The following is a 72,089-nucleotide window of genomic DNA, read 5'->3' as shown; positions in this document are numbered from 1 at the left end:
AGGATCGCAAGGCAATCAGAGAGGCCACCATGGTCAGATGACAGAGGTTGTGGAAAAGGGAGGTCAGACCCATCCAGCTGGGAGTTCACTGTGTCAGGCCTTCAGTTGAAGCAAACTAAATTTATTAGTCCACAAAGATGGAAAGCACTGCCTCCAGCCCTCCCTTGTTCTAACACACATTCTCACCCCATTTCAAAGACTCCATGAACAGGCTACCTGTGGGGCTGGGAGACCCACAGGCAGGCTTCTGATGGTGCCCATTTTGGCCTCAGCATTCCCAGGTCAATCCCACTCAGATCCCATAGAAAAGATCTCTACTAGCATCGTGAAAGTTATCAGGGCCTAACAACTTACTCCTGATCGGAGCTAGGGCTGGTCCACAGGAGACGGGATGTAGCTGAATAGAAAGGTCTTCTTGTGGACAACTGGAGCACTTGTGAGAGAGCATCCCAGTCTCGGGAGGCCCTTCAATGAGGTGGCAGTTGGAACTGCCTTCACACTCCACCATTTGAGGGATTTATCTGTCATGAGCTAAAGCCCTTTTTTTTCCTTCTAGTTGTTACTTCAAGGCAAGAAATGCACATCTAAGGATCTGCTTGGGACATGGAGGGGTCTGATGCTTTTTATTTAATTCTCAGCCTCGCTGGCTGTCTATAATGCCAACAGTCTTGGAATCACCTGCTCAGGCAGCCCTGGGTTCCTGGGAAGCCAGGGAGTTTTTCTCAAATTTCTTGGCTTCTGCTGAATCAGGAGCCAACCTACTTCTTGCCACCAAACTTTAAGCATCCTTTTGAAATTTGAAGTTCCAGAAACCTAGGATAAGCCTAATTCTGCTGATATCTGGACATGGGAATAAGGGCAAGTTAGTGAACTTCTTTCTGTGACTGCCAAGGGGTGGTCTGAAGGCATCAGTCCTGGTTCCCTCCTTCTTTTGGAAACCCACCCCAACCCCAACCACTCCACAATGTTGTTTCTGTGAAGAAAATCACTCTTTCTAACACAGATTGGTCCCCACTGGGCCCACTGGCTCCTGGATGTGCAGCAAGCATGCTTTTGGCACTTGCAAGCAGAGAAGAGGGAGTCAAGAGTGGCTGGGAGCTGGTGCCAGCTCAGCCAGCTGTTTCCCTGGGAAAGCCCAGACAAGCTCTGCCGTGTTAATGTGGTTCATCCCCCAGTAATGCCCCAGAGGCTGACAAACAGCTTGTAAGTAGTGAGGAGAACACATTCAACTCCACGTGCAAAGTGATTCAATTACTCTCCCCTATTATGCCTGCTGTTTCTAAAAGGCTGAAATCAACTAGTTTCTGCTGTAGAGTCATCTGCCACTTTGCCCAGCTTCCTTGGCATGATTCCAAACTAGGTGAATACAATTCTTGTTTTGTCTCCTATCTGTAAGAAGCCAGGTCCTATCTGGGTGAGAGTCAAGAGGAGATCCAGTTCTGCATCCATTTCTTCCCCACCCGTGTGAGAAATCAATCAGCACGCACACAGCTCTGCTCCTTGCCCTGTGCACAGGCTTCCAATGAATATTTATATCACAAGTCATGACGAGACTCATTTCCATCAGCCTCCATCAGACAGGACTGGTAATAGAAAGAGGTCTCCATAGCAGGGTTTTGTTCACTAATATAGAATCTCCTCCAGTTTTCACATGCAAAGCACATCCCTCACACATATAACCACCACACTATCCCATCCCTCTTCTTCTCCTCTCTCCCTCTTCCTGAGGTTTCTATTTCTCTCTTTCTTTCTTTCCATCCCCCCAGTAGAGTTTGTTCTTTAGTACACAAGCACAGTAGCTCATCAGCCTGAGAATTTTCTTTCTTTCTTTCTTTTTTTTTTTGAGAATTTTATTTCTTAATGAGTATCTGGCACTTCAGGAAAGAGCCCACCCATGCTGAGCTGTCTCATCTTCATCAGATGGGAAAATTCTGGAAGGAAAAACTACCTCTTCCTTCTACTGATGTACACAGTAGCCTGGATTAATCTCAAAAATACCATGTTGAGCAAAAATAGCCACACCAAAGGGTATGAAGTATTTCATTCCATTTACATCAAACCCCAAAATCACAAAAAGTTAAGCTATATAGAAATCAGAACAGTGGTTGTAGATGAGAATGGGAAGTGACTTAAAAAAAAAAAAACATAAAACAACTTCTAGGATGTTATTTGTATGCATGCTACCTTATGTAAGTTGCACTCTCACCAAAAAACAAGGAAGAGGAAGGACTGAGGAGCAGGAGGGACCGACAATTCAGGGAACAGGATGAATAGTGACAGATGCAAGCACTGGAGAGGTGAGGCCATTCAGAGCCAGGAGGAATATTATTGTCAGGAAGGAAGACTTTCTCTCCTGAAGCAGAAAGAAAGCAGAAGCCAGATGCAAATTCAGAAGTGCTTCTAGACTGGTTAGAGGAGATGAGAGAGATGGCTACCTCATTAACTAGGCTTCAGGGGAAGAGAGACTGGGAGGTTTGAGGACAGGGGAGGGTATGAAATATTTCAGAAAGTGAGAACTTTCATTAGGAGAACCTGGCAGGTTGTCAGGAGAGTGAGTGGACCCTGTGCAGACCTAAACAAAAGCAGTCTGCCTAGTCAGTGGCTGTTGATTAGCGACTTTGAGCTGCTCAGGACAGGCATGGAGAAGACAGTGAATTTCAGTCAGAGCTGGGGTTTGCTGGGGAGAAGTAAATAACAGAAGAAAATGCAAGGTCTGATGAGAAGATAGACCCTGGATTTAAGTTAAATGATGGTGAGAAAAACAGAGAGGTAAAATCATGGGATTGGAGGACTTCTTAACAAATCCAAAGAACTGTGGTGAGTCAATTAAAAAGGAGTTGTGGTCTTAAAATAGTGAATTGCTTGAAATTAAGCTTCCTTCCCTACTTCCTTCCTTCCTTCCTTCCTCCCTCTCTTCCTTCCCTCCTTACTTCCTTCCTTCCATCCCTCCTCCTTCCTTCCTTTCTTTCTCCCTCCTCCTTCCTTCCTTTCTTTCTCCCTCCTCCTTCCTTCCTTTCTTTCTCCCTCCCACCCCTTCTTTCTTTCCCCCTTCCATCCTCCTTCCCTCAATCCCTTCCTTCCTCCTTCTCTCTTTCCCTTCTTCTCTCCCTCCCCTCCTTTTGTTTTACTGGTGCCAAGACCTTACACCTGTTAAGCACTCTACTGCTGATCTATATCCCTGACCTGAAATTGTGATTTCTGAGGGGAGAAGACTCTGTTGTGAAGACTCTGGGGATGGTGATACAAGTAGCTCCCTAAAGAATGATGGAGGAAAAGGTTGTTAGAGATGAGGACTGGGCTAAACTGGGTGTATGACTTACAGCAAGCTCTAAACAAACAATGGGCTTTTCCTGGCTTTCAGCAGTCCTCCCAGCATTAGTCAAAGTTGCCTCAGTGTACATGCACACTCTTAGTAATGCATATTTGGTTAATTGAGCAAGACGCAGAGAAATTTGCCCTGTGCTGGCCTGGAATAAAATTACTCACCTTGTCTGTATCCACAATAGTGTATCTCCAGATCTCTGGGCATCAGGAGTTAGGGTACTTGTCTGCCTAAGAAGTCAATGTTGAATCCTGGAGCACCTGCCTAGGCTGTGAAGAGACCCAGCAATGGTATAGTCATTTTAAAAGTCAGTTTGACAGTTTCTTACAATACTAAATGTATTCTTATTACATTGTTCAACAATTGTATTCTTTAGCATTTACCCAAGTGTGCTGAAAACTTGTATATAAAAACCTACAGCCAGGTGTGGTGGTACACTCCTATAATTCCAACACTCAGGAGCAGAGGCAGAAAGATTGGAGTTGCAGGCCATCCTGGGCAAGATTCTGCCTCAAAAACATAAACAGGGCTGGTGGAGAGTCTCAAGTGGTAGAGGCACTGGGTATGGTGTAAGTATGACCCCTAGCAAGTATGGGGCCCTGAATTCAAAACCTCAAACTGCCAAAAAACAAAACAAAACAACAACAAAATAGCAAACAACTACCTCCCAAAATAAACTGTGGTATACCTAGACAATAGAATATTACTTATAAAAATTAACAAGCTATCAAATCCATGGAAAGACAGAGGAATATTAAATCCATATTACTAAGTGAAAGAAGCCAACCTGAAAGGGCTCTATTCTCTATAATTCCAACTTTATGATATTCTGGAAAAGGTAAAAGTACAGTCAGTAAAAAGATCAGTGAGTACCAGGAGTTCGTGGGTAGGGAAGGAGCACAGAGGATCTGCCAGATACATGACCTTACACATTAGTCCAAAGCTACAGAATGTACCTTGCCAAGAGTAAATGCTAATGTAAACTATGAACTTTGGGCAAAAACATTGTATCACTGTAGTGTCATAGGTTGTAACAAATGTACCACTTGTTGCAGGAAGTTGACAGTGTGAAGTTTTGCATGTGTGGGGACTAGGCATATGGGAATTCCTTATACTTTCTATTTTAGTTTGCTGTGAATCTAACACTGCTCTGAAATATAGTCTTTGAAGACTTTTATAAAAAGAAAGAGGGTTTTTGCTTGCAAGGGTGAAAATATCTCAAGGCTCATACATCCTGACCCAAAAAAAAGTCCACCCCATCATCAATAAGACCAACGAAAGCAGACTGAGGGGGAAAGTCCTGATGGTGAGGACAACTCATCTTATGATGGAGAGTTGTGATCAGACTTAAGAGAAAGTACCTCATTCAGAATGGAGCAGACATCCTAAGAGTGAGCTCAGAGATTGGACTTGAAATGGGCAGGAATCTGGGCCCGGTAGGCCTCCAAAGTCAGGCTGTGGGCTCTGGACTTGACCTCAAGCACAGTAGAATCTGTTCAGTGGTTCTTCAGATACCTTCACCCCATCCTAGGGGCTTTTGCCAACTTCCCTTCTTCTGCTGTGGTTTGGGTAGGGCTTGAATTCATGTGTGGAAGCTTGGTTTCCAGTATGGTGACGCTTAGCATATCCCAAGGGGAGTTGGTTAGGTCACAGGAGGCATGGTCCTCAGAAGGGATTAAGTACTTCTCATGAGCTGCAGTCTGGCTTCCCTTCTCACAATGCGTTTTCTCCCTCTTACACGTGCCCTCCACTGTGAAGCCATCTGTCATGAGCCATTCACCAGAGCCAAGGTGTTGCTGGTGCCATGTACTGAACTTTCAGACTGAGCCAAAGAAACTTCTTTTTTTGATAAAGTACTGAGCCTCAGGCATTTCATTGTAGGCACAGAAAATGGCCTAATATACCTTCTAATGACAGAGCATGTCTGCTGCAGAAAGAAATTTCCTATTGACACCCGTGTGTGTAAAGAGTTGTGATTACTTCATGTTGCAGGCTGATGGCCTCTTAAGGAAAACAAGATTCTTTTCACAATAGGCAAAATCTTTAGCTGTTGCCAACAGTGGAATGAAACTATGTGGGAGGAATAATCAAGCCCTGCAGAAGTAAGGAGAGCGGCAAAGGAGAGACATTCCTGGATGGTTTCCTAACTAAATAAATCCACATTTGGATCCCCTAGAGTGTCCTAGGATTACAGAAATGAATAGCACTGGCTTTCCTTGTATCTGCCTTAGAAGCTCAGAGCCCATGTCCCATCCAAAAATAATATCTCTCACTCCACATAGTGCTAGAACCTTGTCCAAATCACTTTCACTGGGGCCACCTCCTGTCACTTCTCTACAGCTCTGTGAGGCCTGAGGGACAAGAAGGCTTGGTCCAATGGAAAAAGAGGAAATAGACTCTCAAAGATAAGTAGCTTGCCAAAGTTGGTGGCTGATGAGTGGCCGGCTGTCTGACAGAATCCATTTCTTTTATTAAATGTATTCTGACTTTTACTATCTCATAATGTAAAGTATACAAAAAATAATATAAGCACTTCTTTTCCTTCAACAAGCAGCTTGTAATAGGGCTGAAAAATCACCTGCCGTTTTATAACACCATAAACAATAATAATAGCATCCATGACTGAGATCTCTGTGCTCTGCTTGATCCCCACACCATCGCTATAAGATGTGCACTATTACTCTGCACTGGGAAGAAGCTGAGATTTCCAGAGGTTAAGAAACCTGCTCAAGGGTCAGGCATGGTGACACACACCTGTAACCCCAGCTATCTGGGAGATGGAGATCAGAAGGATGGTTCATGGTTCAAGGCTGGCCTGAACAAAAAGTTAGTGAAGACTCTGCAGCCCGTAAAAGCTGGGAGTGGTGGCACACGCCTATTATCTCAGCTATGAGGGAAGTGTAAATAGGAGGACTGCAGTCCAGACTGACCCAGGCAAAGAAATGAGATACCCTATTAAAAAAATAACTAAAGCAAAAAGGACTGGGGGTGTGGCTCACATGACCTAGCAAGCACAAGGCTCTGAATTCAAACCCCAAGACTACCAGAAAAGAGGGGAAAAAAACTTGCCCCAAATTGCCCAGCCAATGTTCTCAGAGTTAGGATGAGAATCTAGGCTGTCTGATTTCAAAATGAGGTACAGCAGCAAAGGAAATAATCACCAGAGTGAAGAGACAGCCTACAGAATGGGAGAAACCATTCATCTGACAGGGGATTAATAACCAGAATACATAAAGACTCAAAAAGTTAAATACCAAAAGACTAATCCAATCAACAAAATAAATGGACAAATGTATTGAACAGACAGTTCTCAAAAAAAGAAGCAAAAGTGACCAACACATATAAGAAAAAATAGTTCGACAGCAGGGAAATGCAGAGCAAAAGTATACTGAGGATCCACACCTCACTCCAATCGGAATGGCTGTCTTCAAGAATAGAAACAACAAATGCTGGCCAGGACCCAGGTGGGCTGAGGGCTTATGTGCTGCTGATGGGAATATAATGATGTCTTGTCCAGTTGCTGTAGAAATCAGCCTGGAGCATCCTCTACAAACTCAGACTAGAACTACCATTTCTCCAGCTACACAACTCCTAGGTCTATATCTGAACAAATGTAAGTCAGCATACAGTGCAGACACCTGAATCTATACAAGCCATGTTTACAGCAGCACTATGTACAATAGCCGCATCGTGAACTCAGCCTAGGTGCATATCAACTGATGTATGTATTGTTCTATAAGGCAGAACAAAATTATGTTATTTTCAGGAAAATGGATGGAACTGGAGATCATCACATTAAGCAAAACAAGCCAGACTCAGGAAGACAAATACTGCAGGCTTTCTCTCGCATGAGGAAAGTAGAAGGGAGACTATTTGGGAAGAGGCAAGGTATCAGCAGGAGGGGAGACTGCCTATGGAGGTCAATAGGATCAAAATACGTTGTGCACATGTATAAAAAGTCATAAAGAAACCCATTATTTTGTACAATTAAATATGTGCTAATTAGAAGTATCTGAAAAAGCTGATCATAGTTGTACATGCCCATAACTCCAGCTCTTGTGGGGGAAGGGGCAAGAGGATTGTGTTTGAGGCCAATCTGGGCAAAGTTAGCAAGACTTACCTCAAACACAAACGAAAGGCCTGGGGGATACCACAGTTCAAGCGATGGAGCGCTTGCCTAGCATGCATGGAGCCCTGGCTGGGATCCATCCCTGGTACCACAATAACAAAAAGAGCATTAAAAAGCCCATGCAGCTATGTTTTTGCATTGGGGAATATTAAAGTCTCTGGACTCTTTGCACATCAAGAGGAGCCAAGAGAAGCTCAGTAATGTTGGACAGGTTGAACTGTGGCAGAAAATGAAGTAAGACTCCAGGTGTTCCTCTGTCAGCTTTGAAAAAGATGGTTTTATAGATCACTAAAAAACCTCATTGCTGAGGCTTGGAGAGCTTCCCTAATCTTTCCCTGATGCGAAGGACAGTCTGGAAAGAGGTATATTCTACAATAAAAGAGTAAAAGCAAAACTATTTTAAAAAAGCCACCTTAGGGCATTCTTCTGGCATTTCTCAGCACATGCTCCTATGGCCAGTGCAGTGGTCATGAGGCCAGGCAAATTCTCTCTGCTTATGGCCGCTTGACCTTTAACTTCTCTGACTTTTTCTTTTCCTTTGCTAGAAGCATTGAGAGTCACTGTCCTGGTTATTTCAGATTTGAGTTTAATCGAACAGCTCAGGGTTCAAGCAGAAAGACCTTACCCTTCCCTTGGAGGTGCTGACCCCTAAGTAAGCCCAGTGTGGTGTTCATGACCGATCACAGGCTGCCCAGAATGGGTTATATGTACATATGCATATTTAAACACATAGATTTATTTACATGTAAGTTATATATCATTATAGTTATATAATTATATGTATGTAATTTAGGTTGTTTAATTTTTGTTTTATTTGAATTAAAAAATAGTTTACAATTTACTAGAATAAACATTACTTTTCTTATAAAGATAAATTTAAAGTAAAAAACCGTAAGCAGAAAAACTGAAGGGCTACATCAAGACTGATGGTGTTGACTTCTACAGCAGAAAATTTATTTTGGAATCTTAATACTTGTTTTTAAAACATGGGGGTGAGAGGCCTCAGCCATCAGATGATCAGTCACAGAACAGACTGTCAGCAAAGAAAATCCTGGCAAGGGCAGCACAACCTGGGTGCCCACATGAACACCACCTCTGGGACAGAGGATGCTGACCTATTGCCTTGGAGCCGCTGCTGAAGGAGCAAGCACCCTCTTCTCTGGGGATCAGGGTTAATCCATTCCTGGCCCCCGCAGAGATGCTATCGGCAAACCAAGCTGAGCCCCACGAGGCCTCAGTCAACAGCACTCTAGATGTCTGCCTGCGAGGCCAGACTGGTGGCAGAATTTTAAACATGAGTGATCACTCGAGGTTTACCCTGTGATTTCATAACCAAAGCTAATTTTTTCTAGTCAAGTTAATTTTCCATGGCCTGTACCATCCCAGACCCCAACTAATGTCCACAGCTAAGATGGAGGCTTCTTTGCAACAGAGGTTTTAGTTAGTTCCTGTGCAATGGAGACACAGCCCTGGATAATACCTGTGGGAATGACTGCATTGTTGTCCCAAACACCACCTCTTCCAGACAAGCCCTGCGAGTTCTCAAGGTAAAGCTGCATTCAACATAGAAAACCAGATTGGTTTCAAGGATCTGCTGTCACCTGCTCTCTCAGGCAGAGGTGGAGTCAGCCAATGAGTAGACTCTCTTCACTCTGGTGTCAAGCTTGTCTGATTTGTAAAGTGGTCTATCTTGCTAGGAGTCTGGACTCTTTACCCAGTGCCTGGGAATATCACCAGAGGACATAGGACATGAGCACTCATGTCTTCAAGAGAGGCTCCACTGCCCACCATTTCACATAGCACATATCTGTCACTCCAGTTGCTCCCACCCCCATTCCTGTACACAGGATCCTGCTGGCACCCAGGAGGAGAGAACAAAATAAGCTTGGTCCCCTTGTGGGGTCCACATGCACAGACCTCTTTCATCCTCACCCTGTATTTCTATACTTCTTTTTCCTTCTGCATCCATATCACTCAGCCAGGACTACATCTGATAATAGTATGCAGATAATATATTAACATGTCCTGTGCACTACCTAATAACAGTCCTCTCAGGTAGATAGAATCATTATCGATGTTTTACAGATGTTTGCTATTTATTTATTAATTTGAGCTCTCCTCATACATGAGAGGTGCTCTACCACTTGAGCCACTCCCTAGCTCATCACTAGCGTTATCAAGGCCATAGAGCTGAACACCAGCAGGCCTAGGCTTATCTAATCCCAAAGCCTCCTGACTATCTTCACAATGATGAATCTTCCTTGCTAATAGTATATCTGATGTATAGAATCATGGTCTGGGGGTTGTCTGACTCCAAAACTGACTCTCCAACTCTGCAGTTACAACTTGGGTGTCCAATAATTCAATTCAACTTGGGAAAGATTCATCAGGAGTTAGCATCAGATCCCACAAATTAAAGGGACTCAGTCCCACAACACTGCTCCCACGTTAGATGCCAGTCACAAGTCTGGACCACCTGTACTGCTGGTCAACTGGCTATAAATCAGAGGTGATATCATTTGAATGTGTCCCCAAAGTTCATGTATTGGAAATGTACTCCCCAATGCAACAATGTAGAGAAGTAGTTTCCTTTTTATCTTTTTCATATTTTGGGGGGTAGGGGGTAAAGGCATTTGAATTCAGGGCCTCATGCTTACTAGGGAGGTGCTCTACCACTTGAGCCACAAAAAGTCGGTTCTTTAGGTCATGAAGGCAGAGCCCTTTTGAATGGACTAATCTTGGGAGTGGATTCTGATAAAAGAATGAGTTCAGCTTCCCCTCCCTACTGCCAGTCTCATGTTCTCTTGCTCTTCTGCTTCCCATGAGATGATATAACAAGCCTCCTGACTGTGGACTTTCCAGCTTCCAGAATTATAAGAAGTAAATCTTTGCTTGCTGTAAATGATCCAGTCTCAAGTATTCCATTATAACAACACAAAATGGACTCTAAGACAAGGTGCCTCTTTGACCTCCTCATTGGGTTTAATAATTGGCTGGAACAAGTTCACAGGACTCAGGAAAACACTTTAATTATGTGTGTCAGTTTATTATAGAGGATCCAGCTGGAAACTGAAATGGAGGGGGAAAGGGAGGGAAGGGGAGAGAGACAGAGAGAGTCTGTGTTTCCCTTTCCAGGTACACTATCCCCATTACCTTGATCTGCTCACCAACCTGGAGCTCTCCAGGTCTCTCAGCTCAAGAGTTTTTATAGAGTTCAAACTCCAGTCCTCCCATCCCCACTTCCTAGAAGTCTGTGGGTAGGATTGAAAATGCCAACCCTCTAATCACTTGGTTTTTCTGATGACCAACCCCATCCTTAGACTAAATAGCAGCCAAATCCTAAGTCATTTTGTTAGCATAAAGTCAGATGTGACCAAAAGGGATTTCTTATAACAACAAAAGGTATTCATTTCCCTCAGGAAATGGCAAGGGTTTAATGAGTTCCGTTAGGAACCTGAGACAAATTTATTTTTTACATTTTACCACCGAAAGTTAACCTTAGAGCCAGACTACTTGCTTTATAGCCCTGGATGACATGTTTAACCGCCTTGTGCCTCAGTTTCTCATCTATAAAACAGGGCTAACAATACTTACCTCACAAGCATATGTGAGGATTAATCGAGGAGAAGTAGTGCCTGGCTCGTAGCTGGCATTGGTAAAAATGAGCTGTTATTGTGACATTTTTAAGGACTTTCACCTCACATGCAGAGCCAGGTCTCATTTTATATTGAGGTTCTTGGAGGTTAATTATCTTATCCATGACCCCATAGTCAGTGGGGAAACCAGACTCTCCACCTCCTCCAGTCCATGTTCCTCTCTTACCCTTGTGAACATACTGACTGGTGGCACCTGCCATCTCCTCAAGATTCAACCTTGGAAGTTTGCTGTGCCCAGCTCACCCAGGACACTGATGAGTAGAACTGGCTAACTCTTGTGTTCATGTCTGGACCCATGGCCCACAGAGATGGAAAAGTATAGTCAGTGTTAAATAAAATGTGTAGAGGGCCATTGGTTTGGACTGAGCTCCTGTCCCAGGACTAGCAAACCCAACCAAAATGCTGGTCCAAGTCACCAGGACAAAAATGTTGTTTATCTGACCTTCCAAGAAATCAGGCGAGATGGGAAAATAGTCAAGTCCCTAAACAAGCTAGTTTTAGCTTAATTATTATTCCTTATTAAGGAAGTCCTTTTTGCTATAACCTTTACTAGGAAAGTAACTGAAATGACCACTCTGCTTTGTTCTCTGTTTCAGCTTTCTCCAGCCCTTTTTGGTCTAGAGTAACAGTTTCTGCTCAGCTCATTGGAAACCTCATTCTATAACATAGATTTTTTTATGAACTATTTTACAGAATCAGGTGTTGTCTAATTCTAGAATAAAAAAACATTGAAGCCAATTAAGTTTTTTAAATTAAATTTGTTGTACTTTTGACTTTTGACACAAGTGTAGTTAAAATGTTCACTGTACACATAAAAAATCAATTTCCAAAACCCAAACCTTAGTGCTAGTGACTAACGAACATGATGTAGACAGTCTTACCTGCCATCCTCTGACACACTGAATGTTGGAAACAAGCTAATACCCTTGACAAAAGTTCAAAGAGCACTACATTGATAATGACACAGTACCCCTTTCCAACAAGAAAAGGAGCCATCTTTTCAGAATAAAGTCCTTACTCACACTCCCAGCACCATATATCTGTCAGGCCACAATGCACCAGGCATAAACTCTCTTCCTCCTTCCCTCCACTCTCACCATTCAATGAAACTTTTCTTTTTGCTGCAATTGCCAGTTCTAGGACCTGGATGTTTAGTGACATTCCTTTATGATCAAGTGTCTTATTCTGTGTCAGTCCTTGGGTTCCTCCCATTCTTGGTTGATAAAATGCAGTCAGCACACCTTCACCATGTTTAGTTGTTACCACTGTTTGTAACATGATACAAAGAATACATGGTACTCCACTTGGCTGTCTCAATCTCACCTTTCAACAAACAAAATCTGACTATAGTCATGTGTTGAATAATGACCTATTGGTCAATAATGAACCCATATAAGACAGAGATCTCACAAGATTATATTGCCTTGTGATATTGTGGCCATATTTGTATAAGTGCACTGCATAACATTCACACAATGATCAAATCACCTAACAATGCACTTATCAGAATGTTTTCCCTTTGTCAAGTGAAGCCTGGCCATCCAAACACTGCGGATTTTGCTTGAAAGGTTCTGGATATACAAGCCTGGGTATCATATACACTCTGCATAGAAAAATATTTTAAGGCCTCTCTAAGTTTTATGGCCCCTTTAATGTTCCTGCTTATTCTCTTTTCTTAAAGTTCCCTGAGCCTCTCTCTTTTTCCTCCTATTTCCCTCTATTCCAGTCTTGCTCTCCCTTTTCAGATTCTTTGTGAGTCTGTTCTCAAGTAGGGGCATGTATCCCTCTACTGTCCTACTTACCCAACACCCTTCTTAACAAAGCAAGTACAAGTCTCTTCTTGTCCTCTTCCTCTCACATGGAGGAACATAATGTACTCTTCTTAGAAAAGACTAGAAAATGAGGTGTATCTTTTTTTTCTACAACCCAAATATTGTCTTATCATAAGTAGAAAATTTAAATATTTCAAATCTAGGTAAGTTAAAGACCTATGTGTACATCCTCCTTGCTCCTACCCACTTGTTCATTGGTCTGACCTTCCTAGTCTCTGTGAGCATCTGCATTTGTGAGTTCTAATGATGCTGGTCTTGGGTGTGTGGCAGGTAACTACAAATCTCAATGGATTGGAATGGAATAAATCCTGTGGGAAGCCTCGCTGTTCACTGTTTGCCTATACTACACTCTTCCTCCTTCTCCCCACTCTGGCCCACAGCAAAGAGTCCTTTCTCAGTCCTTGGACAATTCTTAGTGCCCCTGTGGCCTAGTAAATCCCAAGTCTTTGAAAACACCAATGATTATAAAAGGAAGGGAAAGATTTCAACAATATTTCAAAATATCTTAGCAGCAGTCTGTCAATAAACTATGGCAAAGGGCTTGCAGTTACTGGGCTATTACAAAGCAAGTCTCTGTTAGCTAAAGAGCTCATGGTCCTTTGAGATTGATTTATAATCCATCAAACCACTAAATTTGGACCCCCTTCCTCAGAGAACATGTCTGATTTTTGTCAGTCAGGCCAAGAATAAGGGTAGGGAAGACACTGATAGAGCAGCAAGTGATATTATAGAATTATAGAATGTTCTCTTGAGATTTCCCAGTATACCTTGCTGGACATTTCTTCAATAAAGATTATTTGTTGATTGGATGGTCATATATGATCTAATTATTATGTCTTTTTAAACCTTTAATATAACTACTTTTAAGCATTAAAATATGGTAGAAAATATGGTGGTTGAAACTGTATAGTTCCTTTCCCAATAAAAGTGATACTTCCTAGGAATGAGAATTCTGAGCATAAGAAGAAGGGGCAGTGTGAGAGTAGGGAAACCAGCATACATACTCCCCAAGTATCCTTGGAGAATGGTGCTTTCTTTTCTTATTTACATTCACCTTTCTCTCTCTCTGGTCTATGTTACCTTTGTTTTATCTCCCCTTTCTGGCTTACTTTTATATCCCCTACTGGTTTGCAAGCAATGTACATCTTCTCAAAACATTTTGAGGATAGATTGTATCTTCTTTTTTTCTTTCCTAGCTCCATTAATACCTGATGAATAATGTATTTTTCTGTTGAGAGAAAATTGTCTGAATTATCTTCCATCACTCTGTCCTTCTCACAGCTTTTCTTTATTGCTTGCTTCCTGCTGTGGTTTGTAGGTAGTTTTGAGGCCAGAGAGATAGAATAGGTGACAGGGAAATTTAAAAATAATAAATATCAAAAGGGTTAGAGCCAAAACTTAGAGCCAGGAAGTAAGCTGAGAAACCAGAACAAGCAAGCTCCCTCCCTGCCATCACCTTCTGTTAGGTGGTTAGGAACAAGAACAGCAAGAGTAAGGGCTGTCTATACCTGCCTTCTCCTCAGAGGCACTGAAAATTAGAGGGTGTGACTGACAAGTAGAAGTCCAGAAACCCATCTATTGTCCTTGTGTTTTGAGTTTGGCACAGCCCCAGACTGCAGCAGGGAGCAAGCATAGTTATGCCCAATAAATTGCAAGCTTAAGTTGGCACAGCCTCAGCTGCAGAAGTGGGCAAGATTCAGTGCAGCTGTTTTTTCCTAAGATGTTTACATTTAGAGAGAAGCTGTTACAGGTTCCCCCTGTTCCCAAGAATTATAATGTTACATCCCTTTCCCCAAGAACTGCCTCCCACCTCATTTTGCTACTTATATAGTGAACTTGATGTAGGAGGAGATGGCTGGTGTGTCTCCATCCAAGCGCCCAGCCTACCCAGTCCCAGCTTTATGCATGTTTGGTCTTCTGTCTGTTGTCTTTTTCTGCATCTCCCATCTCCCTCAGTTAGGTTTATAGGACAAGCTCGTACAGGATGTGAGACCCTATCTCAAAAAAATTTTTTATTCTGTTGATTTTCTTTCATTTCCTTCTAAGAAACTTCTATAGTCATCTATTTCCTTCCAATTTGTTGCTATCATTATATTCAATTCATGGTTTGTTGAATTTACAGATGTAGAACCCACAGATACAGATGGCAATTGTACCTCCCTAGAGTGTTGGCAGAGCCTACAGAGGTTAGGAAGGAGAGCTTTTCAATAGTGACTGAGTGTGGACCTCTGAGCCAGGAAGAGTTATCTATGGCCCTTTAGGAAGGCTTGCTGTGTCATGTGCCAAATTAGTTTCCTCATGGCTCCTTTAAGGAAGCTAATAGGCCACAGAGTGGAGACCTGGAGCCCAGGTGCTGATGGCAGCTGTGATCTTTTGGTCTACATGGTGTTAAACAAACTTTTATGTCAACATTTACAAATGTCAGAATCTATGTGGCTTCTTTTTAAAAACCAGAAGCTCTGATGTCCATAGTCTGTGGTGTAGCACAGCCACGGTGGGCTGGGCCGAGTGGCAGCTGCCCTACCTGAACTGATTCTTTCACACATTGTACCAGCCTGGCTTCTGCTAGTATCTTGAGTAGAAGGAACTCAAATATCTGCTGCATAATTACAGCAATAGCAGGCTCATGTTCAAAAACAACAATTTCTCTTGAGTTGATGAAGAGGAACACAGGCATTTGCAAAAAGGTTTCTGTCCATATACAGAGTATCTTCATTTTTTGAGATCTATGGAAGCATAATGATTAAAAAAGTGACTTCCAAGCCCAGATTTCTACAAAAAAAAGTCTATCCAAGGCTATTCAGGCTTTTTCTGACCCTCTTCTGAAAATTCTTCTAAGCTGTGTCTACTGTACTCCTGTACTTATAGGTATTTGTTAAAGCCATACTGATTTATAGGTATTCTATTAGTAACCTTTTGCTGTCTAATAATTTTGCCATAAAATCAGACTCTGACAGCAACATTTATTATCTTACAGTTTCTGTGGGTCAGGAATTGGTTGGGACTCTCTGGATGTCTCTTAGAGTTTCTCATAAGGCTGCAGTCAAGCTGTTGGCTGGGGCTGCACATGGTGAAGCCCTGCTTCCAGCTCTCTTATGTGGCAGTTGGCAGCACCCAATCTTCTCTACCTGTTGGCTAAAGACATCAGGTCCTTTCCACATAGGCCTTTTCATGGTGCAGCTCACAACTGGACAGCTGGCCTCCCTCAATGCAAAAGACTAAGAGTGAGAATCTCAAACGTGAAATACAATCATTTTAGACATGACCATAACTCAAGAGGAAGGTGTCAAAAGAAAAACATCAGAATAGATTTAGTTTAAAGAACTTAACTGGCTTTTCTGTGATTCTAGAATCAGGCAACACCTCTGAATGAGGATTCTGATGAACTGAGGTAAGGAGGTTGACTTCATAGACAGAAGGACTGAGGAATGCAGAAACAAGAATAAAAAATGTGCTGGTTGTTCCAAAGTTACTTTCCTTACAGCGTTAACAGAGAGGGGACTTCCTTTTCATGCTGACTCATAAACTAGGCTCCCTTGGATTGACTGCTGTGAATCTCCTGGCTTGTTTTCCTTCTTATCCCTCCTCCCTCCATCCCTCCCCCCCTTCCTCCCTCTCTCCCTTCCTTCCTTCTTTCCTTGCTTTTCTTATGTGTGTTATTTTTAAACTGGCCCATTTTCACAGTTCACTTTCATTGCCTGGCACCCAGGCAATGAAAATGAAAATGAATGCCTATGTTCTGATTTGGTTTGCTCTGCAGGGGCCTAGTATAGGAGGCTAGTCCAAAACAATGGCCTCCTATAAAAATTTTTTTAACAACAGAATTATACAGAGACATGAACAACACTTGTGGAATAACTGGAAGCTATCTACTCCATAAACCTTTTTATCATATATACCCATTATCCATTCTTTCTTTCGTTCCTTCTTCTTTTCCTCTCACTCCTGCTAGCATTTTCTATGAGTCTACAGTGGCCTAGGACCTTCACTTGATATTGGAAATACAGAGCCTGTGGACACTAATGTTTGCAGCCTAATGCAGAAGAAAGATCCAATAAAATAACTATTTCCTAAGCTTCAGTCACTCACCATTTTAGCCATATATGTGGACTTCTTATATCTTTTTTATTTAATGTTTTCCTTTAAATCAATTCACCTTTAAAATAATGGCCTTGGGCAGGGGGTGTGGCTCAGGTAGTTGACCACTTGCCTAGCAAGTACAAGTCCTTCCGTTCAAAACCTAGTACCTCCCCCCCAAAAAATATGATCTTAACTACACCTCAGAGCTTAGCAGTCCTTTCTCTCTAGAAAAAACAGTCCTGGTGGTGGCCTGTCTCTCCATGCAGTTGATAACATCATCAGTTTATTACACAAAGGGCACACCCTGATTAAATTGAGTAGCTATCAATAGTAACTCCATCAAAGCACATTTTTGAACAAAGTCCTTTTCATTGAATGAGGCAAATCATGTAACTATAAATGTGAAATGGTAGATTCGTCCTAATTGAATGGTTCTGGACCCTGGCTGTCCGTTGGCATTGCCTGGGGAGGCCATTTAACCTGTGGTGTTCACTGCCCCACACATGCTTTGTCACCCTCTTACCTTCACTCCAAATGTTCACCATAGGGAGGTGACAGCTTACCTGAGAGGAAACCCACTCTCCTGCCCTTTGAAAATAGCCCCCAGTCTGCACCTTTTGTTGTTCCCTTACTCCACCATCCACACTTCTCTGGAAGTGTGCAATACCTTCCTGGGTATTCATCAGTGAAGGGGCAAAATGACCTTGCTTCAATAAGGCACCAATCTCATTTACAAAAAAGAAAATTGCTTGCTTTATTAAAAAAGAAATGGAGCATTATTGTGTGCACTTATGAACCCCAGTGGCAGAGAAGAGAAAATGCAACCAGTGATGAGGGTCCAGGAGAAGGGAAGGCAGCATTTCTCACCAGCTTTCTGGAGCCTCTGTTCTCCCTATGAATGCACAGCAATGTCCATGGAGGCCTAAAGCAGCACACAACACAGCAATAAAACATCCTGCCTCTCATCTCCTGTCCTGAGCACTTTTATTCACATCCAACGCCGGCACCTCCACCTGAATAAACAAAGTCAGAAGATAAAAGTGCCGCATAGTACCTACATCTTGCTCCTGGCCTTTTGAAGTTTGAGGATTGCTGATGACCACAATACATTGCCATTCCTGTCTGCCTACCACCCCTGCCTGCAGTTTTGAAATTCAATCCATGAGCAGTCACCTATGCTAGGCTCTCACTAGCTTGGATAGAGATGAGAACAAAGGTCAACCAGATGGCCATTGTCTGTAGGTCACAGTCTAAATACCCTGTCCCCAACATTTTCTGATTCTGCATGGCAAGAGGTTAAGGAGGTTTATGCACTTATTCAGCAAATATTGAGTACTTACTTTTTACCTCATTGTTTTTAGGCAGTTCACAAAAAGACCCTGCTCTGTTCCTAGGGTGTTTACATTCAGTTATTGAGCATCACATTTTTCTCCTTACTTAGACCTTGGGCCCCAGATGCTGCAAGAACTGAAGAAACCTAGTGATTTTCCAACTCTTCTGAAAATGATGTTAGTGAAGCCCACAGAAGTTACATGCCCGGCCTGAGCAAGATTCACCAAACTAGAAGGGAGCCCAATTTCCCAACTAAACAAAACATTGAAACGCTTATTGCTATGGATACAAAGTTATCTGTGGGCATTTTGTGAAAGTTGGGTAACCGTAGAAGTGGCGTATTTTAAAGCTTAGTTTGTTTTAAAGTAAATTAATAGCTCAGAGCATCAACTGGTGAATGAACTAGATAAAGAGAAGTAATTACATCGTTTGGGTATAAATGCGAAGCACTCTCAGGATTCATACATGCTCCTTGTGGGGTAATCTGCTCCACTCTCCTGATTCAGAATGGGTTCTTTAGAATAATCCTCTATGGGGAGGGGAGCAGAGGCACATGGCAGAGTGAGAGGCTGCACGATGTGAGGGGAGCTTCTCAAATGTGGCCCGGAGTATCCATATCCCTGGGAACCTGGGGAGACAGCCCTATGCTGCCACAGCAAGAGCAAAATCGTTTTGAAGTCTTATATTTTATTACAAAAACTCATAGTGCTGCATTCTGATGCACTAATATACCACCATGCTTAACATAAAAAATGATAGTTTCAGCTGGGTGTGATGGAATACAACTGCAATCCAGCTATGCAGAGGGGTAGAGATAGGAGGAGGTCCAAGGATAGCCCTGAGCAAAAGCACATGACACTATCTGAAAGCTAACTAAAGCAAAAAGGGCTAGAGGCATGGATTAAGTGATAGAGTGCCTACCTAATGAGTATAAAGTTCTTAGTTCTAACCTCACTACCCACCCACCATCCCCCCCAGAAAAAAAGGTCATTTTGCCCAAATCTCTGAATAAAATAGACCTTCAGAAGGATGTACATACACAGAACCTTACCTATTGCACCAAGGCCTCTATTTATTTGAAGGGTATAGAGACCACAGTGACCACCATGGGACCAGACAGACCTGGTTCCAATCCCACCTCTCCTGTTTGTTATCTGTGTGACACTGGGAAATTAACTTATACTCCAAAATACTGATCTCTCTCTCTCTCTATATATATATACATATATACATAATTTAAATTGATATGTAGTAATACATGTAAAATGTAATTGTACATGTTTGGAGGTACACTACCTTTTATATACATTTATATTCACAAATTATATATTTATACAAGATATGAATAAATAAATATAAAATATATACACATTTTGTTTCTGTTTTTCCATATGTATATATGTATTTGTGTATACATTCACATACGATGTAAAGTGATAACATCAAAGGAATAAGCTTATCTATCACCTCAGACTTAGTGATAGTTAAATTTGGTTGTCAACTTGACTAGATTGAGAGGTACCTGTAAAATTGGTGCCAAAAATGGGGTAGTCTTTACCATTACTATATACCTGATGATATGTAGAAGGCTTGGAAACTGGTTTTGGGGAGAAGTTGGAAGAGTTTGATGTATGCTAGAAAAATCCTAGAATATTGTAAATGGAGCATAACCAGTGACTCTGCTAAGGACTCAGAGTATAATGCTGAAAGGAATATGGACAGGAAAGGCCAGGCTGATAAAAGTTTCAGATCTAAGTGAGGAGTCTGTTGGGAACTAGCCTAGGACACTCTTGTTATACTGTGTGTTCTGTCAATGCCCTGAGACTTAGCGGGAGGTCAAAGGGAATCTACTAGTTTGTCTAGTAGTGGAAATTTCAAGGTGGCAAAGCACTCAGATTGTGGCATGGATATTACTGGCTGGTTTTAGCAAAATTTACATTGAGGGTTAGAAATAATGAGAAGTAGAGATAAAATAGTTTAAAAAATTCATACCTTGACTGAAAAGGACCGTGCTCAAAGTTTCAGCCAAGGAAGGGTATAGTTGTTCGTGCTGATAAAAAGAAGCCACATGCTTTGTACCCAGACAATAGGAGGGAAGCCTTCAGGGCATCATAGGAGTCTAGAGAGTCACCTTATCCACCACAGGCTCAAAAGTATAAAAATGCAAATTTGTTCATAATTAGTTCATTTCCCCCATGTTCCTTCAGAAAGACACTCGGAGGCCACTGCAGCCATGATTTAAGCAGGCCTTGGTATATCTTGCACTGGCAGCAGAGCTTGGTCTTATCCACATCATGCTAGCTTTGCAGGTATACAGAACGCAAGAGCTATGTGGTCATGGTGACTTCCACCAAGGTTTCAAAGCACAACTTGGGAGGCCAGGCAGTGTGCTGCACTATCATAGGCCCTGTGAGCAGCCCTGCAGCAGGGAAAATTAAGGAGCTGTGGGAGTGAAGCTGAATATGCAGTGGGCACCCCAGAAAGGGACAACTCCTGCCAAGGGAACCTGCAGGCTGTGTGAAGAGCTAGCCAGAGTGGCCAAGTGGGCTGCAACCAGCAAAACCACAGGGGTGAGGCTACATAAGCCTTTGTGAGTTCACCTTCTGCCACAGTGTGTCTTGGTGCTAGACATGGAGATATAGGGTTTAACATTTGTCCTGCTGGTTATGGTCTTGCCTTTGGCTGAATCCCCCTTTTGGCTCCCCTTTTACTTCCTTTTGGAATAGGAATGGTTACCCTCTGCTTGTCCCACCACTGTAATTGGGAGCATACAAATTTCTCACAGATGTTCACAACCAATGTTGCCTAGAGTCTCAGAGGAGACTCTGGACTTGGACTTTTGGGCAATGTTGAAGACTTTGGGACAATGTTAAGACTTTTGGACCTGGGAATAGAATGGATGCACTTTGCACTGTGAGATGGTCATGGGCCTTAGAGGCCAGAGGCAGAAAGCTGTTGCTTGGATCTGGAATGTCCCCCAAGGCCATGTAATAAAGGCTGGGTCACTGGGGAAAGGGGGCAATAGTGGGAGGTGGTAAAACCTTCAAGAGGTGGGAAGTCTTTAGGTCATTGGGGCCTATCCTCAAATGGGATCACAGGACCTTGGTGCTGTCTTGTCCTCTCTCTCTCTCTCAGACCACACACACACACACACACACACACACACATACACACGAGACTGAATCCAGGGCTCACGTGTGCTAGACAACTGAGCTATGCACCCAGTCCCTCTTTCTTTCCCTTGCTCCCTGCCATGCATGGGGTGCTCCGCCAGGTGCTTCCTGACATTGCCTTTCAGGACCCACCAGAGGCCCAGAACAGCGAGTCTGCTCACTCATAGCCAAACAGACTTTTTCCTCTTGGTTATCTCAGGCATTTATCATAGTAACCAAACTAAAGAACATAGGCAGTAGTTACTTGTGATGGTAACATTCAAAATTCTCTACTTGGTATTTTGAAATATGTCATTAATTTTGTCAACTACAGTATCCTAGTGCGCTATAGAATATTGTAAGTTATTCCTTCCATACATTTATAAAAGCAATGTGAAGCTCTGAGCCAGAAGCACTGAGAATGGTATTGCCATTGTTGGTACAGTATTTTATAAGCTACCATGCATTATCCATGTATTACTTCAATAGGGCACCTTGATGTGGTAGGAAGAGAAGAGAATAGGCTTTGAACACCAGCAAACCTTGATTTGTGCCCAGCTCTGCCACATAGTGGCTCTGTGGTCTTGGGAAAATTACTTGACTTTTATAAAAGAGATGCAATAATGATGTGCTAGGTTATTGCAATGACTGAACATAACATGCATATGACGTGCACAGACTTCAGTTAGAGGCGACTCTCACTAGTGCCTACTGCCAGGTGCAATAAATAAAAACACCAACTCTGCAAACAGAATGCCTTAAGTTACTTAACATCTTTTGTTATCAGTTTCTGATTTTTTTTTTTTTTTTTGGCAGTACTGGGGTTTGAACTCACGGTCTTGTGGTTGCTAGGCAAGCACTCTACCATTTGAGCCACACCACCAGCCCTTGTTATCAGTTTCTTTATCTGTCAAATAAAGATGAAAATAGTATCCTTTCAGGGAGTGGTGAAGATAAAATATGTTAGTATAAGACACTCACAACAGTGACTGACTAGTGGACACCGGTGGCTCATACCTGTAATCCTAGCTACTTGGGAGGCAGAGATCAGGAGCATTGCAGTTTGAGGCCAGCCTGGGCAAATAGTTCTCAAGTCACTATCTCAAAAAATATCCAACACAAAAAGGGCTCTGGTGGAGTGTGATGCCCTGAGTTCAAACTCCCGTATCACCAAAAAAAAAAAATAGTTGACTAATAGAATATTGAAATTTTAAATTTTAGTCTGTATGCAGCTGTCTGGGATTATTATTGTCCTCTTCACAGTTAGGAAAGAAAGTTTAGAGAAGGACTTCTTTTTCCTAAGTGGGATTGGCACCTGGATTATCTCATTCTAGATCTGGTAGCTTTTTTACTGTGCCCATATGGGAATGAGGGTTTCACACTTTGTAGTAATTGTTCTTCCAGTGGAAGACTTGACCCTTCCAGCTGACTCGTAGAGATCTATGCCACACAATTTTCCCAAATACTCTCAGGCTAATTACTTCTAGTTCATGAAATTATCATTATTGCTTCCTGGAGAGATTGGGTAATAGACAAAAGCTCTGTGTCCCATGACTCTAATGGAATTTCTCTCTGGGACTAAACTGAATTTCTCTGCTAACTTCAGATGCAGTAGAGAGGTAATATCATTTTTCTGATACTTACATATGTCCAACAGTAAAAACTGAGATATATATAATTTTCTCCAAATAGATAAGGAAATTAAGATTCACAGAACTTTGAACTCCAACTAACAGTCTTGTATATCTTTGGATTTACCTTATTTGATATCAGAAAGTTCCTCACTTGGACGCCACCAAGCACGTTCCCCACACAATAGAGAAAATCCCTGTGATTGATACACAGCTGTTTTTTGCTACTCTATTATGTCACTTTTGACACCTGACATTTGGGTTTTCCATATCAAGCAATTCTGAAATTCTCGGTGTGAGGCAGGATAGATAGATAGGGAAATTAAAAATAATAAATATTAAAAGGCCAGACTCAGAAATTAGAAGCAGGAAGTAAACTGAAAAACCATGGCAGCAAGCACCACCCCATCACCTCCTTTTAGATGTTAGGTTACAATAGTAGGGGGACATATAGGGGCTGTGTGTATCTGCTTTCTCCTTCATGATGTTAGGAAGCTGTAAACTCTTCCAAATGGGCAGACAGACTGGAATTAGAAGGCATGCCTGGCAAAGGGAAGTCCTGAAACTCACTTATTGCCCCAGCTCAGTGCAGTGGTTTATTCCTATAATCCTAACTACCTAGGAGGCTGAGACTGGGAGGATTGTGGTTCAAGACCAGCCTAGGCAAATAGTTCATGAGACTCCTCCAAAATAACGAGAGCAAAATGGACTGGAGGTGTGGCTCAAGTGATAGAGCTGCTGCTTTGCAAGTATGAGGCTCTGAGTTCAAACCCCAGTCCCATCCCTCCACCCACCCCGCAACCCAAAAAAGCAAACAATGTTAACCATATTCATTTGGGCCATGCAACCATTGTCTAATAGTAGTTGCAGATGGACACGACCACGTGTATTCTCCCAGCTCAAAAGTATAAAGAACACAGAGAAGAGCCGTCATTTTGTCTTTACTCCTCTTTCTTGCATGGGGAGCAGGAAATGTTTCTCCCTACTTTACCCTGTTATACTAAAAATAAGTCCTTGTTAAAGCTTTCACCTTGTGAGTCTCTCCTTTCTGTGAGGCCCCCTTGAAATTCTTTTCACATGTGGATCTCAAATTCCTATGATTTTTGCATGGAAACTGGGAAGCTGAGGGAACCACTTCATCCTTCCTCTGGTATCATGTGGACAGTAACTGTCTGTTTTACAATTTAATTCTGATGTTAACTAGCACAAAAGTAGTGAAGACCCCACAGATTAAGGGTTCAGTCCCACAAGACTCCTCCCCCACATTTCAGGTGTCAATTGCAAGTTCTAGGTTATGACCTGAGCTTCTGACCCTTCCTGCTTCTTCTGTGTGCTCAGCATCCCAGAAGCTCTCCAAACCCTTTCCTTTTGGGTTTTTATGAGCCTTCATTATATAGGAATAAATGATTAAATAAATTGGCTATTGGTGATCTACTCAAACTTTAGTCTTGTTCCCTTGCTGGGGTTTGGGGGCTGAATGTTCAGACCTCTAATAACATGACTGGCTTCCCTGGTAACCAGCCCCCCTGCAAGAGGCCAAGCATAAGTCATTTCACAACTTACAAAACACATTTGTCACTTTGGAGATTCCAAAGGTTTTAGGGAAAGGGCAAGGAAGGATAAAAAATAAAATATGTATTTCTTATCATATCATAATATCACACCCACCTATTAATTCTACCACCACACACACTGTACTATTCTATGTCCAAAATTTCAAGTCTTCTTTTTCTCTGAAAAATGTCAAACTTCCTCCTTTGTTGTCTTTCAGCCCATGACCTCTCCCATACCACACAGACAAAATAGAAGCCATCAGAGGAGATGGTGATAGCTTCCACAAACTCACTGCCATTGCACCCACTCCCTCCACCTTGCCTGTTCCTGGAGAAGAGGGGTCCTTTTCTAAGGTAGCATGTGGATTGCATGCCATCCTGCCTTCATAAGGGACATACATGTGTTGATTTTCCTTGCTGTCTCATAAGATCCCATATCTTCCTCTCAATTGTCTTTTAATCAGCACTTGCATAAGGTTTGTCTCTGACTTCTTAAAATACTACTACAAAAGTCTTCTTTGATCTCACACCTCCTTCCAGCTGTGCCTTTATCCCTCTCTTCCCCTTCACAGCCAGTTTTCTCCAGGTTGCTCAAACTCCAGACACCCATTCCTTCGCCTGTCACTGGCCTCAATCCCCTCCACCCTCCTACCCCATTACACAGGCAGTAATGACCATCTCTAAGGTCACCAGTGAACCTCCATGTCAATTACTGTAAGTTTAAGGTATGTATTTCAGTCTTTACTATGCTGAAGACACTGTGCCAGGCACTGGGAATATACTATAAACAAATAGACAAATGATAGCTATGCTCCATGACTCATGTCTGTAATCCTAGCTACTCAGGAAGCAGAGATTGATTGGGCTGGATTTCTCCAGCCCAGGAGAAAAAAGTTAGTGATACCCCATTTGAACTAAAAACCCAGGCATAGTGGTATGTGCCTATGAGTCTAGTAGGAGAGCAGAAGGCCATAAGTAAAAGGATCATCTGTCAGAGGCAAGCCCCAGGCAAAAATGCAAGACTCTCCCTGAAAAGTAACTAAAGAACAAAAAGGGCTGGAGAAATGGATCAAGTGGTAAAGCACCTGCCTAGCAAGTATGAAGCACTGATTTCAAACCCCAGTACCACAAACAAAGGCAAAAGATCTGTATGTTTAAGCAGTTCACCAGCTGCTCAACATAGGAACATGGAAGGCTCATACAAAACCTTTCCAGTTTCATTTTACATCATCTTCAACAGAAGCTGATCACTTTGCTAACTTTGTTATTTCTGCAATATCTTTCACTGGGCATCACTTTTCTTAAATGATGGATTCATTCTCAGCCATTTGGTGACATCCTCATAGACTTTAAAACTTTTTTCATTCTACAAATTTTAATTGAAGATCAAGTATGTGCCAGGCACTCTTTTAGGTGTTGGAAAATAGCAATGAAGAAGAGAAGGCTAAAAATCTCTGCCCTCGTGAGGCTCACAGTTTAGCAGGAAGACGTGAATGGAATTGAAAAAGGAGATGAGATACTTCGCTGAGAAGGTGACATGGAGCTCAGGAAGTGAGCCATACAGTAGTAAAGGGAACATCATTCCTGGCAGAGGGACATCCAATCAGGTTCCCTGATAGAAGAAAGAGAAGATTAGGAATGTACAATAAGGTCAGAGAGGTGATGGGGGCACCAGTGAGTGTGTGTACTGAATGGTTAGGGCCTTGCAGTCCATCCCGAGGATTCTGGCCTTCTTTCAGAGTGAGCTGGGGGCTGTTGAGGGTTTGAGCTGAGGAAAGACATGGTTTAATGTATATTCTGAAAGGATTGCTCTGATGGCCAAGTTGGGAGCAGGAGGGATGGCAGCTTGGACCAGGTTAATGAAGTCATGGAGTTCAATAGGCCTTTGTGGACTCCCCAGAGCTCAGCCAGCCTGGCCTTGTCTCCCTGAAATGAGACATCACTTAAGTCATCCCACGTTTTCCTGTGACACTAATGGCTTTCTCTTCATTGGCATCTTCTCTGAACTCTCTTTCACACTTTCATTTGGTTTTCTCACTGTCAACTCCAACACAGCCTGTGATCTTCCCCACCCCCACCAGTTACTAAGTCAGACACTTGGACATATATTTTGATACTTCCTCTGCTTCACCATCACACTCATTTGGCTCTTGTAGTCACTCACATCTCTCTGCATCCTCTCTACGCCATCATCATGTTTGCATTAGCCTCCCAACTGGATTCATGATGCCCAACTCCTGTGCCTCTTCACCCCAACCTCTGTTCTCTCCAAGCTGCAGGAAGAAGAATTTTATAAAATGCAGCACTCATCAGATTAAACCTCTGCCTAAGCTCCTTAAATGCTCTCCCATTATGCCTAAATACCAAAGTCCTTACAAAACAAAATCCCTGAAGCATCTCACTCTTTCCTACATCTTCTGTCTAACCCCATAGCCTCTCAGTCTGTCTGTTCATTCCAGAAGTATTAACCTTCCTTGGTTCCATGCCACTGCAAGGCTTTGCACATGATGTTCCTTCAGCAAGGAAGGCTCTCTCTCACTCTCTTTTACTTCTGAATCCTCCAGGTTTCAATTTATGTTGCTTTCCCAGGAAAATCTCCCCAGTCTCCAGATGTGGTCAAAGCTCTTTTGCCATATGCTCACAATACTTTGGATTATCCTTCATGGCATCATCACAATTGGAATTCATTACTTATAGAAAGAGTTGTTGAATGTTTGTCCATCATATAAGCAACAGATCATGTCTGTTGCTCACTGTGGAATCTCCAGTTTTGAGGATTGTGTGGGCAGATAAAAAGCTGAATCAGTGATCCTGCCCTTAGACTGAAACAAGGAGGCTACTGCCTGGATCCTGCTGCTGCCCTCTCCCAGCTGTGCTTCTTCCCATGGGGCAAGGAGTCTACAGAGTTAAGGGCAATTGTCTAACCAAGGCTCAATCCTCTTTCTAGGTACCCAGGACACTGGAATCATCTTTACCATAAACTGGGGTCCTTTTTAATTGCATGTGTGCACCTCTTGCTTGGGTTCATCTTCACAAGGGTGGAGAGCCAGCAGAGCAAGCATCCCCAGGACAAAGGCCTGTCATAGAGTGGTGGGTGAAGCTGTATATGCAGCTTGAGAAAGTAAGTTAGAGCATCCACACATCTGTGTGCAAGAATGCTGGATGCAGAAAAGACTCAGGATGGGGGGTTGTTGGGGAGGGAAGAGGTGTCAGGACATCGGTAGGGTCCAAGCCCAGAAATTCTTTCACTGCCATATTTGGGCATAGAACTCTGAGAGTTTCAAGAATTCCAAATCCAAACCTGGCCTTCCAAGGCATCTTGAGAGTGAATTTGTCAAAGTAGGATAAAACATTTATGTAATGATTCATTTCCTTGGTTTATAATTGTTAAATATTTAGACAAGTAGTGTGTGGACCTTCATTTGTGCTCTAGCCCAGAATTCGATGATGAGTATTTGTTGAAAAAATAAATACATGAAATGGTTTATTCCTCTATTCAGCCTTTTCCACATGGAGTGACTGGATGAGAAAAAAATGGATGGAGGTTTCATGCAAGTTGATCCCCACAATAGTAAAAACATTTTATTGAAAGTGAAGCTCCAGCTACAGAGTGAATTACCTGTCTACAAAGGTTGAAATGTTTTCTCCTTAGGCAGCACTTCCTTAGAAACTTTCTTTTTGTAACTCAATGGCAAGGACCTATACAAGTGGTAATAGTGAGCAAGTAAGCTAGGGAGTTAGCTAAGATTAAACAGTATAGCTAGGAAAGAAGGATCCCTGGAAAACTCCATTATGACCTCCCTGTGACCTTAAAAGGGCAAAAAGAAGAAAAAGCAGGATAGACCAGAATGAAGATACTTCTATTCATCTTATCATCCCCAGACTATCCTTAAGTTTGGAAGAGCCTCTTAAGTTAGTTCTAACCCCTTTCAACTTCTGGAGGCCCAACCGGAAAAATGAAAATTTCCCATTAGTTTGTTCAGTGTTTGATGTTTGTTTGTATGTTTATGTTGTATGTAACATGGCTTATGTTCCATCTAAATGCTCTTTGAAAAAACCACACGGTCATGGAAAATGCCACTGCCATGATGGACCACCATGCTTCCTCCAGGGGCCCATCACCACAGCAGCCATCTTTGCCATGATGCTGAGATGGCAGATATGTGGTCTATGCCATCTTATTACCCCCTAGGGAGGTTTTAAGAGAACTCTTAATTAATATAATTATAGAAATGTGGGTATTAGTCTATCAAGCATTAGGCAAAAACTTTTGCCTCTGGAAAAAGAGTTTTCTTTTTAATTTTTGTGTGCTTTTCATTGTTGGCATACCTAATTTAAAACTTGGTGTGTGCATGTGTGTTTAGACATCTGTAGGATGGGTCTTAATTACTATAATAAAGCTAATATGTGAAACTGTTGTCACTCCAAAAAGAAAAAACTGGTTATCTTATCTCAGTCAGGTTTAACTAAAATGCAGGCATTCAGGAATTAACCCTCAGACATAGACTAAAGAAAAAAAAGGTGGTCATTTTAAACACAAGCTGCAAAAGACCTTAACCTGTTTCATTCTGTCATAATTACAATTTGGGATTTAATTCTCTTATAATATTTGGTCTATGTCTGCAGATTGTTTTGTACAGGGTAATAGTTTTAAGATTGCTTTCTGTTTTTTCATGAGCATATAAGACTAGTAAGAGCATTTTCATTGAGGAAAATAATTTTGTCTAAGTTTAAAAGTTTCATAAAGTTATTTTTAAATGCAAATTAGAAAGGAAATAAAAAACAAGTAGGAAAGACATAGGAAGTATTGAGGAAATGTTTTGGGAAAAGTTAAAGAGAAGATAAAATGCTTTTGGATAAGAAAGGATTTTATAAAGTAAGGTTTATTCTAAAGCATTGTTCAAAAATGGAAAAAGGATAGGACAAGTCTGCAGAAGGTTCAGAAAGTCATATGAAAGTACAGAGTAAGTCTTAAAAGTATATAGTAGATAGAATTTATGAAACCTTGTGCATGTGATTAAGTTAACTATAATCTATAGGATTTCCTAAAGTCAAAATTTAATAAATTTTTATAAAGCTATCAGCAAATTCTCTGTCTTAAAAAAGTATTCTATTCTTAGTAATTGCTAAAAATTGGCTTATAGGAGAGATTTTTGTTTTTATTGAGGTAATTGCTTGTGTTCTGCTAACTTTATCAGGCTTTTGACTATTTAAAAAGGTTAGTCCTAACCAAATAAATTCATTTAAATATCTCTTTTTCAGTGATTTGAATACATTTAACACCCTCCTGGAAATGTTTGGGCTACTTGATTAAGCTTCCTAATTTAAACACTATACTAAATAGAGTTGAAAATGTGTATGTTTAGTAAAGGTAAAATGACCAGCTGATGTGGTGCCCTCATTCATCTAAGATGCACTGCCTCTAACCCTCCTACATATAATAATGGTCACTTAGAACCTTTGGCATTTCTGTCATTTATGGTCAGCGCTGTTCAGATGGAGAGACCTGCCATTTGGGCAACCTGGCTGTCTGGAATCTGAACTTACAGGTTTATGTACAAGTGTTTCCAGATGGAACAAGAAGAGCTTAAAAGGCATTGATGCCAATTATAATTATCTTATAATGTTATATACAATGGAAATAACTAAGCTACTATCATTACCAAAGATTTAAAATTCTAACAATGGCTGTTTTAAGTGTTTTTGTTATCTGCAGTTTGGATCCTTCTTTAAGGCAGGTACAGTCAAATTCATGGAAAAAATTGATAGCAAGTATTTATTTTTGAAACATTTGTTTCTTTACATATTTGCTCTAATTGGTTTTGTTCTATATATTCCTTGTAAAACTTTAAATTTTATCTGTTGATGTTCTACGGAAGTACAACTTCTATCTAACAAAGTAAACTAAGCAGCATTTTTTTTTAAAGATGCCAGGACATAACCCATAAAGCAGACAAAACTAAACTTAATGGACTTCAGGTAAACCCAGTCCAAGCACCACTTCTTCCAAAACTCTTCATTGCTTAAATCTGGCCAAAAAGTGTCATAAGGGCACTAACTCCCACCTGATCTGCCTATTACTCCCCTCCCCATGTGGGACCAAATCAGACCAACCAAGAAAAAAACCTAGTGGGCCAAAGTTATCCCAGTGACAAGGGCCCAGTTTAAAAAAGACTAAACTGTTCAGACAAGAGGGGAAATAAGAACCGTCAGGTTCCAAATGGAGTTGCTTGTGCCTTGCTCATCCAAAAGCAATTAAAGCCAAGAGGTTGAGAAGGGGTGGTTCATAAGCATGATGACCTGATCCCCATGCCTGTTTAACTTCCAACTGGACAAAACCTCCTATTGCCTCTCTATTTCCCAGTATTTCTATAGCTCTAGGAAAAAATCCTATTGAGCTACTTATTAAACTTTATGTTAATATTTTAAACAAGTTTGTTTCCTCTTATCTCCAGGCTAAAGAATACAAATGATACAACTCAAGAGCTAACTCCACTAACTCTGACAATTATTATCGTAAATAGAAACAGGTGGATACCAGTTGCCCTCTTTATAGGAGCTGTCAATCCACTATACTATTCTATGGGTGGCAGGTGTTTTCAGTATGTTAAATCTGTAGACTGTATGCATTTCCTTAATGTTTTTATGATTCTTTAAAATCCTATTAACTTTATCCACATATTTTCAAGGATTGTTTTTATTAATTTTTCTTTGAGTAAACAATAACTAGATGTTTCCTGGGCCTGGGCCTGGGCCTGGGCCTAGCAACTCATCAACTAAATTTCTTAACAACTAAATTTCCCTTGCCACTTCTTAAGTTTAAGATAAAAGTGGGAGCCTCAAATAAATACCTCCATTTGCTGGGGGACCCTTAGGTAGACCTCTGTGAGAAGGTCCTGACTGCCATCCCCTACTGACACCTCTTTCCAGCTCAAAGCAGCCAAAGAGCAGTTACCAACCCTTTTCCCTAATGGCAGTTAAGGTTACCTCTTCAGAGGATGGAAATGAACAAGCAGGCTAGGCAATTAGCTAAAATTAAGTATAGCTAGTACAGAAGAGCCCCTGGAAAACTCCATTTTGAATTCCCTGTGATCTTAAAGGGTAGAAAAAGAAAAAGGATGGAACAGAATGAGGACACTATGATGACTAGTAGGAATTTTAAATCCCCCTGGTTTAAGAGCACAACCAGTCAGAACACTGCAAGCACAGCCAATAGGAATGCTTCTTTCTGCACACCTAATTAGCATAGAGACTGAGCAGCACTCTGGGGTAAATGGATAAAAACTTAGATGGCATCATTTCTCTGGCAACTCTTCTGGGACCTCTCCCTTTCTCACATGGGATTTTGTCCTTCCTCTTAATAAACTTCTTGCCTATACATTCACCCTCCATGTTGTCCATGAGACAATGAATTTTGTGTGAATCAGGAACCCTCTGAGCTAAAGGACCTGTGATCTAGCCAGCTCAGCAGACTCTGATCCCACAGGAAGGTCTGGTTTCCATAATAGCTTATATTTATTTGGCACTATATTTAGGGCTGTTTTAAGCCTGTTAACATGGATTAGTTTATTGAATCTTCACAAATCTAAGAGGTAACTATTATTATAGTCAGCAGAAAGCCTTGGGCTGTTATAAACCTTAGTTCTTGCATCCAGTGAGAGAATTCACACAAGACATGAAAATGTAGTAAAAGTAATAGCAAAGTTTATTAGGAAAGGAATTTAGTACAATAAGATAAAAGTGGGGAGAAATGGAAAAAGGAGAAACATTTCCTGCTCTGCATGCAAGAAATGTGAGTAAAGACTCAAAATGGTGGCCCTCCTTTCTTAGGCTTACACTTTCAGAGAGCTGGGGTAATAATACACATGGTCAATGATAATGGATATGGATGGCTCAGATGGGTGCTAAAACAGGAGGTGTCTTGTAGGCCTACTCAAATGATGGGAACAGAAGATGTGCTTTAGGACTGCTGTTAGCTAGACTTGTGCTTCACTCTTTTTGACCCTCACCAATCCAAGGGGCCTTGGAGCTTTTTTAACATCTCAAAGAAAAAGTCAGATACAGATGGCCCTGCTATGCAGCTAGCTTCCTGTAATTTAATATCTAAAAGGGGATGGGAGGGGGGAAGCTAGTTACTCCAGCTTTTTAGTTTAGTTTTTACTTTCTAGTTTCAATGGCTAAGCTGGCCCCTTTTAATCTTTATGAAAATAATATAATTTCCCTATCTCCTCATCTATTTATTCTGCCTCACCCATCACTCATGACTGCTACCTAACATGATCACCTCCACTTTATGGATTAAAAAACAAGCTCAGAAAGGCTTATATCACAAAGCTAGTAACTTATACAGCTAGCATCAGTTAGCATCAGGCAGACTGTGCTATGTACGCTGCATTAAAATATGCACAGAAGCCAAAGTCCTCCTGTGTCCTTCCAACTCCTATTATTAATCCCCAGGGGTTCGTAGAGTCTGAGCCAGGGTCTGTAAGTGTGAGGACCACACTCCCTAATGCCAAGATGCCTTTGCAATGGGTGAGAAATAATAAGAGATTAAATATGGAGTTTAGTCAGCAGGATGACTAACACCCTCACAGGGGAGCATTTCATCCATTTTATACATTCAATTTCCTCTTATAAGTTCATAGGAATTCAAATAGAAGACAAAGCAGCTCATGGTAAGGAAAGTTATTGGATTTTCATTTACTGATCATGATACTGAGTGTCCTGAATAAAAAAATAAATTTTACCTCCTTAAAGGTACAATTTTCACATGCTGTATACTTTAATGAGTAAGAATATTTATTCTCTGCAAATGCCCTAGTTCCACGTAAGTGGATTTCCTTCCTAAATAGGAGAGCCCACATTCCACAGTGAAAGCAGAGCCTCTACTGGCTGCTCTCAGGCCACAGTATCACCAGCAGAAGCTCCAAGAATGACCCTCAGAGGTGGTCTAAGCAGATCAGCATTGGAGACTTTGTGGATCTGAAGATAGGAGGGAAAAAAGGAGCACAGGCAGGACACAGGGCTCATGGTTACATGGCTGGATGGATAGATGAGAAGACAGGAAAATTATACATTTTAATAAATATCAGAAGGGCCAGACTCAGACATTGGAACAAGGAAGTAAAAACTGAAAAGCCAGAGCAGTTATCCTCCTCCCACCTCCTCTTAAATGTTTCTTCACAAGAACAGGGGACTTGAGGGCTTTCTGCATCTGCCTTCCTCTTTGGGATGTTAACAAGCTGCCAGGATCCTTGGATGGATAGAAGGAATGCTAGCTGGCAAAGGCAATCCTAAAACTCATCTCTTGTCCCTGCGTTTTGGGTAGGCTGAGACAACATCTCCACATTTTATAATAATAAACAGCACCCATCTTGGGTACCCAGATCTATTGTCTAATCATTAGGGTTGCTAGATTTCTGATGACATGTATTCCCCAAGCTCAGAAAGTATAAGATCACAGATACAAACCATCATTTGGAGTCTTTTCTCCCATTTCCTGTATGTGAAACAGATATCTCTCTTTCTCCCCCGACTTCTCCCTACTTTATACTGTTATACTAAAATAAATCCTTGCTAAGACTTTACCTGTGAGATTCCTTGTTGTGAGACACCTTGAAATACTCTTCATGTTTGTGGATCTCTAGGAGGTGTGATTTTTCGTGGATACTGAGAAGCTGTGGGAATCCCCTCAGCCTGCCTCCAGTGACAGTAGAGCCCCTCAGTATAGATCCCCGCAGCTGTGTGGGGGTGGGGAGGAAAGGGGAATGGGGCCATTTCTAAGGTCTTTTCAATTTCAGAACAATATGTGCCTATTCCCCCAGAAAATTCAGAAGCCACTGGAGGACTATAGTTTCAGGAAATTTCCATGTTAATTAAAATTTAGCTAAATATTTTTAATAATAAAAATATTTTTATTTTAGCATTATTCTCTGCAGCATAATAGCAAAAAAATGAGAAATGCTTCTGCATTTGTAAGGGACACTCAACTGACGTTGATTTCCTTTTCCTCATCCACTTGTTACTGGAGAGTGAGCACAGCTATCTTCCTCAGTCCTTGTATGGGCAAGAGAATTCAGGCAAGATGCAAAAATGAAAGCAAAGTTTAGTAAGAAAGGCATTTAGTATAGCAGGATAAAAGTAGGGAGAAATGAGGGTGGGGAGAAAAGGCAGAAATATTTCCTGCTCCCTATGCAGGAAATGGGAGTAAAGACTCAAAAATGGTGGTTCCTGCCTGTAGTCTAATACTTCCTGAGCTGGGGGAACATGGGAGGTCATGTATCTAGCCAACCTTCATCATTAGACAATGGTTTGGGTGACTAAGATGGGTGCTATTTATTATTTTAAAACATGGAGATGTCATCTAGGCCCACCTAGACCACAAGGACAATAGGTGAATTCTACTGTTATTCTTTGTAGAAATAGAAAAGCCAATCTCAAAATTAATATGGAAGAATAAAACATTTGAATAGTAAAACTAATCCTGAGCAAAAAGAGCAATTCTAGAGGAATCCTAACATCAGAATCAGATTTCAAAATAGGCTGCAGAGCCATAGTAACAACAACTACTACAAAACTAGACATGAAGAACAGTGGAATAAAATAGAGGACCCAGAAATAAAGCCACATAAATATACTATCTCATCTCTGACAAACTAGTCAGAAACATAAACTGGAAGAAAGACAGTAACTTCAAAATGGGTGCTTAGAAAACTGGTTTTGTACATGCAAAAGACTGAAATAGACCCATATTTTTCATCCTGAACAAAAATTTACTCTGAATAGATCAAAGACCTTAATACAAGACCTAAAACTTTGAAAGTACGATAGGAAAAAAGAAATAATTCTACAAGATATAGGCGTAGCTAATGATTTTCTGAATAGGATCCAATTACAGTATGGTAATTTTCAATAAAGATGCACTGATATTTCAACAAAGGATAACAATTATGTAAACAATCTATAGTTTCATTAAAAAAATTCATTATAATACATCTTTAAAAGTTAATGTACTTTGTGTTTTACTCAATAAATTTATTGTTATATATCTTTTAAGAACTAGTTAATATGGAATTCTCCAAAATTAGAAGAATTTATATAATGAATCCTCTATAACAATTGCCCAACTTCAATTTCTCAATGCATATTCACATATGTTTCATTTATACTCATAATCTCATATCTTAGCCCTCCAAAGCTTTCACTGAAGTAAATCTCAGACTGCAAGCCATTTCATATATTGTCTCCCTTAAATGTCTGTATGTTAAAGCCTTTATCCACAGAATGGTGCTACTTGGAGGTCCTGGGTACATCTAGTAGGAAGATGTCTTATTCAAACTCCTTAGGTCAATGGAAGTGTGCATTCTAAGGGAAATGTTAGACCACAGTTTCATTCCCTTCCTCCTTTTGTTTCCTGGCTTATGAAGTGAGAAGTTTGTTCCCCCATATGCTCCTAAAATTATCAGAAGTCCAAAATTTTGGAACCAGTGGATCCTGGACTGAAGCCATGATCCAAAAATCACCTTTTACTCTACAATTTCATTGCCTGGATATTTCAGTAGAGTAACATTAGTTTAACTAGTATATCAGTTTATAGTTATTTGTTCAGTGGATGCATTATTCTTCCACATATTCATACATAATTCTTTTCAAATATATTTTTGATCATGTGAATGGTGTAAAATTAAAGCAATATAATAACCAATGCAGTTTTCAGAGCATTTTCTCATTCATTAGGATAATAATCTTATCCATTTTTTAATTCTTAATTTAAGGGCTCCATTCTTTCCAAGTATCATACAATGAATTCACCCTCACCTAAATACATAGAGGTGATATCTCTTTCTAAAAAATTCTCAAAGTTTGTAGTTATCAAGAAATAGTAGGACTAATTTCAATGTTGAAATTTACTGAAGTGTTTATCAGATTCCTGAGAAGAATCAACCCATAATACTTTAAATAAATAGGTGAGAACAAAAAAGTAATAGTGAACACCTAGAATCTCAGGCATCCAATCCTATCATCACTTCAATGGCTGAAGGAAGGGACATAGAAAGAATTAGAAGCTCAATGAAAACTACATTGTGGATAAGAGGTTGCCCAGAGGGAACTGATGCAGCTACTTCCTGAAATGTCTTCCAAGGCAGGGAGACAGCACCACTAAAGTACTCTGACCACCCTCTTCTTATGCCATCTGATTTTATGTAACAGTTTCTCTTGCCCATTGGCTGCATCCAGTTTAAACCAGGTCTCAAGCATTCCTGAGACAGGCACTATGTGGCAGTTGCTATTCCTGTACTTAGAGAGTAGGGAAGAGGTATAAGTCAGTAGTTATGTCCTGGTTTGGGCAATTTATGGCTGTGTGACCTTAATAAGATGTTTGAACTATTTAGGCTTCAGTTTCTCCCTTTGAAAATGGGGATAATAATAACTTATTGAGTCATTATGAGAATTATATATGCTAGTACACAGATGTCTTGAAATAGTGCTTGGCACAATATGAGACAACATAAGTGTTTATTGATCTTATTGCTATTATGCTCCATTATTTACCCCATTGCTGATCTTGAGAGATATATTTGTATGAGTTTGAGGAATCTTAACACACACACACAAACACACACACACACATTTGTGCAGGAAAGAAGAATGAGAAAATTAATTCTGAGGAGCATGTGAAGATCATCAATCATTTTTATTATAGATAACATGATAACTATAAAAAATATTTACTATATTTTCTTATTCTCCAAGATAGAGACTAAAACTGTAGTAGCAGCCTGTTTTTATGTCACTTTTTAGAAGTACATTGGTTTCATTTATGATCCTTCTTCTGTCTCATTTTTAAAAAGATTTTTTGACACTTACTGTTAACCAGAGAGTTAACTAAGCCATTTATATATGGTTCCTCATTCAATATTTACAAATTCATTTTATGGAAGATAACAATTTACATAATTTTTTAAATTAAGTAAATTTAGAATTAAAGCAAGTATGGACTTTGCCCAATATCTTGTTACTGAAGATTTAACCATTATTTTTGTCATTTCACAGAACTTGAGTTTTTAATCAAACTACCTAAGCATCTAAGTTTTATTATGTTGCTCCCAGTAGTAAGCCTGACATTGACTATTAAGCAAATGTCTAATTGGTATATTAGAAGCGTGGTTCCTTTAGGAACATAAATGGTTAAAGGACTTTTCCCCCAAACACTGGTGTAATTTCTCCAGCTCATCCATCTTACATTGAAAAAAGCAAGAAAGGAAACATCACAGCTTTCTGATACCTCTGGAGGTTCATGTTTATATCCAAAGGGACCTAAGGAATAAAAATCATCAAAACAACTTCACAATGAGCTCATGGGGCACCAAGCTCATTGATAAGCAGGTCAAATGGAATCTAGTTTTAGAGCCAATTATTATTATCCTTGGTGAAGTGAAATCAGACTGCATCCTCACTGCATTTCATACTTTTAGACCTTTTCAGCACCTTCTCTAGAAAAGCTATTTTACTTAAATTACTACTTCATCTCTCTCTCTCTCTCTCTCTCTCTCTCTCTCTCTCTCTCACTCAGGCACACACACACAGACACACACACATACAAACGAGACCTCAAATAACCTCATGTTAAGTTAACTAGATAACCTGCTAGAATTTACCCTCTTTCTAGAAGAAGGAAGGACATGGAAATAGGTAAGATTTCTTGTCTAAAATTCTTTTATGAAGGAGTTTCACTAAGAAAGGCTCTACATTTAAGTTCTGGTAACACTCATTAGAAACTTAATCCTTAGCCCTTGTTCCTATGACAGTTGGAACATAAGGTAAAAATTTCTCTACCTTTAAAAAAAAAAAAGCTAGGGTTTCACTCTTTTGCTGAGCCTAAACTCTAATTTGCAATTCTCATACCTCAGTCTCCAAAGTGCTAGGGACTGGGATTACAGATATATAGTATGACAACAGCAAAAATATTCCTCCATTAATGAATGATATTATACTTTATTAATCCTGAAATAAAATAGAAGTCTATTGGCGTATCATTTACCTAATATTGCTTCTCTGAATACCGTTTGACTCTAATCAGGTCTCCAAACAAATCAGCTTCAATTGAGGACTTTCTAACTTATCCTCACACCAGAATGTTTTTGGGATGCATAGACTGATCATCTGATAGCCAGAGAAGTCACTGAATCTGTACACCTATAGTTCACAGTGTAGCTCTGTAGTCTGGTTGTTAAACTTTGGGGAAGTAAACAAGTTTAATGCAGCCCTGGAATAAAGGATGCTCAGCTTGGAAATCCCTGCAAATGCTGATAAAAAACAAAAATAGGAATTGTACCGTACCAAGCAATATAATCAGGAAATATTTTGCTTTTTCCACATTATTGAATATGTTGTCTGTGTAGAGCATTGCTGTTGTATCAGATTCCACTGTGTATAAAACACCACATATATGACATAAATTCTTAGGAAGCAAGGCATTAAAGAATTAGTGTATGAGAGAGATTTAATTTGCTTTGCAACTGTATTTTGGAATCTGATAGAAAAGTAGAATCTGCAGAGACTTTGAGAGAGCCAAATAAATGAATTTGCTTGGGACTAAAGATTTAATCTCAACTAATATAGCTAAGTGAATATCTAAATATTTTCCAGCAATATTACAATAGGTACAGAAAGTTAATTTTTTATGTTATAGATATTTGACATTAAAATATCTTTTTGATGTCTCTGTGCTTATATATATGTGTGAGGAGGAGAAACAGAGAGAGAGAGAGAGGGAGAGAGAGAGAGAGAGAGAGAGAGAGAGAGAGAGAGAGAGAGAGAACCTATAGTTAAATGTATCTTATTAGAAAATTATTGGTCTGTTTTTAAAATTTTTATGAATAGAGATTAAACATAAATTTAACTTTTATTTGAACTTTATTTTATTAATGGGCTATAGAGCATATCTATGGTCTCCTGGTGAAAAGAACTACCCAATTCCCTAAAAGAATATATTGATGCACTTGAGTCCAGTCTGGTCTGCATAGTGAGTTCAAGACCAAAGCAAACAAACACTAAGGATGTAGATAGTTGAGAGCTGGGAAGGAGGACTTTCATTTGTAAAATCAGAGAAGGGTCAGTTTTTAAAAATGAGGACAAATGAGAACAGAGTGTGAAACTGCCTTCTTAAGCAAATGGTTTTCAGAAAGGAACAGGTGAGAAAATGGAGAAACTGAAAAGTGATTTTCCTAAAAACTATTCCACATAACACTTGTTGGCTTTTTTCTTTTTTCTCTTGAATTGAAATAGTTGTATTCTGAATTGATCTCCATTGACATGGTGGAATCATATACTTAAACTAGCTCAACCAGAATTTAGGGAAGCAAAAATAAAAGAGAAAAAAAATATGAAATGTGGCTGAGCTCTGTTTGCTATTCCAATTCCTGTATTTGTTCTGTAAAGTTCTGGTTCTCCATGCTGGCTCTACTTTAGAAACATCTGGGATGTTGGAAAGACCTTAAGTGATTCTAATATTCAGGAAAGTTTGAGGAAAAGCTTGCTGTAGGAAAGAGGCAACACAGTAAGGAACACCAGTGCTTATGAAAGAAATCCATGGCTAAATTATGTCAAGGATTTTAAGAATTTCCCCTAAAGGATGACAGAGCTAGTTAAAAGAATGAAGAAATAAATGGTCAGGCAATAGGATGGTGATTGCATCAGTACAGCCTACAGAAATTAGTTGGAAGCTACAAATACAAATTGTTTTTTGAGAATCATAGAAATTGATAAAAAATAATCTAGAGTTCTAAGGTAGAGTATTTTAACAGACTTTCATATGTCATTTTGTCTCTGTGTGATATTTAATTTAATTGAATTTGGAATTCAAGTTCTAATTTAATATGTAATTCTACTATGAACTTTTTTGCTTTTCTATTGCAATGTGATGTTTACACATTCCACTTTACCTAATGCTAAATATTCACTGCATCTAATGTTCTCATTGATGCCTTTATCTTTTTATATGGTTTCTCTGATTTGTTTTGAATGTACTTTGCAATCTTCATGTATCTTGAAGTTATGCAAAAACAATAGTGTAAGAAATTCTAATACAATTATGGCCTTGCTTAAGTACAAAAATATAATAAATTATATGTAAACCTCTTCCTCTGATACCATTTTTCAGAGAAGGTGGTTTAATATGCTTTCAAATTGTCCAGTAACTTTATAATTATCCTCAGAACTTAAATATAACTTCACTACTGGAACGGAATACAAAATATTTTGAGATAAGTTGAGTATGTTCAAGTTTCATATGGAAGTCAGAGAACCCTTAATTCTGAATATTCTTGAGTGAAACAATTATTTACTGTGAAAGATAACATTATAAACCTGACTTTTTAAAATTTCAGGAGCCTGTGATTTTACTTTGACCAGGTATGTGGAAAACTGGGCAATCCTCAATAAACTATAGCTTCCAGCTTGTCTCCTCTAACTGGATGTATATGATAGCCTTGTTCTTTTATCTCATCAATTAAAGCTGATGGAAGAACCCCATACACTTTGATAAAAGATTATTAGGAATATGATCTCTGAAGTTAAGCACATATTCATACTATACCATCCACTCGCTGTCGTAAACATAAGACTAGATTTTTTTCCTATTGTAAATTAGGATGGGTAGGAGAGAACCTTCAGCATAGGAAAAGTATGAAGCTATTTTAAGTGACTTCATATATGGTAGTAAGTAGGGTATATTATAAAAACAGAACTTAACTGAAATAGATAAAGTAATAGTAATAATAAATTAAAATTGAAATATGAAGGAATTATATATGGTCACTCTAAATAATCCTTTCTCATTAATATTTTTTGGTTCTGCTTCATTAAAAGAACAAATCCAGGAGCAAAAAAGGGTTTTGAATAGTGTAAAACTGGATTATTATTGAACCTAGTCTTTTTGTTAATAGCTAGTATGAGTACAAATGATTCTAATTACTCTGAAAGTTGCATCAGAAACTCCATCAACCTGTGTATGTTTTCATAAAACTGTTTGCAACTGAATGTTTCCTTATATATGTACATCAATAAGGATATATAGATCTGTAAGGCTATACAGATATACACACATATATGTATAAATATAAATATAAGGATATATTTCTTAGAATATATCTTCAGAATATGTAGATAAAAATACATCAAATTAAGGTAAGCATTTTGGATATATTAGTCCTTCTTTGAAATATATTGGTGTATATTTATGAGGAAAGATATTTACATGCATGTAGTGCAGAATAATGGGTTATTTGATAAATTACTTGATGTATGTTTGCTCCTTAGGTAAGAAACTTTAAAATGTGGCGAACTTTGAGTTAGGAAAAATCATAACTTTAATTTCTATGTAAGTAACATGATATGTTTTCTTGTATTCTGATCAGTTTTAGCTCCCAAAGCATAATTACGTATTCTGTAAATGCAGAAGGGCATATAGGAAAGTGTGTAGATCTTGGGAGATACACAATTTTTCTAATACATATTAGTATTTAAAATTATCTTAATATATTTTCAATACATCTTATGTGAGCATGCACAAAATTGAAAAATAAGGGAATATAAATATGGATCTATTTATGAATTGCACATTTTGGTACTGCTATACTTATATATGCATAGCAAAGACAGTGTCAGTAAAAACAATGAATTATTACTGTCAGTCATGTCCAAGCATTTCATAATAATTAATTTTTGAATACAGTAATATCCTCTATTATTTTCTAAAATTACAAAGCTAAGTAACTCTTATGAAGACTAACTTGAAAGAAAGACTTCTCCCTTGAGAACAATGAAGAACTAAGAACTCTCATTAGAGAGTTAGGTGCACATTTCATTCACATGATGACATCATTCTGAGCAAGAAGATGCCAATGATATTTTTCACCCAAGATTGGCAGGGGTCGTGAAAAATGACATTTTTATTTTTCAGCTACAGCAAAGTTCACAAAATCTGCTAAATTTAATGGCTGAAGTTAATGTCACGTGTGTCACTGAATTCATTCTCAAAGGAATCACAGACTGTCCAGAACTTCAGATCCCCTGCTTTCTGGTGTTTTTAGTTATTTATCTGTTTACAGTGCTGGGCAATCTTGGGTTGATTACCCTAATCAGGATTGATACTCGACTCCACACACCTATGTACTTCTTCCTCAGTCATTTAGCCTTTGTCAACCTTTGTTACTCCTCTGTTATTACACCAAAGATGATGAACTTTGTTGTGGAGCACTATACTATTCCTTTCAATGTTTGTGCAACACAGCTGGGCTGCTTTCTCACCTTCATCATCACTGAGTGTTTCCTTTTAGCTTCCATGGCCTATGATCGCTATGTCGCCATCTGCAGTCCCCTGCATTATTCAACATTGATGTCAAAAAGAGTCTGTATTCAATTAGTAGCAGTTCCTTATATATACAGCTTTCTGGTAGCCCTCTTCCATACCATTATCACCTTTCGTTTGACTTACTGTGGTCCCAATGTGATTAACCATTTCTACTGTGATGATCTTCCCCTCTTAGCTTTATCCTGCTCAGACACACACATAAAGGAAATTCTGATTTTTGCCTTTTCTGGCTTTGATATGATCTGCTCCTCTTCCATCGTCCTCATCTCCTACCTCTTTATCATCTCTGCTATCCTAAGAATGCGCTCCACCCAGGGATGACGCAAGGCCTTTTCCACCTGTGGTTCCCACATAGTGGCTGTTACTATTTTCTATGGTACGCTGATCTTTATGTACCTTCGGCCCAAATCCAACCACGCCCTGAACACGGACAAAATGGCTTCTGTGTTTTACACAGTGGTAATCCCCATGTTGAACCCACTAATTTACAGCCTAAGGAACAAAGAAGTGAAAAATGCTTCCAAGAAAGCCTTGGATAAATGTTGTAAAACTTTAAAAACATTAAAATTAAGAAAATAATAATACATTATTAAGTATGAGCAGAAAAGTCAAACTTTTTCCTACAATTATTTCCCAACCAATCAAGAATGTGACTGTTACTTTAACAAATTTTGGCATTTTCTGTGAGAACCCAAGTGGATCTTAGAAAGTCCCATTCATTGCCAGGCATGGTGGCTTACATTTGTAATCCCAGCACTCAGAAGGTAGAATTAAGGACAGTTGCAATTTCGAGGCCGAGGCCAGCCTGTATGCAGTGAGAAGTGTCTCCAAAGTAAAAACAAACCAAAAATGGGCTCTCCTGTTCACATAGCTTTAACAGATCACTTAAGTCATGTTCAAATACAAATACAGACTCCTTCACACAAGTGATCATAAGTATGTGTACACCAGCCTGTGGCAGGGCAGTGCTTTTGTTAAGGCTCTGGACAAGACTGCCTGGGTCTGAAACTGTTTTCTTTACTTATTATCCATGTAACCTTTGATAGTTGGCTGCTATTCTGTGTAATATTCTCAGTACTGGAAAATAATAAGATGCATTGCTATCCCTTAAGGATTGCATGGGTTAATATTCATGAAATGGGTTGAATTAAATCAAGTCTAGTGTTTGTTAAATGGTAGTTATATGAATGTTTGTTATATGAAGTAAAGATTAAAATGCATTGGATTCTCAGTCATTAAGTTGCAGAGACAAAGACTAGCTGTTTTCTCTTCCCTGCCATGCATTTGGTCAAGCAGTACTATGTATTACAATCACACAAACCTAAGAGGTTTCCTCAAGGGTGTTTCAGTCACTTATAAGTTGCCTAACTTCACATAAATAGTAATATGAAAATTCTAAATGTAAAATAAAGTCTGTTTGAGGTTTGTTTACTTAACCCTGTGGGTGTTAAGAATGAAGGTATTAAGCCGGGGATGATTTGTGCCTGTAATCCCAGCTATTCAGGAGGCAGACATCAGGAAGATAGTGGTTCAAAGTCACCCTGGGCAAATAGTTCATGAGACACTATCTAGAAAAACCCTTCACAAAAATAGGGCTGGTGGAGTGGTTCAAGGTGAAGGCCCTGAATTCAATCCCCAATACCACACACAAAAAAAAGAGAATAAAGGTAATAAGTTAATTAGATTTTTAAATATAGTTAGAAGAACATGGCCTCTAAAAATTATGCTTAGAAATTAATATGTTCAATGTATTTGAGTATTTGTTCAATTAGAAATAAGTATGGGTTACTATGTCACCCATAGTGAGGCTGTTTATCCAAATATCCTTATAGATCATGACACATCATAAAAACAGTGATTTGATACGAATTTATTGTTTTAACATTCCAGAAAAGAAATCAAACTAGTGATTTATCCTATTATTTTCCATGTTAAAAGAAGATTATGATATCTGCAGCCATTACAACTATAGCAGCATGAAGGGAATCCAGCAATATGACCTGGCACTGAATCTGTCAGTAAATATTCAAAGTCAAGGTAATTCTGCTAGTGAATGCAGAGACACTGGAGACCTAGGGAAAATATCCATGCTCTTAAGATCATACAAATCCATGGTATTAAACTTTGGTATTTTCCGAGATTACTTATGCCATAACCTGGAAATATAAGATACCACAAATTGATGTATTTCAAAAGAATCAAAATTTCTCAATGTCACACAGAGCTCAGAGAAGGCCTCTATTTCCCAATACTGTTTCATTAGTTATTATGAAGATGTTGTGGTTAAAGATCAAAATCTCTTCTCTTCTCTTCCCTTCCTTCCTTCCTTCCTTCCTTCCTTCCTTTCTTTCTTTCTTTCTTTCTTTCTTTCTTTCTTTCTTTCTTTCTTTCTTTCCTCCTCCTCCTCCTCCTCCTCCTCCTCCTCCTCCTCCTCCTCCTCCTCCTCCTCCTCCTTCTTCTTCTTCTTCTTCTTCTTCTTCTTCTTCTTCTTCTTCTTCTTCTTCTTCTTCTTCTTCTTCTTCTTCTTTCTCTCTCTCTCTCCCTCTCTCTCTCTTTCTCTCTCCCTCTCATCTCTTTTTGAAATTAAACAGCTCAAAATTTACAAAATGTCTTTTATGTGGAAATCTCTAAGAATGAAAAAGTGGGTTGAGGCATGCCCTGAATGAGTATAAGCACTCAAAGTGAGGAACATATCTCTAGCATTCACCAGATTTATGATTCTAGGTAAGAAAATATTCAAAGTCCACTAATCTTTCTCCATTGATTCTTACATTATTTGATAGGCAAACATAGCTTTTCTATAATTCTCTTCAGGGCATTTTTTACTTCTTGATTTCTCAAGCTATAGATCAGTGGGTTTAACATGGGGATCACTACCACATAAAACACTGAAGCAAATTTATCTGTGTTCAGAGAATGGTTGGACTTGGGCTGAAGGTACATAAAAATGATTGTCCCATAAAATATTGTGATGGAGGTCAGGTGGGAAGCACAGGTAGAAAATGCTTTCCATCTTCCTCCAGCGGAATGAATTCTTAGGATGGCAAAGAAGATGAAGATGTACAAAATGATTACAATCACTAGAGAGGAAAGGGTATTGAACCCAGCAATGACTAACAACAGTATCTCTTTGACATGAGTGTCAGAACAAGCCAGAGCAACTAAGGGAACATCATCACAATAGAAGTGGTTGACCAAATTGGAGCCACAAAAGGACAAGCGGAAGGTTGCCACTGTGATTCCATAAATGTATGTACTGGCAATCAGTTGAACAGTTTCCTCGGCATGAGAATGACATAAAGTAAAGGGTTACAGATGGCTACATAGTGGTCATATGCCATGATTGACAGCAAATACATTTCACAAACTACAAATGAAATAAAACAGCACACCTGAATGGCACATGCCTAAAATCTTATGCTTCTAACCTCGTGCAAAAAATTCACCAGTGTGCTGGGAGTGATAGAGGAGGTATAACATAAATCAACAAAAGCTAGATGGCCAAGGAAAAAATACATGGGTGTGTGAAGCTGGGAATGATTTGGATTAGAACAATCAACCCAAGATTGCCCATCACACTACCTAAGTAGATGACTAAAAACACACCAAAGAGAATGACTTGAAGCTCTGAGTCCCGAAAGGATGAACTCTGAAACCACTGAATGATTACTATTGGCCATAGACTAGGAATAGATGTTTTCTACAAAAGCACACTTCAAAACACACATTGAGCTCAAAATTCCTCCTGTATCCAATAATCTAGTGGAGGTGAAGAGATGATTCTCACTTCTTGATCTTAAATTGAACACACTCAAGGAGCATATTCCTGTTGATCCTACTTTCAGAATGAAATGCTTTGTCCTGGATGACAATTCTAAAACATGCAGCTGCATAGGGATTCATAAAGATGGAAAGATTGTGTTTTAAAATTTTTCATAGCTGGACCATCTGTCTCACAACTGTTTTCCATGACAAAAAAGAGATTGAAAATTACTTAAATACCAATAACAAAAAACAATGTTATAATTATTGAAATACTTTTCAACATTTCTTTTGGAAATTTTAATTAGTAAAAATAATAAATTTAAAAATTGACTCCAGAGAGCTCATATAAATGATTTGTAAATAAAGCTTTGGAAACTGGTGATCGCTATATCATATGTTCAGGATGATTTTTAACTTCCATTTTGTTCTTTTACATATCCATAGTTCCTAGACTTTCTTCAGTTTTGTAGAATTTGTACAGTAAATGGAGTAAAAAACCCAATTGAATAGCATTGCTTTTATTGAAATATCCATAGGATTAAAAATGCACTACATGAATAAAAAGCACATTTATCATGTGTCTTCAAATGCCTGAATGCAAAGTGGATGAAGGAAAAAAATTTAGGAGGAATTCCTGGGGGTACAAATTGGTCCCTGACTAATTAAAAGGATGAACAGAAGAAATAAATTAGATTTTTCTCATCATTTTATCTTACCTTATATCTATATAAAGCCTGTTTATGGCTATCAACTTAATCATCAATGAGACTGAGAGCTTACACCTTCTCTGTGTTTCTTAACTAGCACATGTTGAAGCAGAATAAGTCATGTATCTTGATCCTCTGATTCCAGTATAATTCATGCACACCATCTCCTTTTGGAGAAACAGAAATTTCCCTATCACAGTAAATCAGAGAAGGTTTGAAAGGTATTATCTGTTTTCATCCATATTGAGTGCTTAGAATAGTGGCTATCTATCTCTTACTATGTGCCAAATAAATACACCAATTTTTGCTCTGCATAGTATTTCTTAGATTCATATTCACTCAGCAGACACCTGTGTGCAATCCCTTCAATTTTTCATAGGTTTTTTTACTTTTATTGTTGTGATGGGTGGGGGTACATTGTGACATTTATCATAGTGGAATTCACCCCTCTACGACTCTCCTTTATCCTCCACAGCCCCCATTCCTGGAATAGTTTCAACAGTGATCAATTTTACATTTACATACATGTGTACACAGTATTATAATGGTAATTATAGGAACACGATCTTTTCTTCAGTATTTTGAAATGTTCTTTTATTGCCTCACTGATGTGTGATCTCTTATCCTTATTTCTCCTTACTCTTATTCTTTTTAGTACTTACATTGATGCACAGTGAAACCTGTGTACCCTTAGTTCTAATAGTATCAAACCTTCCATTATTTTAAATTCTTGGGTTCTTCTTTTCCTAAAATAAAACTTGGGTCCGCCTTGAAAACGTACATCTCTTCAGATTACTTCTATGGTTGACTTGAAACTCTTCATATATTTCAAATTGGGCAGGTAAGGTAAGGCTTTGTTGATCACTAGAACATTGTTGCACATCTGTTATCACATATTGTATTTTTTTATACTACTTGGATGCTTTTTGCCCTTTTATACCTTTATGGTTTATCACTTTCATATTTCCAGCTCATTCATTTTCTACAAATTCTTTTTCAGTAGCTATGCACACAACATATTTAACATATAGCTTCAGCAACCTCACCATCTTTTCACCTAAGCTTCTCAGTCCCATGGATTCATTTTCAAAATTATTTTTAAAGCTTTTTTGAGAATATATTCATTGTACAGGGAGTGAATTGATTGTGACAAATCAAATAAGCTTATATTGTACATTGCTTAGATCACCCCCATCATCTCTCTTCCTTAACCTCCTTTGAAAATTATTTTATCTCTAAATTAATCAAACATCCAAAAATTAAAACATTAGTTTGTGATCACAGTCTTCTGCCTTTTAACTTTTTTTACTTCAGGTATAATAGTAAAATTTTTCATTTCTCACTTATATCCATTCTTTAAACTTAGTTAATTACTTATCTATTTTATTGCCTACATATTTCCTCTATACAGTTTAGACTCCATGACTTTTTTACTAAAACTACTCTTTATAATATAAAATTTTCTTTCTCTAATTCCTTTGAGTTGTATCAAATTCTGGGTTTTGGAATTGCTTGCTTTGCAATTGAAACTGAATTGCAGGAATAACGTCTAGGCAAAAATGAGCTTTTATAAACTTACCACATTAGAAATGAACTAGCCATTGTCTTGCTCTTCTTTTTTTCTTGAATCGTTTTTCTGTCTCCCAGGCTGTGTGTCACAATTTCATACCTTTTGAATTACTCAATGCTACTCCACATTATCACCTCCTCGTTTATCCTCAGTAGATGGGAACATTTTTGACATTGGGGAGGCACTTAAAACTTCTCACATTTTATCACTAGTTGTACTAAACTACTCTATTTACATCCACCCATTCCATTTTATTTTAGGAGAGGTGTCATGAAGAAATCCTATTTTTAATTCATAAATTTATATTTTGTTCCCATGTTCTTCCCCCCCATATCTTCTTCCTATGGTAATTTATTCAATTTTCCCCTATCAAACTTAACAAGTTATATGAAAAGTCTCACCATCAATGAGTAACTTCTATTTCTCTGCCTTTACACAATTACTTCTATTCTTCTCTATTTTTCAGTATCTGAAGTCTTGGGAAAGTCACCAATGCTCACTTCATATTATAAATTTATGTCTCAACCAGTTGTGGCCTACTTTTGTTGTCAGTATTGAAATGAAATTACTCCCCAAGTTCACTAACATTCTCTTTCCTCTCAAGCCATTAAAGACTTCTTACCTGCTTATTCTGTAGCATTGAGATCCTCAACATCTCCCTTCATTATGAGAGCCATTACTTTTGGGTTCTGACTTACCAAAATCTTTGGGCTTTCATATCTTTCTATATACTCTTACTTTCCTTAATTCCTCTGCTTAATTTTTTATGCTTGAAATACCACAATAACTTTATTATTTTTCTTTTGGCAATTCATGTCATTTTTGCACATCCTTATTGGGGGCTGTCATAGAATGCTATGGGCAGGATTTGGGTGTCTATTAAATGGTGGTGAGTCAAAAGTCAAGGTCTCTGGGCCACAATTCCCCTCCAGGCCCACATATCTCATTGTCTCCCACGCAAGTCTAATTAGATTTACCATAGGTACCTAAATTTAACATATTCAAAGAAAATTCATATATATATATATGCATATGTGTATATATTTATACATATATATGATACATATATATGATATTCAGTAATTCAAATGAGAAAGTAAAGCACATATTTCATTTGGGTGTCGTGGTATATTTTTATAATCCCAGCACTTGGGAGACTACACTAGGATTGTGATGTAGAGTCTAGCCTTAGCTACACAGTGAACTCTGTCCCCAAAGAAGAAAAAACAGAGGAAAATAAAAAGCACATATTCATATATCCTTCTAATTTCCACCAATGGAAACAAATTATTGAGCACTACTAATTATTTATCCTATTATTTCAAATGATTCTACTTTTTTGTTCATTGTTTTGAGATAGGGTCTCATAGTCCAGACTGGTCTCAAACTCAGGATCTTATCTCTGCCTACAGAGTGCTGGGATTATAGGCAAGTGGCACCATGCCCAGCTTCAAATATATTTACATGTATGTATTTAGGCCCCAAATCACAGCTGTGAGATTGCTGTAGTTGTTGTTAGCCACCAGTTGCACCCCCCGCTCTGTGCCTATGGCACCATAGCATACTCTCTAACATGAAATCTTAGCTTGTGTTTCCTAACAAAATAGGGTACAGTCCAAACTCCCTTACGAGCTTAATTAGGCTTCATAAATAAGACTTTCTTTGTAAATTAGTCTCATTACTTGTTCTTCTCCTAATATAATAAATACCTACACTGAGAAAACCTCAGAAATTAGTAGACATACCAAATATACTGTTACAATTCTTGAGTAGATGAATAAAACTTCATGTTCCTCTAAACTTGTTTTAACTACTTCAGCTACCTTGGTTCTTTTACACCACTAAGTTCTAGCTTTGAGTAATGTACAACAAAGCCAAAAGAAGTTTAATATACCTTGATGCAAGCTATGTGGAGATCAACAATACTTAACATGATTTAAATATTGTCTTTATTTTGAAATGATGTGTCAGTCCCTATAGAATATTTTCCCTGAATCCCACAACTTAAACAATTTATGAATCAAAAATATAGTGATGTTTCACAAACACAAGCAATTACACTATTGTTGATCTTCTGGGACCCAATTTACTTAATAGGCAAAAATATGCACTTGAATGGGAGATCACTACACTAAGCCTAAATGTGATCAATAGTTAGGAAATATTAGCAAAGATTCCTTGAGCATATGAAAACAGCCACAAAATTTCAAGCTAGTTTTGATTTGCTTTTATATATTATTATAGATTTTACTGAAGTTGTGAATTTTATGATAGGCATAAGATGTTATGATATACATTATATCAAAGTAAATTGTCTTGTTTGATTTTGCAAGGCAACCAAGAAAGGATTTGCATTATGCTATGATCAAAATTTGTATTTAAAACTCAATAATTTCTTAAGATGTAAGCAAATAATAAATTATGAATTCCAAATTGGCCTGGGGGTACATTTAGTTTAATGTCAGAAAGTTTATGCCTCAAAGTACCATTCAAAGAGAAAAATGACTTAAATTGAAATTTTTTTCCTAAAATCTATTGGAAAGAATATAAAGGTGTTACAATTACAGAAAAATTAACATTACTTCTGTTCAAACCTTAAACAAACTCCCTCAGAACTGTCTTGAAGCTAATTTAGTTCTTAAAAATACAATTCGTTATGCAATCACTATTGTTTCTTCTGGCTATCACTGACTGAATTTAACAAAGCAACAGACTTTAGTGTTCTAAAATAATTATTTGTTGTCTTTCATAAATATGTTGTCTAATTAGACAACTCTTCATGGAGAAGTAGTTAGGATAATAAGAATTCTGCAAAGTACAAGACGACCTCTATCACATGTCTGATATTTGGTGGATCTGTCAGGTAGAGTTTTTGACTTCACCCTTGTGCAACTCCAACATCTATATTAGACTTTGAAAAATATAGTGTTGAGTTTCTGACATTTAACATTCCCATGAAGAAAAAAACAGAAGATTCCAAATTCTTAGGGCACTCCTAAGAGTCAATTATCATTAACTATTCATTAGCATCAATTTAAGCATACTATTATATGAGGCACTAGACTTGGTGTGAATAAAACAAAGGGATTCATTGTGGACAAAGGGGTTGTAATCTACAGAATCTGTCAGCTTCCTGAGTCTGCTTTATTCTTCATTTATATTTATTCTAGATGCATTTCCTGGTGAAGAAAATGGATGGTTATTATATCTCTTTTAGAATTCAATAATTAGCCAGGTATGGTGCCACATGCTTGTAATTCTGGCACTAGCGTGGTTGAGAAGAGAAGATCATGAATTCAAAACCATCCAGGACTACATAATGAGATCCTGTCTTTCCAAAAAATAAATTAAACAAACACATGTAAAGTGCCTAATCTGTGTAAGCCAAGTCCATATAAATACATATAAATATGTATTATAAAGGACATTTTATTGGAAAAAAAGCCCCAGAGGACAATGGCTTCTACATGTACTACCACTGTCTAAATATTCAAGCCTTGATTCAAATAATAGCTAACATCATTATTAATTAATAAAATACAACTTTTAAATATTTTAATTGTCCTTTTTAACTTCCTGATTCTTCAAGCTGTAGATCTAGAATACTGAGGCAAGTTTGTTTTTATCTAGTTAGTGGCGTGACTTGGACTGTTTTAGAAAACTGAGGGACCCATGATACACAGTAATAGAAAACACATGACATGTGCAAGTTGAATAGGCTCTCTGTCTTCCTGAAGCAGTGGATCCTTAGGAAGACAAGGACAGTGAATACATAGGAGATGAGAACAATTACAAGAGAACAAAATATTAAACAAAAGCCAGTCACCAATGGCTCATACCTGTAGTCCTAGCTACTTGAGGGGTTGAGATTGGGAGGATAGTGGTTCTAGGCCAGCCAGGGAAAATAGTTTGTGAAAATCTATCTCCAAATAACCAGAGAAAAATGGACTGGTGATGTGGCTTAGTGGAAAAGTGCCTGCTTTGCAAAGTCAAAGCCCTGAGTTTAAATCCCAGTCCTACCAAAAACAAAACATTAAACACAGAAATGATTAACATTAGCTCCTTAATATGATTGTCAAAGGAAGCCAGAGTATTTAAGGGAACATCATCATGCAGAAATGCCTGATTACACTTGAGTCACAGAAAGACATGTCAAAAGTATCCACTGTTTGTGAATCTCACAAAGAATTCATAAATATATGAGCTATTGGTCATTTGAATTCAGAATGTCTAAAGCATAAGAATTCCATAAAATGATACAGATGGATACTTACTGATGATATGCATGAGAAAACTCAATAAAAATTCTCAATCTGAAAATGTGAGAAAGCAACACCCTTTAGTGGCATGTGCATAAAATGGCATGCTTTTAATTTCACTTGGGGAGTTTACAAGTGTGATTGGTTGATAAAAAAGGTACCATAAAAACCAATGAATGCAAGGTGGGAGCAATATCTGGATACATGAAGCTGAGGTCTGATTTGGAGTAGCATGTGCCACCACATCCAGCTTATTTTTTTATTGATTAAGATGAGGATAGGTAAGACACCTAAAAAAATTAGCTAGCATTTGTTGCCCTTAATGCAGAAAAACTAAAGCAGATATCTTAAAAGCAACTGAGGCCAACAGGAAAAGGGGACCAGGAATTAGAGAAAAGGGTAGATCAAAAAGAATTAACCTAGAAGGTAACACACACGCACAGGAAATCAATGTGAGTCAACTCCCTGTATAGCTATCCTTATCTCAACCAGCAAAAACCCTTGTTCCTTTCTATTATGCTTATACTCTCTCTACAACAAAATTAGAAATAAGGGCAAAATAGTTTCTGCTGGGAATTGAGGGGGTGGGGGGAGAGGGAGGGAGCAGAGTAGGTGGTAAGGGAGGGGGTGGGGGCAGGGGGGAGAAATGACCCAAGCCTTGTATGCACATATGAATAATAAAATAAAAAAAAAAAGATGAGGTCTCATGAACTTTTTACTTAAACTGATCCTTCTGATCTCTGCCTCCTGATTAGCTAAGATTGCAGGTATGGACCACCACGCCCAGCTTCTATGCTGTATTGGTATTGATAAATTCAGTAAAATATATTGCAACCTGAAGAACATGAGTGGTATTGACAGTATATTTAAAACTAGTTCTTAAGTTATATATTTGTCTCATTAAATTATACGTGATGGCACGTTTCTATCATCCAGCTACACAAGAAGCTTAAAAGGATTGTAGTTCAGATTGCCCTGGCATAAACGCACGATGTTACTAGAAAAATAATGAAAACAAGGTCCTGAGTTCAAACTCCCAGTACTACCAAAAAAAAAAAAAGTGCAGTATAGATTTTGTTCTTATATTGATGATAAAATTTTAATGTAAATGCTTTATTTTTTTTACAATTTCCAACTCAATAGTGTGTCTTGGAATTTGTGCCTGGAGAATCATAATAAAATTTAAGTGTAATTCAAATTATTTGTGAGACTTCTAATTTGAGGGAATTTAACAAATCATTCCTGTGAGGTATGTCAATCTTCTCACAATTAATTGGTTATTTGTTACATAGTGGCATCTGACAGTCTAATATTAATATATTTGCTCCTCTACAGTGTGAACATCAATCACATTCAAGTTTTTGGTTTTTTTCCCTTTCCTTATCCTTCCAGTGTGCAGTTTCTGTGTGATCTGTGTCCAACAATATTATTGCATTTGTTTTAGGTCTATAACCTGCACATGAGGGAGAACATGTGATTTTTGGCCTTCTGAGCCTGACTAACTTTGTTTAAGATCATGTTCTCCAGTTCCATCCATTTTCCTGCAAATGACAAAATTCATTCTTCTTTGTGGCTGAGTAAAATTCCATTGTGTATAAATACCACATTTTCTTGATCCATTGTCACTAGTGGGGCATCTTGGTTGTTTCCATAGCTTGGCTGTTGTGAATAGTGCTGCAATAAACATGGGTGTTCAGGTGTCTTTATAATAACCTGAGTCACATTCCTTTGGGTATATCCCTAGGAGTGGAATGGCTGGATCATATGGCAGATCTATATTTAGTTTTCTGAGAAGCCTCTGTTTTGTTTTCCAAAGTGATTGTACTATCTTACATTCCCACCAGCAGTGTATGAGAGTTCCTTTTCCCCTGCACACTTGCCAACATTTGTTGTTGGTGTTCTTGATGGTAGCAGTTTTAACAGGAGAGAAATGGAATCTTAGTGTGGTTTTGATTTGCATTTCCTTTATAGCCAGAGATGGTGAACACTTTTTCATGTGGTTTTTTTTGGCCATTTGGACTTCTTCCTCTGAAAAATTTCTGTTTAGTTCAGTTGCCCAATCCTTTATTGGTTTATTGACTTTGGAGGGGTTTAGTTTTTGAGCTCCCTGCATATTCTGGTTATCAGTTCCTTACCTGATGTACAGCCAGCAAAGATTTTTCTCCCATTGCGGGTGGTCTCTTCAATTTAGAGACCATTTCTTTTTGTTGTGCAAAAGATTTTTAATTTCATGTGGTCCCATTTGTCAATCCTTTCTATGAGTTGCTGAGCTGCTTGAGATCTACTGAGGAATTCCTTGCCTATAGCTATTGCTTCCAGAGCATTCCCTGCTTTTTCTTGTACTAATTTCAAGGTTTCAGGTCTGAAATTAAGGTCCTTAATTCATTTTGAGTTGCTACTAGTACAGGGTGACAGGCATGGATCTAGATTCAGTTTTCTGCATGAAGATAACCACCACTTTTCCCAGCAACATCTATTGAAGAGGCTGTTTTTTCTCCATTGTACGTTTTTGGCAGGAAATACACAATACATGAAATATACAATATTTCCAGGAAATAGAAAGGGAAGGAGCACTGCCTAACTCATTCTATGAAGCCTGTATTATACTCATCCCAAAACCAGACAAGGATACAACCAAAAAGGAGAACTACAGGCTAATCTCCTTAATGAATATTGATACAAAAATCTTCAATAATATAATGGCAAACCAAACCCAACAACACATCAGAAAGATCATTCACCACAAGTCAGCTTCATCCCAGGGATGCAAGGATGGTTCAACATACACAAATCAGTAAATGTAATGCAGCACATTAATATAAGCAAAGACAAAATCCACTTGATCATCTCACTAGACATAGAAAAAGTCTTTGATAAGATTCAACATTACTTCATAATAAAAGCTCTAAGGAAACAAGGAATAGTAGGAAAGTACCTCAATATTATAAAGGCTATATATTTCAAACCTATAGCCAACATCATACTTAATAGGGAAAAACTGAAACCATTCCTCTAAAGTCAGGAATAAGACAAGGGTGCCCACTCTCCCCACTCCAATTCAACATAGTCCTAGAATTTCTAGCCAGAACAATTAGGCAAGAAGAAGAAATAAAAGGAATACAAATAGGTAAAGAAGTAGTCAAACTATCCCTAGTGTCAGATGACGTGATTTTATACCTTAAAGATCTTAACAACTCCACCCCAAAACTCCTAGACCCTACAAACAGCTGTAGCAAAGTAGCAGGATACAAAATCAACTTACAAATTCAGCAACATTTCTATACACCAACAATGAACAAATTGAGAAAGAATGTAGGAAAACAACTCCATTTACAATAGCCTCAAAAAAAAATCAAATACCTAGGAATAAACTTAACAAAGGATGTAAATGACCTCTACAAGGAGAACTATAAACTATTGAGGAAGCAGATCAAAAAAGACTACAGAAGGTGGAAAGATCTCCCATCTCATGAACTGGCAGAATCAACACAGCAAAAATGGCTATACTACCAAAAGCAGTCTACTTGTTTAATATAATTTCCATCAAAATCTCAATGACATTCATCACAGAGATTGAAAAATCTATTCTAAAACTCATTTGGAAACACAAAATACCATGAATAGCAAAGGCAATACTGAGCAAAAAGAGCAATGCTGGAGGTATCACATTATCTGACTTTAGAATATATTAAAGAGCCATAGTAATAAAAACAACATGGTACTGGCACAAAAACAGATATGAAGACCAGTAGAACAGAATAGAAGATCAGGATATGAATCCTTGCAGCTATGCCCAACTAATTTTTGACAAAGGTGCCAAAAACATATGAACTATAAACTGTTGATTGCTATATTAGAAACTTTAGCTTGGTTACTCTATATCTTTTCTCTTCCCTTTACCATTTCTCACCCAAATATATTACATCAGACTTCTACCTCACTTTTTCAATTATATTGTCACCAAGGATCCAGGAGCATGTCAGGTTCTTGTCTGGAGTCACAATCAGAGAATTGATCTGAAAGACAAGAAGTGCAAAGCAAGTAGCAAAGTTTATTGAAAGCATCAAGTAAAAGAGACACTGTCAAGAGAGAACCACTGGCTGGAGCCTGCCTAGATTAAGAGTATCCTTGTCTGGGGTCTGTTTGGCTTTCATCTGGCTCAGGTCAGACTGGCAGGAGACACCTGGGCATTCCTACAGGTGGGGTTATGGTAATTAACAGATTTTATTGGCAGCCAGATGTTACATAACTGATTTCTCACTGTGATTGTTCCTTTCCATAATTCACTCTGTTACAATTGTATGTATGAGAATGCATTCAGAACTGGTTGGAACCAGTTATCACCCCTTCCCCACCTTGCAGGATGCAGGAGACTATAGGAAGAGAAGTGTTAACCATGAAGGGGGAGTACTGGGAGCAGTCCCAGTTGAGGATTGGATCATATCTCCCATGTCTGTCTTCACAGAACCCTGTATACTCTGGACCCCCTATATCAATATTCATAACCTCACCAAGTATATTCTTCCTTCTTTTCTCATTAAACAAAGAAATTCCCTCACCAGGTTTACTTTCAACACTTTTATTCACAAAATTAATCCAAGTTTCTTTTCTTTGGTTGCTCTGTACACTGGATTCTATTAAATGCAACTTTGCTTTCAAGAGCAAAGAAGTCCTTGTCTTTTTTGGTTTTTTTTTTTATTCATTTATTAACATGTGCATACATTGTTTGGGTAATTTCTCCACCTTATCCCCTGCTCCCACCCTTTCCCACCCTCCCCCCCTCACTTCCAGGCAGAACCTCTTCTGCCCGTATCTCTAATTTTGTTGAAGAAAAGACATTAGCATAATAGAAAGACAAAACGTTTTTGCTAGTTGAGTTAAGGATAATTATACAGAGAAATTCCTAGCATTGCTTTCATGTACAAATGTGTTACAACTCAAGTTGATTCATCTCTAACTGATCTTTACATTGGTTCCTGTTCCCCTTCTCATGTTAACCTCTGTCTCTTTAAGGTTTCTGTATTAGTTCCTCTGCAGTGGGGACATCAAATGCATTCATGTTTTGGGTTTTCTACCTATCCCTATACCTCCCGTATGTGTCTCCCCAAGTCAAACCACATTGCTGTATTTGCACTAGATCTAAAGTCTGCATATGAGGGAGAACATATGATTTTTGGTCTTCTGAGTCTGGCTAACCTCGCTCAGAATGATGTTCTCCAGTTCCATCCATTTACCTGCAAATGATAAGATTTCATTCTTCATGCCTGAGTAAAATTCCATTGTGTATAAATACTACATTTGCTTGATCCATTCATCAGTAGTGGGGCATCTTGGTTTTTTCCATAACTTAGCTATTGTGAATAGCACTGCAATAAACATGGGTGTGCAGTTGCCTCTGGAGTAACATGTGTTGCATTCCTTTGGATATATCCCCAGGAGTGGGATTGCTGGATCATATGGCAGGTCTATGTTTAGATTTTTAAGAAGCCTCCAAGTTTTTTTTCAGAGTGGTTGCACCAGCTTGCATTCTCACCAGCAGTGTACAAGCATTCCTTTTTCCCCACATCCTCATCAAGAGAAAAATAACAATGTGAATATTCTTGTTTTGGTTTTGAAATATGCCAAATAGGTTGAAATATATTTCATGATTCAAAAACACTTTTATCATATATTTTCAAATATCTGAATAAAAATTAGGAGAAGAAATAATCTGGGATATATTTGGAGAAATACAAAGTATTTCATGACTAATTACCAGGGAAGATTTAGTAATCTTCATTTGCTTGGAAGAGATAATTAGACTTTCTTCACTGTTTTATCTCATATCTACTTTTGCTGTCATCTTGCTACTCATATGGGGAAACTGTGGCTGAGCTCTCATACCCTCCTCATGTTTCTTGAGCAGCATATAGTGTAGCAGGTAAATCCTATACTTGATTCTCTAACCTCAATTCATAGTTCATGAAAATAATTCCCTTTCAGAGAGTCAGAATTTTCCTGTGAACCAGAGATCACAGTAATTATGAGTTCATTGGCTAAAACAGTGACTATCACATACTATGTGCCATGGACATTAATTTTAGCTCTTATTAGTATCAATATTATTGTCTTTATTGAGGGAATAGGATTAAATTTAGGGCATTGTGCATGCTGAGCAAGCACTGAACTACTGAGCTATTTCCTCAGTCCTTTTTATACTTTATTTTTGAGTAAATTCTTAGTAAATTGCCTACTCTGGCCTCCTAGTTACTATGTAGCCCAGGATGTCCTTGAAGTTGCAATCCTCCTGCTTCAAACTCCTGAGCAGTTGGTCTTAGTGGCATGTGCCACCATACCTGATTAGATTTAATGTTGTTTAGATTGAAGCTTATTCATTAAAAGCTTGTGTGAAATTCCTCACAGTGATCAATATAGCAGTTTGATCTTGTTTGCAATAGCTTGAAATGATCTTCTGTTACCTCACTAACTTGTGATTTCTAATTCTTAGTTCTTCTGAATCTTATTCTTTTTAGTACTTATGTTAATGTGCTGTATATTCTGTGAAACTTTTGCTCTGCTAGAGCCAAAATCTCCAACATCTTCAATTCTTTTTTATTCTTAAAACTTGGTTAGCCTTGAAAACCTACTTATCTTCCTATCACTTCTCTGTTTAATTTGAAATTCTTCCTTTATTTTAAAAGTGGCAGGTGGCATAAGGCTTTGTTGATAGTACACTTTCCACTTCTATTAGTCCATTTTAGATTTGTGTACATCTCTTCGTGCTTTAAGTCATACATTTTTATACTTTGTCACTTATTTATTTTCATGTCAGTTACTCTTCCACACAGTTATTTCATTAGCCACACACACTATACATTTAATATTGCCTTCTCAGGTCCCTCTTCACTTACAACACCATTCCACCTAAGCTTCCTGCTGCCATGGATGATGCTTGAAAATTGTTTTATCTGGAAATTGACCAAGTACTCTCCATCCAAAATTTAAACATTACTTTATGATCACAACTTTCTGCTTTTTCCTTTTTACCTCAGTTATGACACTACAACTGTTCATTATGTACATTCCTCAATCTCTACTAATGACTTCTTATCTATTTTGTCACCTCTTTTATTCATATTTTCCTTACAGAGACTCCATGATTATTATACAACAACTATTCAGGACAACATGTAAAATTTTGTTGCCAAAGTTCTTTCTACATATCTCAAACACAGTATTTTGAAATGTTTTTCTCTTACCAAATTTATCTGAACTATGAAGAATATATTTAGGCAAAAGGAGCTCTTATAAAGTTAATAATGAATATTAACTCATCATTTACTTCATCTGCTTTGTTGTGAACCAAGGTTTTGTTTGTCAATCTGCCTCTTTGAATTTCTTAATAGACCTTCCTTGGATGTCCGTCATTTACTCCCAGTAGACTTTAACATTTTTGACATTAGAGGGAGAGAAATTATTTACTCCTTGCCATCAGTTGCACAAGAGTACTTGCTATGACACCAATTCATTCCATTTTATGTAGTAATTATGTTCTGTTTTTAATACCTAAACTTATATTTTGTTCCCAAACTCTTTTCTTTCCCATATCTTCTTTCTAGTCTAATTTATTAAATCTTTCCTATCAACATAAAAAAATGTATGCAAAGAGTCTCACCAGTGATCTCTGACTTCTATCACTGCCTTTACTCAATTACCTCTATTTCCCTCTTTATTCCTTCACTTTGAGCATCCTGGAAAAGTCATTGATGCTCATTTCATTCTATGCATTTATAATTCAACCTGTTGCATTCTGATATTTTCTATTAGAATGGCAGTAGAATTACTCTTTCCAAGTTCATTAACATTCTTATCCCTCTCAATAGAATGAGTATTTCCTATTTGAGTTTTCTTTAGCATAAGATCTTTGATGTATTTCATTGATATATTTCATCATGAGAAAATTACCTTTTGGTTTCTAAAACACCAAAATATCTTGGTTTTACTATCTCTCTGTCCATTTTTACTTTCTTTGATGATCTACTTTCTTTGTTTATGCTTGAAATAACTCTACTACGTTAGTATTCTTCTAAAGCCAACTGGCAACATTTTTCCACATCCTAGTTTGTTGGGAGATATTGTCCAATGCAGTGGGACAATTGTCTGTCATATGGTACAGACACAAAAGTCTAGCTATCCAGGCCAAATTTCTCCTCTAAACTCCAGGCACACAAATCTGTCTCACAGGCAGCCTCAATCACAGTCTCCAGAGATACCCAAATTAACACATTCATAGAGAATTGATAAATTAAAAATCTTCCACCCCAGCTACATGCACTAGATTATATATGTCCTAATTCAGTGAATGGTGCCATCCTTCATCCTCTAATACACATGATCATAAAGAAGAAAACAAATCTTGTACATACATCTTATTTCAACCAATAAACGATTGTTAAACATTACTGATTATTTAAGCTAATTTAACATATTTACATTGTAATAATTTCTATAATTTATTTAGACTCCAAATCACAGATGGATTATTGCTGCAACTTTGGTTTAACTATCAGCATCACTACTCTTTTTGTGCCTATGTCAGCTTGAGTATACTCTCTAACAGGAAAATCTTATCTATTGTTTCTCATCAAACTTGGGATAGGGTCCAAACTTCTTAACATGGTTAATTAAATTTTTGATAAGTAAGCTTTTATTGTAGACTTGTTTCATCACTTGCAATATCTTTAATAGAATAAATGACTATACCTAGCAGGATTTAGTGATTAGTAGACACTCAGATTACACTATTAAAATAATTACACAAATGAATTCAATTTTTGTTCTTCTAAACATTTTTTTTTACTGCTTTTATTACCTTGATGTTCTTCCTACTACATATTACTTTTGGATAATTAACTAAACCAAATGAAGTCCAATATACTTTGAGGCACACTGTGTAAATGCCAACACTTAGCATTTCTTAGGCATTTGAGCACATTTTGTATGATGTATTATTCCCTGTAGAATATATTCCTTGAATTGTATCATTTTCAATAATTTTTGAACCAAAAATATAGTGATGTTTCAAAACACAAGCAATTATGCTTTGGTTGATCTTTGGGGACCCAATTTACTGATAGGCAAAATTCAAGCACTTGAATGGGAGATCATTATTCTGAGCCTAAGTGTAATAAAGAAATAATGAATAATAGCAAAGATCATTTTTTCTATAAACACATTTTATTCAGATAACCCCACCAGCAAGAGTCAAACAAGATCATTTTAACATATAAGAAACAAATAAAAATGTTTAACTATTTGCTTATATGTGATATTGCACATTTCATTACAGTTGGGAATTTTTGCAAGAAGTCATGGTTTACAGTAGGTCCTAGTAAATTGGATGGGCCTCTGATAATCAGTAAATCATTTATCATTGAAAGGTTTTTAAGTTTTTTTCTTTCTGTAAAAACCACAAATTTATTCTCAAGATTTCCTCTTTAAAGCTAATGTATTTTTAAAATTTTAATTCATTATATAATTTCTACTGGTTCAGCTGTCACTCTCTGGCCATTAAATTTACAACATCTCAGAACTTTTACCAGAAAATACCCAAAATTTGTATATATAAGAATATGAAGACATTGCAGGATTAATGTGCCTCTATCAGGAGTTATGTTCTATCACATTTGTCTGATACAGCAGATTGTTTGTACTAATGGTTTCAATTATAGACCTTCCTGTAACCTTACTCTTTTCCCTCTAAATTCGGAGTAACCTTTCTTTGGCCACAATTCATGTGACTTCTTTCACCTAGTGTTTTAGTAAAAAACTTGACTCCAACACAGGCTTGAAAATGACCTAGTGTTACAACTCCCTGCCTTGCTCTTTTGCCTTTTTCAGAAGCACAAACTCATGTCACCCCTTGTTCACATCCAGTTTTCCCAGGTGGGATCATCTTCGAACAGCCAGGTCCTAGGTAACCTGCTGCTAGGGTACTCACTCATGAATGGACCCAGACAAGTTTTATCAAGCCTGCTCCCAAGCAGGAAACAATCCTGTGACTCAAGATATGTAATAAGTTAATTTGTTTAAGCCTATTGGCTCTAGAATATTTTAATTAATAATTTTTGTGTAATAGAAAATACTTACTGGAGAGATCCAAGGTGGCGACTGTGACACAGCCACAGACTGCGTGCTCTGTGAATTAGGGACCTTGCTGAGATGCTGGAGAACCGCCTAGCTGTGGTACAGCACAAGGTTCAGCACTCTGAACCCCTAGATTGTGGACAGCTTTTCCACACCACCATCTACTAAAAGAATAGCAGGCCTGACAAGTCCCCACTCCACAGACCTGTGGAGCACCTGCTTCACTTGGACGGGCTCCCCGCCCCTCTGGCCTGGGCCCCAGCTCCACGTGGGACCATGAGATCCCTGCACCGCTGGGCACCCTGCCCCTTGAGCCCTGCCATGGAAACAGCTTCATGTGGGATGGCCAGATCCCCACACCTCGGGCCTCACCCGGCCCCATGTGGGATCACAGGATTTGGCCCCATGTGGGATCACAGGATTCCACCCCACCATGCTCCCTGCCCCTCGGCCAGCAAGGCCCCAACTCCACAGGGGACTGTTGGATTCCCATCCCACTAAGCTCCCTGCCACTCAGGCCCCACTGGGCTCACTGTCCTTCTGGCCCCGCCAAGCCCCAGCTCTGCAGGCTGGCAGCATAGCTGTTCCACCAGGCCCCCTGCACAGCAAGCTGCCACAGGAGGACTCCAAACGTGCCTAAGAGACACAGACAGAGAGGACTGGATGCTAAAGGAGTAACATCAGAACACCTAAGACTGTAATTCTACTGTTCCAAACTGGTGTTTTGTTTGTTTGTTTGTTTTGCCTTTCTTTAAGGGTTTGGTTGTCTGGATTGCTGTTTTTTGTCCAGGATTTCTCCCATTTTTTTCACTTTTTTGTTTGTTTCTTTCTTTTATCTTTCTCTTTTTTCTCCTTCTTTCTTGGCTTTGTTAGTATTAATATTGTAACTCAGCTAATACTATTTCAGGTGCAGAAACAGTACCTAGTGGAAATATGGAGGACAAAAGGCAATGAAAACCATTCTCCTCCCAAAAATAAATTAGTACAGGATTTAGAAAGTAATGAAGAAAATGGATACCTAGATCCAGACTCCAACAAAATAAAGATAAACTGTACCAAGGAAAACAAGCCCACAAGAACAACCTGAAAGAAGATATCCTGCAAGTGATTAATGAGAATTTCATTGAAATGTTACTTGACATGGTTAAGCAAAATGTACCGGGGGCACTGAAGAAATTCCAAGACAACAAAAATAAAGAGTATGAGAAAAAACAAAAACAAATAAGTGAAATCATAGGAACCCTAAGTAAACATCAAACTGAAACAGAGAACACCATAAACAGAGATAAATAAATTAAGGTTGAAAATTGACAATATTAAAGAGAAAGTGACCCATGATATGGAAAACCTCAGAAAAAAGAATGAAACAGAAATACAAAACAAAATGGAAGACTGTTCCAACAGAATAGAACAAGCAAAAGACAGAATCTCAGAACTTGAAGATGAAATGGCAATTAAAGGAAAAACTGAAGAACTATTAGTCAAACAACTCAAGACCTGTGAAAACAATATTCAAGAACTCATTGACTCCATCAAAAGACCAAACATGAGAATCATGGACATTGAAGAAGGAGAAGAGGTGCAAGCAAAAGGCATGTGTAATATATTCAACAAAATAATAATAGAAAATTTCCCAAATCTAGAGAAAACTATGCCCATTCATGAACAGGTAGCCTCTGGAACACCAAACAGACTTACCAAAATAGAACTAACCCATGGAATATTATCATTAAAACAACAAGCACAGAGAATAGAGAGAGAATATTGAAGGCTGTAAGAGAGAAAAAACAAATAACATACAAAGGTAAACCCATCAAAATCACAGCAGATTTCTCAATGGAAACCTTAAAAGCAAGAAGAGCATGGAGTGAGGTCTTCCAGGCACTGAATGAAAATAACTTCAATCCTAGGATACTTTACTCAGCAAAGGTACCATTCAAAATAGACGGAGCAATAAAAGTCTTCCATGATAAACAGAAACTAAACCAATATATGACCATCAAGACAATACTAATAAAGATTCTTCAAAGATTCCTGCACACAGAAAGTGAAGGCAAGCAAAACCATGAAGGGGAAGGCAATACCAAACCACAGGAGAAGAAAAGGCAGAAAGTAGAGAGTAACATTGATTCAGCTACACACAACCAAACCCTTAAACTACAAAAACAACTAAATGACATGAATCACCACATACTTATAAATACTAACACCAAATGTTAACAGACTTAATTCTTCCATTAAAAGACACTGATGGCCAACTGGATTTAAAAGGAAGATTCAATAATCTGCTGCATACAGGAGACCCACCTCATTGACAGAAATAAACACTGACTGAGAGTGAAAGCCTGGAAGAAGATTTACCAAGACAATGGCCCCTGAAAACAGGCAAGGGTAGCAATACTTATCTTGGATAAAGTAGACTTCAAACTTATGTTGATCAAACGAGATAAAAAAGGACACTCCATACCAATAAAAGGGGAAATACACCAAAAGGAATTAACAATTATCAACCTATATGCACCCAACGTCAATAAACCCAGTTTCATCAAACATACTCTGAAGGACCTAAAAACATATATAAACTCCAACACAGTGGTAGTGGGAGGCCTCAACAACACCCATCACCAATATAGATCATCCAAACAAAAAAATCAATAAAGAAATCTTAGAAATAAATCACATCATAGATCAAATGGACCTAGCTGATGTACACAGAATAATTCATCCAACTTCTGCACAATATACATCCTTCTCAGCAACCCATGGAAACTTCTCCAAAATTTATCATATCTTAAGCCACAAAGCAAGCTTCAGCAAATATAAGAATAGAAATAATACCATGCATTCTATCTGACCACAATGCATTAAAACTAGAAATCAACAACAAAAACAGCAGTAAAAAACATGCAAACAATTGGATGCTGAACAACACATTGCTCAATAATCAATGGCTCATTGAGAAATAAAAGAGGAAATTAAAAGGTTCCTGGAAGTCAATGAAAATGAAAACACAACCTACCAGAACCTACGGGATGCAGCAAAGGCAGTCCTAAGAGGAAAGTTTATAGCCATGAATGCATACATTACAAAGACAGAAAGATCACAAATCAATGATCTAATATCACAGCTCAAACTCCTAGAAAGACAAGAACAGCAAATCCCAAAACAAATGGGAGAGAAACAATTAAAATAAGGGCTGAAAATCAATGAAATAGAAACAACAACAACAACAAAAATACAAAGAATCAGTGAAACAAAAGCTGGTTCTTTGAAAATATAAATAAGATTGACAGACCCTTGGCAAACCTGACTAAAATGAGGAGAGAAAAAAACCCAAATCAGTAAAATCAGAAATGCAAAAGGAGTGATAACAACAAACACCACAGAAATCCAGGAAATCATCAGAGAACTTTGAGAGACTGTACTCTAGTAAATTTGAAAATTTTGAAGAAATGGACAGATGTCTAGAAACTTATAGCCATACAACCATCCAAAACTGAACCAAGAGAATTTTAATCACCTGACTGGATCTATAACACAAAAAGAAATTGAAGCAGCAATTAAAAGTCTCCCAAAAAAGAAAAGTCTAGGACCTGATGGATTCACTGCTGAATTCTATCAGACACTTAAAGAAGAAATAATACCAGCCATCCTTAAATTGTTCCACAATACAGGAAGAGAAGGAGCACTGCCTTACTCATTTTATGAAGCAAATATTACTCGCATCCCAAAACCAGACAAAGACACCTCCAAAAAGGAGAACTACAGGCCAATTTCCTTAATGAATATTGATGCAAAAATCCTCAATAAAATAATGGCAAACCAAATCCAACAACATATCAGAAAGATCATACACCATGACCAAGTCAGATTCACCCCCACAATGCAGGGGTTTTTCAACATATGCAAATCTATAAATGTAATACAGCACATCAATAGAAGCAAAGAAAAAAACCACTTGATCATCTCAATAGATGCAGAAAACCTTTGACAAAATCCAACACCACTTCATGATAAAAGCTCTAAGAAAACTAGGAAAAGAGGAATATACCTCAACATTGTAAAGGCTATATATGACAAACCTACAGCCAAAATCATACTTGATGGTGAAAAAATGAAACCATTTCCCCTAAAATCAGGAACGAGATGAGGGCACACACTATTCCCACTCCTATTCAACATAGTGGAATTTCTAGCCAGAGCAATTAGGCAAGAAGAAGAAATAAAAGGAATACAAATAGGTAAAGAAACTGTCAAAACATCCTTCTGTGCAGACAATGTGACCCTATACCTTTTTTGAAGACCAAAAAAACTCTACCCAAAAACTCTTAGACACCATAAACAGCTATAGTAAGGTGGCAGTATACAAAAATCAACTTACAAAAGCCATTAGGTTTTCTATACACCAACAATGAACAAACTGGGGAGGAATATAGGGAAACAATTCCATTTCCAGTAGCCTCAAAAAAAATCAAATGCCTAGGAGTAAAGTTAACAAAGGATGTGAATGACCTCTATAAGGAGAATTACAAACTCCTGAAGAAAGAGGTCAAGAAAGATACAGAGGATGGAAAGATCTCCTGTGCTCATGGATTGGTATAATCAACATAGCAAAAATGGCTATACTACCAAAAGCAATCTACATGTTTAATTCAATTCCCATCAAACGCAGAGAAACTAAAGCAGATACCTTAAAGCAACTGAGGCCAATAAGAGAAGGGGACCAGGAACTAGAGAAAAGGTTAGATCAAGAATTAACCTAGAAGGTAACACACATACACAGGAAAGCAATGTGAGTCAACTCCCTGTATAGCTGTCCTTATCTCAACTAGCAAAAACCCTTGGTCTTTCCTATTATTGCTTATATTCTCTCTTCAACAAAATTAGAGATAAGGCAAAATAGTTTCTGCTGGGTGTCGAGGGGGTGGGGGGGAGAGTGAGAGGTAAGGGAGAGGGTGGGGGAAGGGGGGAGAAATGACCCAAACATTGTATGCACAAATGAATAAAAAAAAATTCTAAACCCCCCCAAAACAATAAGACAAAAAAACCCCAACAACAACAATAACAACAAAAAATCCCAATGACATTCATCACAGAGATTGAAAAATCTACCCTAAAGTTCATTTGGAAACACAAGATACCACGAATAGCCAAGGCAATACTCAGCAAAAAGAGCAATGCTGGAGGTATCACAATACCTGACTTCAAACTATATTACAAAGCAATAGCAATAAAAACAGCATGGTACTGGCACAAAAACAGACATGAAGACCAGTGGAACAGAAGAAAGGACCTGGATATGAATCCACACAACTATACCCACCTCATTTTTGACAAAAGTGCCAAAAATATACAATGGAGAAAAGACAACCTCTTCAACAAATGTTGCTGGAAAAAGTGTTTATCCATCTGCAAGAAACTGAAACTAGATGTATGTCTATGACCCTGTACTACTATCAACTCAAAATGGACCAAGGACCTTCCTTAATTTCAGACATGAAACTAGAAAGTTAGTACAGGATGGAGCAGGAAACACCCTGGAACTAACAGGTATACTCAAGAATTTCCTCAATAAAACTACAGCAGCTCAGCAACTAAGAGAAAGGATGGACAAATGGGACTTCATAAAATTAAAAAGCTTCTGCACAACAAAATAAATCTTCTCTAAACTGGAGAGACCACCTAAAGAGTGGGAGAAAATATTTGCCAGCTATACATCAGACAAAGAACTGATAACCAGAATATACAGGAAACTAAACTCTCCTAAAATGAATGAACCAATTAAGAAATGGGCAACTGAACTAAACAGAACTTTCTCAAAAGAAGAAATTCAAATGGCCAAAAAACACATAAAAAATGCTTACCATCTCTAAGGGGGTAATGGGGAGAGAGGGTGGGTAGGGGGACGGCGGGAGATATGACCCAAACAATGTACACACGTGTGGATAAATGAATTTTAAAAATGTATATGTTATACTTTGCAAAAAAAAAAAGAAAATATTTCCATTGAGTAATATAGAAAATTGCTAGTCAGTCCCATGTACAGAAGAGACATATAAACACTTAATTAGACCCAAACTACTATGCATCTGACTTGCCACTTGGGATGTATAATGCAGTAAATACAGTTGCTCGTCATGTTATCTATGGCAGGAAGCAAACCAACTTATAAAAGATAGCTCCTCACATTCTGCTGGTCCTTTGGAAATACTAATTATCCTCTAGTATGTTTACATTTTGATATTTTGATCATAAGCTGGATTTTATGTGATCCAATGAGTCCTTAGTTTTGCTGTAATACAGCAACAATTTCTTTGTGGCATAAGTGCTACTTTAATACCTAAGAATGAGTGTTAATTGAACAAATGTTGGGGCAGGTTTCTATGATAAATTTCTCTGTTAAAACAAAAGTGTTCCTCTAACTAATGACTTAAGCTCATGAAATAGTAGGTGTGGAGTGTTCCCTATGAAAAACTGTCAAACTTGGTTCCCACTCAGGTCTTTTTCAGTAAGTCAGAAATAAACTTAAAACTTATTAAACATAGGAAGATAAGTAGTGATATTGAAAGAGAGTGTTGCAACTGTATCCCTCAGTGAGTAAAGCTTTAAGTAAAATTCTTGGCATGTTTGACATAAGGCACAAAATGCTCCTAGAAGTATAAATATACATAAATTTCAGTGAAGATATGAATAGTGTTGCCTTGAACAAGAAGTATGAGATAAATGAGAGATATCAGTCCCATATAATAGATGTGAACATAAGAATGCAGATATTTGTTTGTAATATTAATGAGTAGATAGAATATACAACTGAGAAGTCTTGCAAGATTTATTTTGTATGTGGTTATTAATCAAAATTTCTTAGAACACTCACTCTGCAAGAATATGCCCATAAAACTATGGACCTTTCCTACAAATTCTATTTGAACTATACACTGTTCAAGATTTAGTTTTTCATCCGAAAAGCCCATTTGTGAACACTTTGTGTTGCATCATTATTTAGTGACACCAAAAAACAAAATGGTGCCTGGTAAATCTCATTAAACCTTTTTTTATGTTAGAGGTGGAAATAATTTTTTCTTATGACAATCAACATACATTCCCAACACAGATGGGCTTTCCTTGCTTGTACTGCATTTGTCAACACCCCCATATGAGTTCTTATACAAAGTCCTATTTGTTGGCTTTGTATTCCATAGCGTTGCTTCCTGAAAGGGATGCTTTTCACCATAGGGCACAAAAATGCACACATGACCTTAAATGACATATCATGATACTCTTACACAGAAAGACATGAATTTGTGGAAAGGGGAAAAGCCCTTGGATGCTCAGCAAGGGCATCAGCTTGGAGCCTGCTCTACTCATTGACAGGGAGACCATACTCCAAAGTGTAATGATACATAAAATGTGTGCCCGGTAAATGGCACTACAGCCATCATAGATAGAATAAAAGGTATGGAGCCAAGAAGAGAATAGGAGTAACCCCTCTCTCCCTCATGTCTAGTGAATGTTGAAGAATCTGTTCTGTCTGACTCTATAGCCTCAGGTTCTGCCAGATTATATATCCAGTTTTCAAATAGAAATACTTCCTTTGTGGGGCTCAGAATAATCACTGTGCTGGAGACCATGACTACCATCTGCATGCATTGTACTCATTTTGCCAGTGAATTAGCAGTCAAAAAAGAAAAGGAATTAGTTTACTGGTTTTGTAATCAATAAGATCATCATGAAGAATTTGTGTTTCTGTCACATAACATGGAGAGTAATATATGTAACCAAAATTCAGGGGATTCAGTGTGACATGTAATATTTTTATACTCAGTGGAAACTCTTCATAGGTAATTTCAGCAAAGGTAACACTATAAGGACAGGTTATCAAAGTGTTAGATCCTTCAGCCTATGAGGGTCTGGGTTATTTGACCAGATGTATGAAAACAACATGCTAGATTTCCAAAATACGGACTATAGATGGAACAAATCTGGATGTGGTGGTAAGGGTGGACAATGCTGGATACCAATGAGATTCTTGCAGATTTCTGTGTCCCAAGGTTTGCTATGTTTTCAAACTTTGTACTTCTGTACATCTCCTCTAGAGACATCTCTTTGGAAAAGTGAGTCTGTACCTCTGCATGATACCTACTTTTCAACCTTTAATGTCATCTTGGATTTGTTTCCTCTCCCTGTCTCACTTCAGTTTCTCCGTACTCCATTGTCCTAGAATTTTACATCTCCAACAACATTAGTCTCTTAAACTTTTCCTGGGTAACTCAGTTACACATATATGAAAGGGAATTATCTTTTAAGATATATGAAAAGTTTTATTTCATGAATTAGAAAATGTGCCTCAAAGTTATCAAGTACCTTGAAGGAACTTGACTAGGAATAAAAATTTAAACTGGATTTCTCAAAGTTATGTTCCAGTTTTGGAATATGACTGTGTTTGATCAGAGTGATAAATGGCACAGTTCCATGGAAATCTGGGAGTCTCTGAGATGCTTGAACTCTCCATCACTGAAATGGAAAGGAGTTTAGAGATGTCCATAGGAAATATTTCTCTGCAGTGTGTGTGTGGGGGGGGGGAGGGTGGTTTCCTTTCAGAATAT

The 72,089-nt window shown here is 38.3% G+C and overlaps 2 pseudogenes; one reads left to right on the top strand and one right to left on the bottom strand.

Annotated features, from left to right (window-relative positions):
- The first annotated feature begins 40,539 nt into the window (after positions 1 to 40,539).
- Positions 40,540 to 45,091, top strand: LOC141420888 (olfactory receptor 8U3-like; annotated as a pseudogene).
- Positions 45,092 to 45,832: 741 nt separating this feature from the next.
- On the bottom strand, positions 45,833 to 46,740 carry LOC141420884 (olfactory receptor 5AL1-like; annotated as a pseudogene).
- Positions 46,741 to 72,089: the final 25,349 nt, after the last annotated feature.

This window comes from Castor canadensis, chromosome 1 (assembly GCF_047511655.1).
Source record: "Castor canadensis chromosome 1, mCasCan1.hap1v2, whole genome shotgun sequence".
NCBI classification, from domain to species: Eukaryota; Metazoa; Chordata; class Mammalia; order Rodentia; family Castoridae; genus Castor; species Castor canadensis.
Note: the sequence above shows the minus strand (reverse complement) of the source record. Positions and strands in the feature narration are given on the sequence as shown.